Consider the following 60,948-nt stretch of genomic DNA (forward strand, 5'->3'; position numbering starts at 1 on the left):
ATGGGATGTTATGTACAGAATTGTAAAATATTTACAAGAGAGTGATGAGCATCAAATGCTCCCGTCTGCGCACCGTTACCAGTGCACTGGACTGACATACTGCAGCCAGGCCTAAACATGAAACTTTGTCTTAAAAAAAAAAAAAAAGAGTCATAAAACTAGTTTAATTAACAAAATTGCAAAGCTTTCATTGAAACATGTTAAATAAAGAATGTTTCTTTTTCAAAGTCTGTTTTAATGAATAAAATCCAGTCTGAATGAATGAAACTGTGTTGAAGGCTTCTGATTGTCTACTATAACAACAGTCCCAGGGGTTAGAGCAAACTTTATTTTATTAATAACACAGCATTCTATAAATAATTCACAAGTAAAGCTGTGTGAATAGGGAACACAGTCTTTAAAAAAAACAGTTAAAGTTAAAGGCAATTTATGTGAACAGAATGTAAGCAATATTAGATCCAAAGGTCAAAAAAGCAGCAGTAAATATCAGAACATGTGCTTTGAGCAGGCTTAACCCATCCCCTGAGTAACATTAATCAACGTGTACAATGCACGCAGTCAATGTAACCATTGCAAACATCAGTACTAGTTTAATGCTTTGTTGCCCTTTTTGCAGATTTGTTCACACTGTGTCAAATGGTAATGGGTTTCCATCTATTATAGTGAGGAGTGTACACACTTTGGAAAGGGAGGGGAGGGGGGCATTATCTCAGTATGATCCATTGCCATCGTCAGCACACACCTTCAGCAGACAAATCTTAAAGCCTAAGCCATCAACAGAGGTTCTGCCGGACAAAACCCTGCATTAATTCTGTCAGCGACTGCATTCTTAAAAACACAACCAATCATGTCACTGAAGAGGAATTTATTTCCTGGGTTAAACAGAGCGCTCACTACCTTAGCACTGCAAGTGTTAGCGCCGTTTTAAAATCGTTTCTCTATACATGCGTGTGTATTTGTGTGTGCACATGTATACACACACACACACACGTTCAGAGCAACAGAGAAGGCTGACTTACGTCCAGGGAGTCCTCGTTGAGGATGATCAGAGACATGCCGTGGGAGATGAGTCTGCAGGAGTAACCTGGGAGAGAGGGGAGGCAGTGTCAGTATAGCAGAGCAGGAACACACAGAGCAGGCACCGTGACAATGCACTCTTCTGTCTGTCTGCAGCAAACGAGAGAGTCAGCCACTGAATGGACAAGGTATCCCAAAGCACTTCACAACGCTTCTGTCGTTTTCTTTAACAACAGTCGAGAAAGGTTACATTAAGTTAAAGCAAAGTGAACCTAATCTCCGAAAGCTGCTTGAATGTCAGTCACCTAATTTGTTTGCTCTGCAAGAAGTGAAAAGTGTCGCCTAAGGTTAAAACAAGGGGCACATCATTCTTATTATTCCTAGCTGGCTTTTAATTCACAAATACAATGTTGCTCACTGAATCAAGGACTTCTGGTCCCACAATAGAACTGGAACTGAATATGAGGAATAGAAGAAACCCTGACAGCATGCTGGAAAAAAAGGACTGTGTCTCAAGCACTTTACTGTGTCTCAAGCACTACTGTGTCTCAAGTGCTTTACTGTCTCAAGCACTACTGTGTCTCAAGCACTTTACTGTGTCTCAAGCACTTTACTGTGTCTCAAGCACTTTACTGTGTCTCAAGCACTTTACTGTGTCTCAAGCACTTTACTGTGTCCTTGAATTGGGACTGCCTGAGTCTGAACTGTTTCACTGTCAGCAGCAGCTATTCTCTTTAAGCTGTTTCTCAAGTGTTTAACAGTAAGCTACTCAGGGTTTCATTGTGTTAGTCACTGTCTTGGTCACGAGGCATGCAGGAATCCTATAAAATGTCTAATTCAGGCTACGGCTGAGACAAGTCACGTGGCCTGTTGGCAGTCAGCGTGCACAGCTGTTGGTCTGGGAGGTCACAGGTTAGATCCCCAATGTGTTTGAGCCAGCCCAGATCCACACCGTAAATCTTAGTGCATGATGCACACCTGGTCAGAAATGGCATTTTTGGCAATTACTCATTTTCTTTGAATGTGTCTCCTCATGTGCTGATGGGGCGTGCACGTACCACTCTACATGGTGAACATGATCATAGTAACTGCCCTGATCTGCACCAACCTTCACCAAACTTGCATAAAAAAACACTTCATCTCTGATGGACGTTTCGGATTGCATTAGGCTATAATCCGATAAACTTTATATAAATATGTGTAACCCTTCAGGCACTGTGTGATTACTCTGAGACTCGCAGGCCCCTCTGTATGTGCATGCACTGTGTGATTACTCTGAGACTCGCAGGCCCCTCTGTATGTGCATGCACTGTGTGATTACTCTGAGACTCGCAGGCCCCTCTGTATGTGCATGCACTGTGTGATTACTCTGAGACTCGCAGGCCCCTCTGTATGTGCATGCACTGTGTGATTACTCTGAGACTCGCAGGCCCCTCTGTATGTGCATGCACTGTTTCTTTTATGTAATGTCCATGTGTAGAACACAAAAATAAATCTCTGTTTGGGACCATGTGAGAAACAGACAATCGTGTTCAATACTCCAGTGAAATTGCACTGAATGGGGACTAATGCAACAGGAACAAGCAGCATTTAACTGTGCTGTTAATGCAGACTGTAGTGTTAGACACTGATTCATTTAACACTGATTCTGGGTTGGTGAAAACTCTCTTCATATCCCATGATTAAACCACTCAAGAGTTTTCTCTTTGAACAGGTCAGTTTTTCAGGTTAGCCTGTAGAAATCTGTAATGCTTCCTGAAACAGACTGTTACCAATCTGATAAGACCACATCATGTTCATTCTCTAGTTCACAGTGCATTAGCAACAGCTCTTGCGCTTCTTCATTATTTTTCCCCCCCAGTGCAGTAACCTAGAGCTACGTCCTGTGGGAAGTTCAAGGGAAGCTGCTGCTCTCATGTAAGACTGGAGTGGGGCGGCAGGTTAAATCCCAGCAGAAGGGAGGAGGGGGCAAACAATCTGGCAGATCAAAAACAGGGACCCTAAACACTCAGCCAATACTTCAGACTGTTTTTGAGGTGGGGTTCCCTCCCCTTGCAAGTCCTTGTGGCAGGCTGGCGAGTGGATAGAGGCCCAGAGACAGTCTGAAGTTCAAACAAATATACTTTTATTATAAATAAACACAAAAACAAAGTGCACAAGGGAAAGATAACAAAACAAAACTTACAAAAATAAGGTTTCCAGGCTGGGCAATGCCTTCACTGGATTTATCAAAATTCAAAAATCACAAAACAACCACAAACACCAACCTGCTTCCTCAGCTCCCTCCTCCTAAATGAGAAGCAGAGGCCTCCTTTTATGTCAGGTGGCTGGGCACTGATTGATTGTTAATTAACCTAATCAACTAATCAACCCCAACCACCTGAACATAATAAACCCAGGCAGGTAGGGGAAATTAACCCCATCCCTGCCAATTTAAAAAGGCAGAGCTGTGCTCTGCCAAAGTCCTTGTTGTATTATTATAATATAAGCTCATACTAATATAAGAATAGCTCCCCTCACCGATGTTGATGGCAGTTTCCTGCTTGTCTCCTGTCAGGATCCATATTTTAATGTCTGCTCTCATGAGGGTGGCTATAGTCTCGGGGACCCCCGACTGAAGCCGGTCCTCAATCGCTGTCGCCCCGAGAAGAAGGAGGTTCTGCAGAAACACACACACGATTACACACTCACAATGAAGAACGAGGCTCTGCAGAAACACACACAGAGGTTCTGCAGAAACACACACACGATTACACACTCACAATGAAGAACGAGGCTCTGCAGAAACACACACACGATTACACACTCACAATGAAGAACGAGGCTCTGCAGAAACACACACACGATTACACACTCACAATGAAGAACGAGGCTCTGCAGAAACACACACACGATTACACACTCACAATGAGGCTCTGCAGAACGAGAAGCGAGGCTCTGCAGAAACACAACACACACACACAATGAAGAACGATCTACACACAGAAACACACACACAATTACACACTCACAATGAAGAACGAGGCTCTGCAGAAACACACACACAATTACACACTCACAATGAAGAACGAGGCTCTGCAGAAACACACACACGATTACACACTCACAATGAAGAACGAGGCTCTGCAGAAACACACACACGATTACACACTCACAATGAAGAACGAGGCTCTGCAGAAACACACACACGATTACACACTCACAATGAAGAACGAGGCACTGCAGAAACACACACACGATTACACACTCACAATGAAGAACGAGGCACTGCAGAAACACACACACGATTACACACTCACAATGAAGAACGAGGCTCTGCAGAAACACACACACGATTACACACTCACAATGAAGAACGAGGCTCTGCAGAAACACACACACGATTACACACTCACAATGAAGAACGAGGCTCTGAAACACACACAGACAACACACGACACTGCAGATTACACACTCACAATGAAGAACGAGGCTCTGCAGAAACACACACACGATTACACACTCACAATGAAGAACGAGGCTCTGCAGAAACACACACACGATTACACACTCACAATGAAGAACGAGGCTCTGCAGAAACACATACACGATTACACACTCACAATGTTGCAGACTGAGCTCAAAGAGGAATCACAAAGTTAATGATACATGGATATGGTTAACTCAGAGTGCACAATCTACTGTGCTGCAGGGCTAGGTAGCTTTGTGCCATTCCACCCCATGTTTTATAGGTAAGAATTCCCTGGTCAACAGTTACTTTGGTTCTGCTTAATAATGAAGCACGGAGCTGGAACAAAGTTTACAATGTGAGAATGCATTCTTCATATCAATACAGTAAAACCTAACACTTTTTAAACAGTCCCAATCTGACTCTCCCGAACAAGGCACCCTGTAGGCTAAAGTAAAGCCTTGAAGAAATCTGATTTGTATTGAGCAGTGCCTCGTTCTCCTGGCAAGGGTGCCCAGCAGCCCTGTTTTATCACAGTGGACTCTGCAGGTAAGCAGATGATGGTAATTGCCACTGTGATGTTATTCAGCCCAGTTAAACACACTGAGGTTATTTTCACCAGAGTGTTAAAGATTAACACTGTTGTTAGTTCCTCCAATGCGCTGCCCAGTTCCTTTGCAACAGCAGTGCTGACAGCAAGCCCTGTATTCAATAATGCAGTGATAAACCAGGGTAAACACCACCAGGGTGACAAGATAAAGCCTCAGCTAGGCAAGCCGTACAGCACGCTGCAGAGCATGTAACAGGACTTCAGTCTTCAGCAGCTCACATCTATAGGAAATACAAGTAAGCCTGCCTGAGGGGGAGGGAGGATGTTAACAGCAGTTTTGCATTGAAATATTCAAAGAGATAGTTGCCGATTCTGCTTTTCAACAATGAGTGACCAGGAATTCCACAAATGACCTATTATCTTTTTTGTTATCCCTTTTTGAGTATTAATTGACAGGTGACAGCAAAGACTATTCTTGTTATAAATCATCAAGTCACTCTTCTAACCATTTTTAAAAAGACATGTGACAGTAAAACACCCCATGGACTAAAGCCAAGCATGAACTGAAGAGAACGGGCAGGGTTTGTGTTGCGTTCTTGTATTTAAAAAGTCAAGGAAGAAAACATCAGCCAATCAGAAAAGAACTCCAAAATGTCACTTAATTTGATGTACCTTTTTTTTTTTTTTTTTTTTTTTTTTTTTTAAGATAAGAGACAAAATAAATCTGTTCCACTAGCTTCTCTGATTCACCACTGAGGAATGAAGGAAAAACGAGATTTATTTTAGCATCCTGCACTGCCCCCTGCTGGTGCAACAGATACACTGCCTTACACTGATCTAGAGACTGAAATAACCTTTCCTCACTGATGATGGCCTATGACTGTGAGAGTATGCTATACTGTACCAATACATAACGAATATTACCAGACAGAGATTACGGGCTGGCTGGATGAGTGATATTACATCACAATGGGAGGAGGGGTCTCAGGTACATGTGGGGGTGCGCGTACCTTTTCAATGGTCTCGTAGCATTCCTCCAGTTTCTGCGCTCTGTCCTTTAAAATGGTGCTGACTCTGTTATATTCCTGGAGCCATTCCTGATAGGAGCTCTCCGTCAGGTCTGCATATGCAAAGCAGAGCGTCCTCAGACCTGAAACAAGGGATCAGATCTGATGAGACTGCATAAGTAACACTTCATACCTGCAGCAGTGTGCAAATAAGTTAGAACAGCCACTTCATCGATATCTTTTATATACCTGCCTGCATGAAAACCTCAGGGGAGGAGAATGTACATTTCCACTCAGTAAACAGTGATGTAGAAACAATAGGCACTCATGTGTGAACATGTTAGACCACTTTGTGGTCTGTTAAGGTTTTGAATACCCCCCCCCCAAGCTCTCTCGCTGAAATGTCCTTTCTCGCAGTGGGTACTGGGCACTCTTACCTTCAGTAGCAAACTGCTGGAGGTGGGATAAGGTGAGGTCCTTGTACTGGGAACTTTCTCCGAGTCTCTCCATGATCACGTTGTCCTGCGAGTAGAAGAACGGAACAATAGTTGTCTAAGCAAGTGTTGTGAGCATGCGCTGCGCTCGTGGGCTCGTGCACTACTCTGCACATTCTTTGGGGGACTTAGCGATCAGACAAGAAATGAGACACCCTGCTGTGGGTTATGAGTGGGTATACAGCAGGGTTATGAGTGGGTATACAGCATGGTTATGAGTGGGTATACAGCACGGTTATTAGTGGGTATACAGCAGGGTTATGAGTGGGTATACAGCACGGTTATGAGTGGGTATACAGCACGGTTATGAGTGGGTATACAGCACGGTTATGAGTGGGTATACAGCACGGTTATCAGTGGGTATACAGCACGGTTATCAGTGGGTATACAGCACGGTTATCAGTGGGTATACAGCACGGTTATCAGTGGGTATACAGCACGGTTATCAGTGGGTATACAGCACGGTTATGAGTGGGTATACAGCACGGTTATGAGTGGGTATACAGCACGGTTATGAGTGGGTATACAGCACGGTTATGAGTGGGTATACAGCACGGTTATGAGTGGGTATACAGCACGGTTATGAGTGGGTATACAGCACGGTTATGAGTGGGTATACAGCACGGTTATGAGTGGGTATACAGCACGGTTATGAGTGGGCATACAGCACGGTTATGAGTGGGCATACCGCACGGTTATGAGTGGGCATACCGCACGGTTATGAGTGGGCATACCGCACGGTTATGAGTGGGTATACAGCACGGTTATGAGTGGGTATACAGCACGGTTATGAGTGGGTATACAGCACGGTTATGAGTGGGTATACAGCACGGTTATGAGTGGGTATACAGCACAGTTATCAGTGGGTATACAGCATGGTACAAAAAAGGTTAAAAAATCTCACCCCTGTACAACAAAAAAACAATTCCCTGTAGGTAGTTTTAGGTTAAATGTATCTAAAATACTCAAATCTAATAAAACAAACATTTGAAAGAGCATCTTAAATCGTTTTTTTCATATATAGAATTGCATAAATACATGTAAGAGAACAGAAAAGCACTGTGTGATGTACTCTTCCGGGATGGGAATACGACTCCGATTGCACAGCAGCTTCAGCCATTCCTAGGATTTAATACCAGCTTGATTAGGCGTACAGGTAACAAGCTCAGGTGTGTCTGATCAAGCTCACAGTAAAACCAGGAATGGATCAAACTGCTGTGCAACGAGAGTCTTATTTCCATCCCTGCTCCTGGTGCGTGGTACAGCAGGTAAGGAGTGTAATACTCACAGCCCCCTTGCAGTACAGACGCAGCTTTCCAGACGGAGTTCTCACAATCACTGACATTCTCTTTCGGGAGCTGTTTGAAGAAGCAGAAACGTCACATGAGGGAGGCGCTGCTGTATGAGTTAAACTGATGTGTCTAAACAGTGAGAGAAATGAGCAGGTAAAAGGGATCGAGTACCTGGAGAACTCCAGCACATTGAGCAGCTCGTAGCTCTGTTCTGCTCCTCTCTGCAAGACAAATGAAAACAATGAGCAAATACAAACTGCACAGCCCGGATGGATAGATTTCAAAAGTCACATGTTGCTTTACTTACAGCCATGATTTCAATTTGCTTCCCTTTATTCCTGGGCTAATAGCAAGGTATGCATGGCATTGGGGATCACTTTTCATGGCCTGTCTGTTACTACATTGTAATTACATGGTAACTACATGTGCAGTCACATAGTTATTACATGGTAAATACACAACCACATGTGTAAGAACAGTGTAGTGGCTAACAGCATGTTTCCTTGTTACACGTAATCATACGTGTAATTACTGTGTTACTGCAGTTTAGTGAAAGACACTGTAACGTTAAACGTTGATTTTGTGTTTGAGCACGGCACAGTGCACAGTCTGTTACACATGTGTGGCTGATGGGTGGACAATGCAATATGCAAGACTTACAGCATCAATGATAACGGAATGGGGTGTTCTTCCAGTGAAGACGAAGCCAAGTCCTTTTGCTCCTTTCACTAAAGCGCCTTCATCTGCAATGCAACCACAGAACTGTGTCAGACGGTAAACACAGCGATTAGCATGCACACAGATACAGAGGCACTGACATACACTGACATATCCCTGTGATTCAAGGCTATTAAAACACAAAGGATGATCTGCCACTCAGACAGTGTTCTTTGGAAGCCTGGGGCTAGTTCTATCGATAATGTTTTTTGAACAGACACAAATAAGACGGCTTGCTAGTTAGCAGCCTGCTAAGCGCTTGCAGTGCTTTGTGAAACTGGAGCCTGGTAATCTTCTGATTGAACTAAACAAATAACCTGGCAACACAGATTGCCATAAGCAATGCATGTACTGTAATGTAATGTAATGTTGGTCTGTGTCTAAAACTGGAGAATAGGTTTTCATCTAATGCATATTACTATTAACTTCAGTATAAGTTACTAAAGTAGGTAGTTTATCGAGTTCCTGGGTGTAGAAGAGGAAGCTGGCTCGCTCGTGGGATTGGAGGACACCAGTGAATCTTCAGTTCTCCTGAGTGGAGTGGGGAATTGTTGCAGTGAGGGGAAAAAAAACTAATTGGACATTCTAAAAAGGGGAGAAAATTTTGGGTAAAATAACAGTGCGCTCTAAATTAAAAACCAGAGGCGCAGTTCTTCAATGGGTGTACAGAGCACTCTCCCTCAATGCCTGGACTGTGACGCTCATCAGAGGGGTTTCACCTGGGGAGGATGCTTGGTAGATGATCTGGTCTCCATCTTTCTCAGGCACTACAGTGTGGCACACAGCCAGCAAGGTGAGGAACTCCGAGATCTGCGGGGCTGTGACCTACAGCAGGAAGGGCAGGAATGTTACAGCAGCACGCCGTCTCTTTAGGATTCAGTGCACGTGTCTGTCAGCTCTTTAAAGGTGTCCCCCCCCCCCCCCCCCCCCCCCCCGAGTAATGTTTTGAAATCATTTTTCTTGCCTGATTAGCTTTATTAATATTATCACTGGTCACCTTTTTTTGTTTGCTTTTAGAATCATTTAGTGATTTTAATGTACAGTCGTGTGCAAATGTATTAGAACACCTCTACATGTGTCATTTATATTCTTTATATACCTACCTGCACGAAAACCTCTGGGAGTGAAAATTTCAATTTCTTGTCAGTAATCAGTGATGTAGAAACAGTAGGCACTCATGTGTGAAAATGTTAGACCACTTTGTGCTTTAATTAGGCATCTTAAACAACTTCTAAAATGTCTATGGCATTTTACCGTTTGTGGCTGTGTGTTCCTTTTCTCTTACTATTTCAATGCACTGCATGTGGGGCCTGTTAAAGTAATCAGTTCAATTAGACAATCACCAATTTGTCTATTTTGACAATTTCCCAAGATTTTCAGTTCCAGTGGTTTGATTTCAAATCTAAACTACAGAAGCAGTGGGGTGTTCCAATAAATGTGCACACTGCTGTAAATTCAGCATATAGACTGTAACACAGCAAGAAAATCCACAGACCCCTGGTAGGAAAGATTAGCGTGAAATTGATGTTGTAAAAGTCATGGCTAGTACAATTTAACTCAACTGCGCACATCAAACACATGGGGGCTGTCTAAACCTTTACAATATTAGCAGTATACTCAGAGACAGACAGACAGACAGACAGATTCACTCACGTGGTTCTGTTCAATATTAGCAGTATACTCAGAGACAGACAGACAGACAGACAGATTCACTCACGTGGTTCTGTTCAATATTAGCAGTATACTCAGAGACAGACAGACAGACAGACAGATTCACTCACATGGTTCTGTTCAATATTCTGTATTAGTGCAGGATCACTGAATTCATTAGAACTGTGGCTCCTGTTTGGTTGGTGACTGCAAATGAAAACAAATGAAAAGAAAATGACTATCTTTAAATGTAATATTAAAGGGCTCCTAACATCTGCATTGATTACAGCAGTGCTTCACATCCTTTTTCAAACCAGGGACCAGCTCAGTGTTTTCCTAAAACCTCGTGGACCCCTTTTAAAGCAAGGGCTACTTCAATGCAAACCTTATGGGACCAAAAGCATGTTATCCCAGTGCAAAGTCTGCGAAAGCATACGCTAGTTCTGAAAAACCCAAGAAGGTTATATAAGTTGTTTCTGATTGGTTTTGTAATATTTCAGAAAATGCCAATACAATGAAAATACACACACGCACACGCACACGCACACGCACACGCACACACACACACACGCACGCGCACGCGCACGCGCACACGCACACGCACACATGCGCACACGCACACACACACGTTGAAATTCTATGGCCGTTTTTAGTTTTTTATTATTATTACTTCAATGAAATCAGAGAGTGCCTGGCACTTTCCTCTACATTTACAGGAATACATGACTCTTGCTTGTAAGCTCTGTGTAGGCAAAACATATCTAAATGATCTGAAACTGTTTGAATCAACACATTAACTATTTGTGTTAAAGAAGGCACATCTAAAAAGAGGTCCACGGTTGCATTATAAAGTTAGTAAAAAAAACAAAACAAAAAACAAAAAAACTTTTCTTTTTAACTGTGGCAGCTGATGTGCTTAAGCATGCCAGCTGCCAGCTAGAGACACCGGAGACACTATTAGTGACTTTATCAAGCCTCCCTGGGCTTGCATTGGTCTGTAAACACAGCATCCAGACCAATCACACTTCCAGACCAGATTGTTACATACTGTGTCAACAAAGGATCAAAAAGTTCCACTCAGCATACAACAGTGGTGTAAAGATACCCTAATCTATCAATGGGACACATGATGAGATCCGCAGGTCGCGGTATGATCTGCATCACGGTGCATGTGCTGGTCCTGATGGGCTGCTTGCATAAGATGGTGTATTATGTATCCATACCAGCGTTAAAACACAATTATTCCTCATTCCAGAATCATTTTGTGATCTACAATGAGCTATGTTGTGCTTTTGGTCTTGTATCATGATACACTGTGCAAATGATACAGATTTCAAGAATGATACGATATATGAAAGTATCACAGTTCATTGATACGAAAGTAATCATCTACACCCCTACCATACAACCAGACAGGCCTCCCAGGGAAACTGGCAACTTGGAGGGGCTGAGATGGTTAATGCAAACTAGCGAATACAGGCACGTGTTAAATGACTGCTGTCCTTGATGCTGAAATCAATATACTGTAAAAGCAACAGCATCAAAGGGCCTTATAAAATCTTGTTTTTGTTGAGCACTTACAAATAATGGCATCTCTGTGTGTATCGATTTTGTGTTTTCATTTTTCCTTTTAAACTAATCACATGCCTGCAATACCATTTCTACACAGTAGATGGCGACCTATGCACAGCATTATTTCCTTAGAATCCTACCTCATTGCCACAATTTCCCCCCAAAAAAATGAATTAACAGTGTGAATGATTTTTTAAATAAAGTAGCGTGCTTAGATGCAAACTTTTAAAAAGTCTTTTTTTACACAAACACCCCAGATTATTATCTTTTCCAGCCAGTATATTTTAAAGACGCATATTTATTAGGGGTGCACTGACACTCGCAGTAATACCCAGGACTACCTTTAAGAAGTCCAGCCGCCTCCTCGTACAGGAACACCTCCTAAGAGAGCACTCCGGCTAGGGAACACCCTTGTGCTGAAACGCAGTGTTCCCGTTCGAAATGCTCCGCCTAAAGGAACAGGCACTTCGCTTAAAAGAACAGGAACTTTGCTTAATCTAGAGCTGCTGCTGCATTTTGAACTTGTGGAGGACGGTGCTGTGTCAGTAATCACTGTGTTCCAATGAATTCTCGTATTAATTACTGCTCGAGCCGCTGCTGCACTTTCACTGTCTGTACGGGTGTTTTGTTGATTTAGTTTGTCACTTAGTTTATTAGCATATGCTTGCCTACTGCCTTTCTCCTGCTTATTCTGTTCATTTCATATGTTGCTGCATGTGCGTCATGGCATAAGTAATAAATACATTTGTATTTATTGATTCATATCGTGACTGGCCTCGGCACATTGTGCCCAGTGGTCACCTCTCTTAGAGAACACTTTGCATGCTTCCCGAGGGGTGTTCTCTTAGCCACTACTGTCTTATTAAAAACACCCATTCCTTGTGTTGATTCCAAAACAAGAAAAGCTACCCTTCCCTCACCTTTACAACTGAGTACCATTGAATGGCAATTGATCTCCGCACCGAGTGCTATAAAAGCCACTGATATCTATGAATACATTACCCAATACACGGTTCATGAATACAGTGTGCAGTCACTGAGTAAACAGCTATACCTGAAATCTTCCATTGAGCGCTCTGCTTCCAAATCTGGAAAGTGGCTGAAGAGGAGAAAAGTTGCAGTCATTTGAAACAGCAGTCAGCATCGTTACCATGCAGTCCAAAAATATGAACGATACTTTATCCGGGTAATTTCAAATAAAAGAATATTTAAATATTCGGTTCAGTTTTGAAAGTTATAATAAGCTCCTGGAAAGCCACACCAAATTCAACACTCGTACACCCAAGCATGGCTCTGGGCTTGTTCTGACTTACCCATAGGTGATTCCTGCAATCGTGCATTTCTTAAAATGCATAATGTTGCACGTCAGTGTCCCGGTCTTATCAGAAAATAGGTACTTCACCTGGAAGACAATTTAAAACAAAAACACTATTACTCATTGTGTGTATGAGACAAAAGTTTTGTAGACACTTCAACTCTGTGCTTCTCATAAGCAGGTCCAGAAAGCCGCTGCTGTCACTATCTCACCTGCCCCAGCTCCTCATTTAGGTTTGAAGTCCTGGCCATGGCTGGCGTGTCTGTTTCACTGTAATACATCTCCCTGTCCTGAAACAAAACACAATTCAAACAGTGTTGTCCCCCTTTGGAGATTTGCCTGCACATCAAAGAAGCTACTCTACAATTAGTGCTGTTAATCCCCACAGGCCTGCTCATACTTTAGACTTCCTATTTTCCACTAGCTATCCTAGGGGCTGCACATGATAACCAGAAATAAAATGAACTGAAACCTCCATCACTGCAAGTGCCTGCAAACTCCTGTCACACATGGCTTACAGTTGTGAACGGACACGTGGGGTGAAATTCATGTTTACTACTTCTCCTTCTTTAACCCGTTAAACGCTGCACACCCACTAGCACACAAAATTAGATTATTTTATAACAGGGGACTAATTATCGGCTGTGCGAAGTCGTTGGTGATTCCGGAGGGAGCGTCTCTTTGGCTCTGGCGTTCCCGCGGGTTAGGGAGGCAAAACCGGCAGGGACTGTTTCTCCTCGTCGCGCTACAGCGAACCCTGTTGGCCAGGCACCCAGTGAGCTCAAAAGTGGATGCCTGCAGGGCTGGCCTTTGTCCTCAGTTCTCCTGAGCTGGGGTCCTAGGGTCTTGGGTTTTAAAACTAGTTGCATACACTCACTCTTCTCAGAATTAGGGCAGCCTCTACCTTTCTTAACCTTTTTGTTCATCACCGAATTGCAGACTTGGATTATTATTATTATTATTAGTCTGGGTTTTCATCTGATGCAGCGAGGGTTGCAGGATCTCTCTGAAACGGTGTTGTGTTACTGCACACATACCCAGTTAATGAACAGGGCTTGAGTGAACTTGACCACCTCCAGAGTGACCAGCAAGCTGATAGGGATCAGGTTGTTGTACAGGATAATGAAAGTCAGTAGGTTGTACCAGAAGTTGTTGGAGATTTGCGACGTGTCTAGGAAGAGAGGAACAGGTCATTTACACACGGTCCAGACACGAGGGAGCATTCACATGCAAGAATTACACTGACTAGGAAACTAACACGTGTCAGTCAAAAGACACACACTAGCCTGCAGAATAATTCCACGAAACCACACTTATTATAAATCACTGTCATTTCGCAGGTCTCTGGTATGAGAGACTCACACACTGTGGTGAACGTGTATTTGATTATTGTGTTATCAACATCTGACGTTTTATGGGAAGTGCTGAAAATAATGCATGAAGGCTGGTGAGTAAATAGAGGCTTTTATTCTGAATTCTCAAAGGACGGCAAGCTTTTTTTTTGCTTTAAGGTAAACTTAGCAATAAAGGATTCAAGTGTTTTTTCAGTTTTAGTTGTGTAAGATCAGCTGAAAACGCAGAGATCTCTTGAGGGAATGTGTCTAATGTGTCATTGGTGCCTGCGTTCTCTAACACTGCAAAGTGGAGGTCACACCAAGACTCTCGAGACAGCAGCACGGCGCTGTCTGGGATTTTCTACATTACAACACCTCAAGAACAACTTCGAAAAGTCTCATGCATTTTACCATTAGTGGCTCTGTCTTCATTTTCTCTTACTATTTTAAAAGCACTGCAGGTGGGGGGTATTAAAGCTGTTGATTAAATGACACAATCACTAATTTGCCTGTTTTGATCCAATATTTTTGGTTGCTGTGGTTTGATCTCACATGCACAGCCAATCCCAACTCCAGCAGAACTGGGGCACTCTGCTGTGCCTGTGCACCCTGCTGTCTATCCAGAGACTGTGAGGCAGTTCTGAGCGTGGAGCCCTCACCAGATCTGAAGAGGTACCAGTCCTCCTCGGTGTGCTCCTTGTTCCAGAGGGCAGCCCCCACAGCGCTGACCAGCGCCATGACCAGCAGGATGCAGAACAGCACCAGGATCTGCATGTTGGTCACTCTCTCCACGTTCGAGCGCTTCAGGGGAGCCTTCGTGGAGTTCTGTTGGAATGATGGACAGTGGGGTCGGTTCCTGATCACAGGTTATAAAGACACACCATCTTCATGCTCAACTGCATTTTCAGGGTACAGTAAAAGTGTGACCCAGTTAATGAACAGGGACTGTCTGGGGGGTGGAAAGGAGTCATTTGGCTACAATCGAATACAATGAATATCATGCCCTCTTTACAGGGCCTCAATGTTATGATGGTATGTTTTCCCTGACAGATACCATACTGTGCCACACTTTACCAATTTCATTTACACAATGTCCTTCATGTGCAAGCATCCCATGGAGCTTTAAAACAAACAACAAGAAGCCAAAAGGGCTCTGAACTGCTAGTGAAAGACCAAATCAAAGAGATATCTTCTATATAAAATACTGACCGACTCAGCGTTGCAGATAGAATCTGGAAGTGAGTTCCAAAGTGAAGAACTTGAAAACTGAAAGTCCTTAACCCTAACCCTAACCACAGCAAATAAAAAAAAAGCTAATCAAACTGTCAAAAAGCCTTCTGTGCAGTTCTTTTAGCCTGTCAAATAGAGCACTGGACCAGAATTCTGCCTGACTGCTGATTGTCTTGGAAAGGTGGCTTACCTGCATGAGCTTGGTGTCGTGTCCAGTGTAAACTACAATTCCCACAACCCACTGGGTGTTCCTCAGCTGGGCTCCTCGCAGTAGAACCAGGTCTGGGCCCAGTGGTGCAGGACTGGAAGTAGACCACACACAGAAACACAACCAGGCTTCTCAGGATTTATTTTATTGAGTCATCACCAAAAATGCAGCAGATGTCAAGTGAAACGTGCACTACTACTGCAAGCTGCCTGTTTAAATGAAGCCAGCGTGGAGGGTACAGTCCTGTTGTTTAAATGAAGCCAGCGTGGGGGGTACAGTCCTGTTGAAATGCCATTCCTTGCAACATTAACAAGTTAACATCCCCAGCTTAACATGCAGTCAGTTAGCATTCAGAGCATTCTTAGTTGAAGTTAAAATGGGATTAAAAACTTAAAACAGCATTCAACTATGCGTCACTGTAACCTCAGACACAACCCGAGAAACTTCCCTTGACATAAAAAAGAATCAAAGAGCCTGCGCCATGCAAGCTACCAAGACAAGGCATTGTGTTACAGCACGCTGTACTGCACCTGTAATTATCCAGACGCAGAGTTCCAGTAAAGTCATACAGATGCCCGTTGGGCCCTTCACATTCCAGCTTCCCTGTGACCGCCATCAGATCTTCCTGGGATTGGAAGCTGGCAGTCAGAGATAAGCCCTGCAGAAGGGAACACATCCATACATCACTGTGTGTTTGTGTGACAGGTTATCACAGGCATTTCTAGCCTGCCATGGTTTTCCTTGTTTTTTTAACACACTCTGCTATGCTGGTCTCTACAATGTTTGCCTGTGTTGCACTGTGGTTTCACTACACTTTATTACACTTTACTGTGGGACCCTTTAAAAGAGAAGTCACAGAGACCCTGCTGCTTTCCCATGAATGTTGCACAATAGCAGCACGCAGCCTGCTGTATCCAGGTTGAACACATGCATTTGCAGATGCTGCAGACAAGGGTATTTTGACATTGTGTGGCCGGTCTGCAGTGTACAGTATGCAACACGGTGCAGGCTCCCACACTCTCTGATAGGGAACGTGTGAGAACGTCTCTATGCGATACTACTGAGAGGCAAATATATAGAGATATATTCCCCCTTATATCAATACATGTTTGGGTTTAGTCCAAGTTGGATTGCAAGCTACAGTTGTGTGCAAATGTATTAGAACACTCCATTTTTCTGTAGTTTTGACTTGCAGTGCAAATGAAATGAAACTACTGGAACTAAAAATCTTGGAAAATTGTCAAAATAGGCAAATTAGCGATTGTCTCATTTAATTGGTGACTTTAATAGGCCACACGTGCAATTCATTTAAAATAGTAAGAGAAAAGGAACACACAGCCACACATGGTAAAATACATGACACTTTAGAAGTTGTTTAAGATGCCTAATTAAAGCACAAAGTGGTCTAACATTTTCACACGAGTGCCTACTGTTTCTACATCACTGATTACTGAGCGGAAATTGTAATTCTTCCCCCCAGAGGTTTTCATGCAGGTAGGTATATAAAGGATATAAAAGAGAAGTCTTGAGGTGTTCTAATACATTTGCATACCACTGCATACACAGATACGAAGCTGTAACCTAACCCTTTATATAACCCCTATTTTGCTCCAGCAGCTACTTTCTGAGCCAGGTATTGGTGCTGATCCAGTCCAGCAATGCTTTGCTCAGCAGCTCTGATCCCTGCCCCGGTGGGGCGGGTTGCTTACCTGTCGTATTTTAAGATTGGTCTCCCCGTCCAGGTTGGATGTCTCTATGTAGCACATTGCCTGGGGCTCGCTGTGAAGCAACAAAGCCACATGAGATCACTGGGAAGGCCTTGCACTCGGCCCACCACAAAACACTGTTTAATATTGCAGAGTCAACGCCATGTTTCAACACATACCCACCACTACCTGAAACCATTCACTGAGCAGGGCATCAATTCTGCACTACTAGGGGCAATAACAATAATAATAATAATAATAATAATAATAATAATAATAATAATAACAATAATAATAACAATAACAAATAATAATAATAATAAATATAATAATAATAAATAATAATAATAATAACAATAATAATAATAATAATAATAATAATAATAATAATAATAATAATAATAATAATAATAATAATAATAATAGGATTATTGTTATCGCTGCTGTGCTGTAGATTTTAATTACATATTAGTCAATGTATTTTACAGTTCTTATCTCCTGATAAAAATGCAGTCATAAGACTCTGGTCAGTGGGGAGCTAATCCTGCACAAAGCCCAGTTTAACAGGAGGCCCCACTGCTCCCTGAGAAGGATGATGTCACTAATCTTCCTCAAGGTGCTCTTTCCTCATAATCTTGTGCCCTCACTGCAGCTCAGCGCATGAGAATCCACCCAGTGCCGTTCCCTCTGGGGAGGGACACTGCCAGACCCCTCACACATTGTGCTATATCCTCACTGCTATATACTGCTTGTCATTATTCAGAGTTCTGAGCTCTGTGTTAACCCTTTCAGTCCTGGCGGGACCTCAAGGCAAACTGAGATCACTACTGAAGACCAGGTCCTGAATTAGGTCAAACCACCTTCACACAGACTAATCAAACTAAAATGAAGAAAAGCAAAACTACTTAGAATGATTTTAAACGCCATTAAACATTCAAATATCATTAAAAAAATAAGAAGAAAATAAATTTTGAAGCTCACTGAAGGATCCACAAATGGCTCAAGCTGACAATAAAAATCATGTCACAAGAAGAACAGCGTTATTTCTAGTGGTAAGACACACTGGTGTACCTGTGGCTCAGGTGCACTTGTGGTTTTGCACATGTAATGCAATCAGAAAGCAGAGGTTACTCCACAGGCAAAACATTTTGGGAAGCACACTTTGAAACATGCTTGTATTCCAGTTGGTTTTAAATAGTGGAAATGAACAATGTGGGCAGACCTCTTACTGTCGTAAGTCCCTAGGGCCATGGGTATCTCCAGCTAACCCTCCCTTGCTGCTCCCTACAGTTCAATCAGCTGATCACAAAGTCACTACAGGGATTAAAGTGTTTAATAATTTAAACCTACCTGTTCTGCAAACAGAGGTTTGGGTTTCGGCTGTACAGTGCGTGTTGAAACATGGAGAGCACGCTGGGTATTTTGTAAAACATGCAGAAGCTGGGCTGGTGCCCACACTAGTGGTTTAACATGCGGTGGGCTGTAAACCCCAATTAGGAGATGCCAGCCAGTCATGCGTCATTTTAGAATAAATTAAAAACGCAATCACTTTTAATTCAATGCAGAAGAAAAAGTCCTGTAGTAAGATTTCTGTAACTGTAACTGCAATATTCACTGTTATAGTGCAGTCTCAGCGAATGCTCTTGTATTGTTGCCACCAGCAGTGTTAACCCAATGCCCATGAAACACCAAGCAACTTTCAGGTATTTTCAAGCAATTTTTATCAAGTTGTTTGAATCCAAACTTTTTTTTAGCAACGCTAATTAACTCTTTACATGGGAAAATTGCTTGAAATGCTGTCTGAAAAAGCTGCAAGACAGATGCCCTGAGTTTCACAGACTTATTGAGACCCAGCAGGCGAATGACAGCGGAGACCAGCCGTGACATCATGATTTGAACGATCCTGAACCCCAGTGCAATAGATGGGTACAGCAATGGAGGTTTACAGCAATGCAACATGATTAGTTCAACACCACAAAACAGCAAGATAAAGCACAGTGCTGGCTGCAGCCTCCCAGTCCGGAAAGGGAAATACACGCAGTCACACGGAATAATATCTGACCTGGAGGATACAATGACCATGTCAGCCGGAAGATGCTGCCCATTGGTGACCTTCACAAAGTCTCCTACTGCCACCTAGTGACGGAGGGGCAGCAATGCGGTGGCATGGAAAAGACAGAAGAAAGAAAAGAATGCAAAACAGAGTTATGAAGCATCCACAGGCGCCTGCCTATTAGTTACAGCAACAGAGAGAAAGGTGCTTGTTAATGAACAGACAGCATTGCACAAAAACAGATAGCTATTTGTTGCAAAAAATACACATTTCTTAAAATACAGGCAAGTGCTTTTTACTGTGAACAATTTGCTAAAAACCCAACACAGGTTTCTAAAAGTGGGTACTTAAAGATACAATTTTCTGCTTTCAAAAACCTCACAGAACACTAAACAGAATACTGTAACCTGAGTACACTGCAAATATCGTATATAATATCTGACCTATACTGTATATAACACATAGAAATGATCCCAAAATGTGTTAAAAGCATGTGCGTTACATTCTAAGAATTGCAGTACGCTCTGTCCTGCGGGGGGGGGGGGGGGGGGGGGGGGGGGTCAAAACTTTATTTGCCAGCTTTCATTTGGCAAGTATGAACAGGTCTTTTTTTTATCTGTATCACTAAACAATACATATTTCAGGGCTAATCTTTAAGCTTAAAATGCTGGGAGTCAGTGATGAGGAGAATGGAAAAGATCTACATTGCACGCAGAGCAGACTAATCAGGAGCACTAATCAGAGGACAGAAAGCAGAATGCCCACCCATGATTACAGACACACACGTCAATATACTCGCTCTCATATGCTTTGACATGTGGAGTGTGGCTACTAGAAGGGCGGTCAAGAAAAACAATTGCATTGCGACTCGACTCTACTTAACAGAAAGAACTGCTTCAGGCTGATAGAGCAGCGACACAGTCCTCTTAATTCAAGAGTGAGAAGCTGAACCTGCCTGGAGAAAGCTAGCACAAATGAAATTCAGTAGAGCAAGGCGAACAACACAGACCAGGCAATCTGGAGACATTCCTACTCATTGCAATCCTTGTCCTCATGTCTACAGTAACGCTACACTGACGTACACGCCTTTCCAAATTGAATAAGAAATTATATGGAAAACCACAACAAAACAGACGGGAAGCAGCACATAATGAAAATATCTCTACACTTTTTTTTTTTTATTATAAATGTACAGCTCTGAATGGTTTTCTATTGGTGTGATTTATACATTATTTTATGATTTATATACCAAGCTGTGCTAGACTAGCAGGCTCAGTCTCTAAGAGACAGCTATATATCATACAGCCACAGTGCCAGACGTACAAGTCATGCAACTGTGCAATTCAATCACATGATGCATTACTTAGCCCGTCCCTGGTGAAACAAAAATAACGGAATTCCCCAAATCCCTTTTCATTTTCCACACACCATGCATGATTTGAATTCTCAGTAAAAGTAACACACCTGTGCCTTTATGCTGCATTGTCTTTCTCTTAATAGCAACAAGTGATTCTTGATTAATGATTAAGAGCCACTTTACCGGAAGAGTTCAAGCTGAAAATCCACATACCTGTTTCCATATCACAGTCTGCCAAACTCCACTTCTTAAAACTGAAACAAAGGAATACATGTGATGTTACATAACCACAGATCAGACAGAGTGTTTGATCGCCAGGTATTTTAATAAGCCCACCACCCAGTTTACAGCACACGCCCCGTATTAACTCATGGGAATGAACGCTCGCATTACCTGTCGTTTTCTTTTTGTTTACTGTGTTGTCTGCCTTGTGTCTTTTCTGTTGTAAAAAGAAATAAAAGAGTGAAACATATGCTGGATTTCATAGAGAATTGTTAGCACTGCTTTCAGCTTTGGCTCTTGTAGTAACAGCAGTGCTGTTTGGAGTGCAGCTCTAGTCATGCAAGCATAGTTTGAATCCTGACAGTGCCAAGTTGTGAATACAACTCAAACTGGACTCATTCAACACTGGACGTTTGTTTAAGTCAACCACAACAACACTCCATGGAAACAGATATATAGAAGACAACCGCCCACTGAATGAGGGGTTAATGTTCCTAAGAGCCTGCACGAGTTAGTCAGACAGATAATGAATGAGCTCTGTAAATCCATGCTTAATTCCTGGAGTCATGAGCAGGTAGTTCTGTGAAAAGGGTTTTGTCTGTATGAGAAGAGCCTGAGTAACTGATGTGTAATGGTAGGAGAGCACACTTACATAGTCTTCTATGATCTCTTTGATCCCAGCCACTGTCAGGATGAACAGGAATGGTACCAAAGTGGTGTACCTTCCTGTAGGAGACACATCTGGGATTTGCTAAAAAAAAAAAATAATTAATAAGTACACACTATCAATAACTAACTAACCTAACTAACACTTGACATGGTATTAATTAAAGGGCAGACTAATGCCTCTTTCCCTGGGGGATTTACTGTCAAGACTAACAACTTGGTACAACCAGGATGCAAACCTGCACTCTCCTGACTGCATGACTCACCAACACACCACAAGGCCGTGTCTTTACCAGGTGAGCCAAACCAACTTTCTATTCAAATTGCAGAGCTGGGATATTGTGCATAGCCCACCTGGTGGCCCATACTGTATTTACTGCAATAGCGCTTTTATTTTTAAAAAGGTTAACATTTCTCTTGAATGGAGGTAATCCTGCTGCATTGCACCTCACAGTCTGCAAGTAGGGCAATCTAATGTAAAACCTCAGCTATAAAGTATTAACAAGGCAGTGTTTAGTGTTAGAACAGGTATACAATACTTCTTTTAGAGGCATACATGCATCAGTAAGCACATACATACAGACTATTGTGTTGCTGTTGTCTACCCATCAGTACCTGAAAGGGATACATTACAGGGTACAATGCCATGAATCTACACAACCCACTGCCAGCTACAGGAGTGAACAATGGTGCTGATGAAGGATCATCCTCTTACTAGCAGGGGAGTGGATGGTTCAGTCTAGTGGCAGGTGAGTGGATGGTTCAGGAAACAGCATACAAGTCCTTTAATCTCTGCACCGCTAGCTCAGGTTCAGGTCACATTACCTGGTGATGGCTACAAAGGGGACCAACTTGAATTCCGATCATTTATAATGTAGTAGATTATGCTGATCACATGTGTAAGGCATGCACTCATGCATGAATGAACACTTCTCACATTCCCCTGGTGGGATAGTAAGATGGTATGAATCCCCTGTTTATTCTTCACTAATTCATACCCTCTGATTCGCCCATCAGCAGATTGTGAGAAGTGTTCATTCATGTATGAATACATGCCTTATACATGTGATCAACATCATGTGTTACAAAGGAACATGGAATGAATGTGGGCAATTAAACCCACCTGAATCCAAAATGAATTCGTTCAAGATGAAGCTCAGAAGATATTCAGGTGTTGTTCATAATTCATAACGAATTTGCAGCCCCTATTTTAAAGTCGTCCCACATAAGCAATGCCCCCCTGGCACGCTGCGTGTCTTTGTTAAGAATCTGTACCTGCATTAAGGCAATGAAGAGGAAGAATGCATTGGCGGCCCTCCTGATTTGCTCATACAGGAATCGAGGAAGGAATGTCAGCACCCCGTACTTGGCTGTACTGTGGAACAGAAACAGAGAGAGATGGATCATGAAACATTTAGATATTATCCTGCTTCAAAAAACTGACTGGAGCACATCAGAAAGAGAGACCAAACTCACTGTGGAAAACCACAGGGGCAGAGAGACCAGACTCACTGTGGAAACCACAGGGACAGAGAGATCAAAGTCACTGTGGAAAACCACAGGGACAGAGAGATCAAAGTCACTGTGGAAAACCACAGGGACAGGCAAAATCACAGGGACAGAGAGACCAAACTCACTGTGGAAACCACAGGGACAGAGAGACCAAAGTCACTGTGGAAAACCACAGGGACAGGCAAAACCACAGGGACAGAGAGACAAAACTCACTGTGGAAAACCACAGGGACAGAGAGACCAAAGTCACTGTGGAAAACCACAGGGACAGAGAGACAAAACTCACCGTGGAAAATCACAGGGACAGAGAGACCAAACTCACTGTGGAAAACCACAGGGACAGAGAGACCAAACTCACTGTGGAAAACCACAGGGACAGATAAAACCACAGGGACAGAGAGACAAAACCTGATATGAAGCCTCGCTGCGGTTATAGTGAAGGAAATAATCGTAACACTTTACAATGTGTCTCTAATTGTGGTGTATTTGCATAGTGGTTACTTAATAAATATGTGTACTTGCATATAATTCCAATGTTATTATGCATAGTTACAATGTACTGAATGTCTAAATCATTTTGCAGGATATAACCCTAACTCTTTCCTGATTCAACAGTGTACTTACATATATCCTGCAAAAAGATTGCCACATTAAGTACAGTGCATAATAACACTGCAATTATGTGTAGGTACACATGCATTTACTAAGTAACTACTATGCAAATACATTGCAATTAGAGACACTGCATGTAAAGTGTTACACTGTCGTGCACACCTTTCCAGTACCTCGCCTGTGCAGTTGTGAAAGAACCATGTGTTGTGGCAAACATCTGAACTAAATAAAGGAAGCTCTCTGTCTCTATTACTGTACTATGTTAAAGAAAGTTCTTTCAGGTCATTTCGTCTCAGGTCAGTTCACCTCAGCAGCGTCTCCAGGGTCAAACCTTGATCCTTTGAGGTCAGGACACAGTGGTGACTTGATAAAAGCATTACAGTGGCTGCAGAGCTGGTCAATCATTAGAGGAAGCCTTCTGTCCGGTCAATAACCAACCAGCTGCTTCCCCTAACACCTGTGACATGCTTTGACCCTGCTGACACTGTTGAAGTGAATTGAACTAGCAAGTATAAGAGAATAAAAGAAAGCATGGCTTGCGAACATTATGTACCAGATTTCACTTAAAGGTGCATATAGGAGACCTGCATAGAGACTGGAAGAGCAGGACAGGCAGAAATTATTTCAATAGCTACAGTATCAGCCCTTTAAATAAATCGACAAGAACGAAACATAGAAAGACTGAAAACAACATTAAAGATAAAGGCAAAATCTAACAGCGAAGCAAATAATAATCAAACCAATCAGGCAATCAATCAATACGTGCTTTTCATAGAACTGCCGAGCCAGCCAACATCAAACCAATCAGGCAATCAATCAATCAATACGTACTTTTCATAGAACTGCCGAGTCAGCCAATAATCCTACGAATCAGGCAATCAATCAGTACGTGCTTTTCTTAGAACTGTCGAGCCAGCCTTGAAATACGTATGTACAACGCACACTCTTAACCAGAAATAAACAATCTGAGATGAGGCTTGTTTTCTCACACGGGAGGGATCAGGTTACAGATGTCAAACATGTTCTTTCCCCTCACTGCAGTCAGGTGTGATCCAGCTCTTACAAAGCAGGACACAGTCTTCCTTGCCATGGTGATTTGACCTGCCACGCTGCTCTACTGTGTATTTAAACCGCAGCTTAAGATGGAATTTACTGTGCATCCACAGCATTTGTTTGAACTTTTTTTTTCAAAGTTTGCTATGATTCTGACTGCTTCTCACTGCAATAATTTCAAAAGTTGTGTGTGTTTTTTTTTTTTACTTCTTGACATAGTCTGTGCTACAGTAAGGCACTTGATTTCAGAAGCAGCTCTTCAGTTCTATTGTGAGCCATCGACACGTGTAATACAGGCTGGACCAATCTAAGTGTCTTTATATTAGTAAGCTTTAGCGCCATCTAGAGTACACCTGCCGTGGATCAAGTTTCCCTTTGTATTGCTGGTAGCAGAGAGGGCAGTAGGTGTTAACTAGATGGTGTTGGCACTTATTAACATGAAGATGCTTGATTTAGCCTGTGTTATTTGACTATGTCTGTGGCTGGCAACTAAAGAACAGATTCTCAGGTCAAAGCACCTTAGCACAAACTTACAAAAAAAAAAAAAGAAAATGGTCTTTGTGTGATTGCAACAAGAACCACTCTGAATGATGGATTTTATTATAGCAAGGTTTGGGGACAGTTAAAAAATAAAGACATATGCCATTTGAAGGCATTTAAAGATGCTAAATGTGCACATCAGGATATTCTTAAGGTGACAGGTCTACAGCATCAGACAAAGCAAAGAGACCACGCCCTGCCAACTGCATAATAAAAACAATATTCCACAGGAGTAAAAAGGACGGCTGATAAACTTGTTCCATTATCCAGCAGGAAGAACTGTTTGCTCCTTGCAGAACTGATTGCTTTCATACAGAGCACACTGAAGAAGCAATGCACAGCATCTGTAATGCAATTGTATTAGGGAGAAAAAAAAGCCTCTTATCCATTTCTCATGTGTCAAAGATCTACCCACTCTTTATCATATTGCATTAAACTGTGATGAAAGAGTATTTTACAGGTAAAAGCTACCTAGCCTCCTGATCAATGGAGGGATTTGAGGTTTGTACTTTCTTTGGTGCACAGCACATATTAAAAAAATAAACAGTGCATATTATTCTGTCATCCACTCATTCCTTACTAATGGTATTGTGGAAAGGACAGGACCATCCTGACTCATTAGGATTGCAGGAGGGTTGCGAAAGCTCATTACAGTCAATGGCTGTCTGTGCTGGTTACCTGCTTACACGACATCTAAGCAACACTCTTCTGCTAGGTATGCATGTCACTTTTTTAAAGTTGGACGGAAAACAGGGTGACTGATGACACTTGGGCCAGGTTTCCATGGGGAACAGCAAAATACAGTAAGCAACACGCCAATCAGATCTGCCAAAACAGCGACATAAATATCAAGCCGCCGAAGCAGTTTATAACAGCAGTGATATCAGCTGTAATCTGTAGAAAATTGCTCACGTGGCTCGGGACACCTAACTGTTGCCATGGTGAATTATCTAGCAGCTAATGACTGATGCATTGGAAATGAATGCTGAGGTCCTTCAAGCCGAACGGGCTTTAGAATCTGAGAATACCTTGATACACACTAAACATTAGTCTTGATCCATGTCAGTACAGATAACTGAGCTTGTGTTGCGTTAAGAAGTGCCCTCACCTCCATCTTGGGAAACACAATTGCTCCCTGAGTCTATTATCAAGAAGGTCCTGTAATGCACCTTGAGCTTACACAAGGACATCCTTCACAAGGTTTTAAAGGGATTTTCAGACTCCACATGTATTCTAAACTGGCCTTGGCATTGCTCGTTTGGCTAATGTACCTGGGGATACAGTTAACAGCAAAACCACACCGACCTCAGCTTCAGTTAATAAACCCTTGAAGTGATCAACTGCTAAACCATCACTATCACATTCTGTCTGAAAGAATGCAAAGCCAATGGCAAAGACACATGGATAGCACGCTTGACAGCTTAAATTCCACACAGGTTCTCGTTTAGAATTTCAACACATTCATTATATTGTGGGCAACAATGCATTCTCTGAAGCCTGAGGCATTAGCGTAAACTGAGTGATTACCGGTAAGAAGCCGGTAAGAAGACTACATTTGCCTGATCTTGACTATTCTGATATTGTTCTTAATTCTGCAGCAGATTATCCCATTAGAAAATCAAACACAGGCTTTACCATAATGTGTGCGTCTTTAACACAGAAAAAAGTGAGGCCTAGGAATCGATGACAATAAAAGGTAGACAAGATTGCATAATGTTTGTCTCTTCAGCAGGAAACATGGGTTAGGGATAGGGAGGGTTAGGGTTAGGGTTGGGGATGGTTAGGGATAGGGATAGGGATAGGGATAGGGATAGGGATAGGGATAGGGTTAAGGTTAGGGTTAGGGTTAGGGTTAGGGTTAGGGTTAAGGTTAGGGATAGAATTAGGTAAAGGGGAAGGGTTAGGGTTAGGGATAGGGTTAGGGTTCAAAAAAGAGTTCAGGAAAATCCATTCTGATAGTTTTAATCTGATCAAATGAAACATGATCTGGAATACAGGGTTAGAATTTAGGGCATAGGGTTAGGGTTAAGGTTAGGGATAGAATTAGGTAAAGGGGAAGGGTTAAGGTTTAAACTTGAAACCAGTTCATTTTTGGAATTCATAACCAAACTTAAAACATTAAAATAAAACAATTAAACCTCATCCCTGATGTTCAGCCGACAACCCTTTTAAACAGGGACTTAAAACAATACAATGAAACAATGCACTTTACCATCAAAAAAGAGATTTCAGAAAATCGAAAATCCATTCTGATAACACCAGTTTTAATCTGATCAAATGAAACATGATCTGAGAATACAGCGCTCTCTAGAATTTAAAAGCTGGCATCTGGTTGTTTTAATAGATGCTCTCTGGTTACAAAGAAACAATGCAGGGGAGTCATTGGGGAACACCTTTATATAAATAAATAAACACACATACAGGAATAGCTGCAGTTATTTTATTACAACACAACACACTTTTCCTTCATCATTAGCCTTGGGATAGGCCAATGGGTTTCATTTTCCAATACAAACTGTTAGGAGTCTTTCCACTTGCTTTATGAAATAAAAGCAGCTGTATTTGTATTAACACAATTCCCTTTAACTGCTCTCAACCTCCAACAACCACACTAACTGAGGAGCTCGCTTGCATACAACAGCACCAGCCTCCACCCACACAGCACACAAGCCAACAGATCACTTTAATACCTGCAACTGAAATTCAACAAGCTTGTGTCAAAAGAAAAGAAAGAACAGAGATGTCATGTGCATTGTTCTGTGGCTACGCGGGAATCGTCACTGCTGGTACTGTTCAGGACAGGTGCTGCGGGGTTTAGAGAGGAAGCACTGTACCCCTGCCACTGTATAAACACAACACATGAAACTAGGAGCAAGCTTAGCGTGCAGTCTGACCCGTGACTGGTGGTATAACTAGAGCTGTATAACCAGCAGCAAGCTTAGCGTGCAGTCTGACCCGTGTAACTAGAGCCGTCCACAACGGGAGCAGATAGATCACTCAAATCATAGATGACTTTCATTGACTGCTGACCATGACTGAATTCAAAGTCAAGGGATCTAAGGCTATCCTGTCTCCTGTTCAATAAACCAGCGTCTTCAGGCGCCCCAGCTAACTCTAATTAGGTAAGCGTAGAAAGGCTTCAAATTGGCCAACTGGCAACCTCAAGCTTAAAAAAGCTAGAACAATCTGCCAGCATCCTGAATGCAAGAGGGTGCTCTACACTAGCACAGGGCTAACACATGTTCAGTTCTTACCCTTTCCACTTGTCTCTGTATCCTACCTTCCAATCAGGCCCCCTTGCTTAACACTCAGTCACGTCTGCCCATGCGTGGGGAACAGCTGCACACTTTCATTAAATATTGATTGATTTTCCCGGAAAAAGAAAAGCCCACTTTCCGAACCTCCTCTGGGAATAGAACTCAAAGCATCTTTGAAAAACGATCAAGACACAAAGCAGAGGCACCGGGACTGACACAAGCTCGCAATGAATAGCAGAGAATCTGCACAGCAATCGGCCTGCGCTCTTTTTACCACTAGTAGTGCAGAGGATGTATCAGTGCTTTCTCTAGCTGCAGTCAGCACTGATTGATATACATAAAAGAGAGTTTTTACTCAAAAGAGCCAACTTCACAACATTTCGGTGTGTTTAACATGCCTTTGTCGAGGAAAAGTGTTTGAAAACACACCGTGCAGGTACTTGTAGGTTTTTGATACAATGGTAACCACCGAACAGTCACGTATTTCTATTATAATGTGCTTGTGATGTCATTGACTACATGGTTAACAATGTAACAATCGACTATTCCTTTCTATTTAAACCTTCAGTTTATATATAATGACAGCTGATTTTAGCTAGAGACAGTTCTGACACGTCTTATATATTATGACACTGATAAGAAGACATACATTTCTGTATTGCAGTGGATCCATGAAATTTATTGCCATGCTATCAGACTTGGAAACTTACCATGCTTCCTATGGAACCCGTCCAGAAACGAATAACCTCCTTAGGTAAGGAGATAGATCTCTCCTCTGGAAGCTATTTAGTCATTGTTCAGGACCTGTAGTTGATATGAAACTGCGCTGGGGGCAATAATCGATGGGTTTTTATGGCCACATAAGTGCAATAAATACAGAGGGTGCATGAAAAGGCGCTGATCTACTTTGCTGAAACAAAATATTTTTATTCCAACGCTGTTTGTCAATGACCTCTTAAGAATGCTTTATTACCTTGGAATTGATCTGAAAACAACGCTCAGTGTCACCTCCAATGTTGCACTGCTGTGCCTCCCACAGGTCTGCACAGAAACGAAGGGAGAGAGCCCGGGCTGCAGAATGTTCCAAGGACTTGGTCGGGAGCCAGAGAGCATTCCCATATTTACTTTAGATTCCCCTCGATACTGTGTTTTAAAAACCAAATAAAGATAACGGTTCCTACCACTCAGAATAGCGGTCAATGACACTGTAAAAGGATCGTCTATTGCACGACCCTAATACGTTTCAATTCTATAATCGGGGCTTCTGATTTTCAGTGTTGTACTCCGGATGCCTGTTAATCCATTCGTGTCTCTCAATCACAACTGAGAAACGTGTTCATAGTCACACTGACTTCATTTCCCAGGTTCTGGAATACATTGCTATCAGCTAATGGTTTTAAGTCTCAATTCAAAACTCGATTTTATAGTTTAGCTTTCTTTCTTTTTTTTTTAAATGAACTTTTAAACTGGGTTTTAAAAACTCTGCAGTTCTTTATTTTTTGCAATGATATTTTAAATAATAAAATGTAAAAATAATACTTTGGCATTATATTATACCAAACTGATTTCACTGTTTTTTTCTTACTTTGTTTTTGCTCTGTATTTTATTTGTGAGTCTTTGAGATACGTTTCGTATGAAAGGCACTATTATAAACGTGATTTGATTTGACTAATGATCACTATGAATGGTCCTCCTAACATAGTTACAATGTAAAGCAGTACCCCAAACATTTCAAACCTGATGCACTATTACACACGATTTGAATAACCTGCCCATTCCCTAGTAAAGGCAGAGTGCAAATAAGAGACACAGCTTTGGAAAATGCAGTCAACAGACACAAAGGAATGCATACTACAGTGCTGTACACTGCATCAATAAAGAAAGCACGGCACTTTCTCTCTGTGCCATGTAATGTACGACTCAGTAAACCTCAGTAAAGGCTATTTACCTTAGCATTGCCAGCAGTGGCAACACAATCCATTTGGAACAAATACTGCCCTGTGGTTTGGATAAGGTAATGTGACACAAAAGGGCTGACATGGTGCCCTGGTACTGCCTGTCTGCACTGGCTCATAGCACTGTGCTATCCCTTGAATGCAATATTATAACAGTGTTACCGCAGTAGTAATAGGAGTGCCGAGTCCCAGTGATTGAAGTGAGGACTGCACAGAAAAGCCAGGCACACTTGTATGAGCAGCTACACACCTGAGCACTGCCTCCATGTGCACTACCTTGCTCACACCACAGGGGGCAGTCTCGTACCGACTCTTTTTTCCATGCTGCTCCTACCTCGAACACATATTCATACTTTTTAAAATAATCAGATTTTACTCCAATATCTGAACAGGGGTGTAACAGTTCCACCTTAGACAGATACTTAGGCTGTGTTGAAATGTGGCATATTAGAAAAGTTGTTTGCAAGCACCCTCAGATACACAGTGATTTTATTAACTACTGCACCTGTAACCGGGCGGAGGCTGGGCGCAAATCGGCGACCCCACACACCACAAGCAAACGTCTTAACCGCTATGCAAAAGAGCTGGGCTCGTCTGCATTCGTGGGTCTGGAGCTTCTAACCTCCTCTCATCTCACTGACAAGACAGAATCTGTAACGGCACTGCATCACACAGCACTGCCTGTTACATACACACTAAACACAGGACTGGGCCAGCCCCTCGGTCCCTCGCAGCAAATGCATGCAATTCCACTGTAAGTGGCGCTGGACTGCACAGCTCCACTGAATGCTTTAGGATATACTGCACACTCATACTCTGAGGGGCAGCACTGAAGTAATAAAACAGGGTTAAATAAATATCTTAAACAAACATGCAGTTCCCACTGTCTGCAGCCCTGTGTGTGCTTAATGAGCCACCCCACTGCCTAACACTTCAAACCCACGCAAAACACAGGAAGAGCTGTATTTCAATAACCATGTGCAGCTGCCTGAAGCAATGCTTTTTTTTATTATTGTTGATGGTTATATGCTCCATTATGCATTTACCATATTTGTATGGTTTGCCTTTTACATAATTTTTTAATGTGCTTTACCACACCGTGCTTTATGACACTTTGCTATGCTTTTACAGGGTGGAACTTTTTAAAAGGCATAATTTACTCCGCTCCCCCATTTAATAAGCGTACAGCACCCGTCACCGCGACACCATCCCTGCTCGCAGCAGGCTCTGTCTCTTCTGCTTACCTGACATGGTTATCACAGAACTTGCTCTGCTGGGGTAGATGCAGGTAAATGGTCCGAGCCGCTGCGTCTATGAGGTCTGCTTGCGACGTTGTTCCAGACATTTCATCATCTGCCTTTTCGTACCCCGAGGACGAACAAGCGGGTCCTGTGAAGAAGCGACGAGAGACGATCAGCGGCCGAAACGCAGAACCCCTCTTTCACTCAAACACACCACTGCTGTACAGTAGTAGCAGACGTGATTAGTGTAGATACACAAACTCGTACGCGTTTTACTAGATTACACCCCAGCTTCGGGCTCCCTTGTGGACGTCACCAACCAACTGCAAGCAAGGGTCTCTTCCCGTTAAAATAAAGCAGCGAAATAAATAAAGTCATAAAGCTGCTGAGCGATGTACAACAACCTGCCAAACGCGTTGTTGCGTTAGTGTTTCAGAAAGCAAGAAACGAGCTCCCACGCACTGCTATAGAGCCTGTGTGAAATGCATGAGCGCTATTTGTTTTGTTTTTTGTCAGTCAGGACACACGAAAGCAAGCGGCTGCCGCTCCTAGAACAGAACGCATGGAAGCATCAGCTGAGAATGCCCGACCCGAGCACTTCTATTTGCATCCCCGGTTGTAACGCAATGAATAATGCAAGCCTTCATGAAGCAGGGCTGCTGTAATTTGTGTATAATGTTATGTACCGTGCAAGAGCCGTAGCGGGTAGATGCAAACCGCAGTCTTAAGCCTTGATGTGTAACGGCGGACCAGAACCAAAGATGTGTCTGCAAATTGTCACCTGGCCTTCTTTGTACAGAGACGCATCAGCAGGGATACCCTGTGTTATATACGGGATATTGATGTGCCCTCAACATCACTTACCACCGCACTGCCCACAGAAAGCTAGCCTTCGACCTTTAAAGAGACAGTAGCACTTTATTACATTTTTTCTTTTGTAAAAAAGTCATGCTGTTAATGGAGTTATATGTAAAAATAATAACACATAAATAAAAAAAGACTATGAGTTACTTGTGTTTGTACTGCCCCCTGTATTAGCATTGCATGATGTTTGCCATTGTTCTTGACGGCTCGTATTGCAATCAAGTATGATGTGTTTGTTTTTGTTGGAAGAGATACAGTTGTGTACTGCCAGCAACACAAAAAGAAAAAATACCTGATGGATGGTTCACACCATGAATGATTAAGAGCTGAGTACCAGGGTCTCACATGAATAATGAAGAAATGAAACCGCAACAATGTGTCACAATGGTTTGAATTACTTGGAGGTGTCCAGTATTTAAAGTAACAACGCTGAGTTGTTAAGGATACCCGGTGCTCATGGTAAATCTTCTATCACTTCAAAAACTAGTAATACCTGTTAACTAGGTGGCACTGTACCTTTAAACAAGTAATAAAGATATATATATATATATAAGCACAGATTGTAACTCTACAGCAATAAGATGGAAAAAAAACAAGGCTTAGACCGAATCAGACTACCATTGTCTCAACATTTCTATTGCCAAGAATGAAAAAATCTCCCCAGAGTAATCATTTCATTAAATACAGAAGCACGTCAACTAACTGTATCTAGTTTTGCTACATTACATTACAGTTTTTATTGTTTCCCTATTCACAAAAACACCAGGAGATTGCAGAGCAAGGTTCAGGCTGGACAGTAAGCACAGGCGCACTGCTGATGAAGCAGTGTGCAGTATGAATCAGACATGCTAGCGGGAGAAGGCGATCGCCAAAGTGAGCTTCTTAACCGCTGTACAGCATGATCGATCAGCCTGGACCAGGGTTTTCTTTAGCTCATAACCCATGGCTTTGTCAGGAACATCCACAATGGTACAGCGTCACACAACACTCCACTTTACATGTGCATTTAAGTAAATAGCAACGAGCTACAGGTTATATAGACAGCTAAACTAAACATAAACCCATATACCACACATGTCACTCTTAACATGACCTGACGCATTGTGAATCCACATGTGCCTAAGGCAAGGGGGGGTCCAAAGTCGGCCCTTCCACTCCTGTTCTTTGATCCAACCTTGTTCTAAAATGTCTAATTTAATCAATCGAACCTCCATCCAGACCCTGAAGCAGAGTAGTTACCTATCTCATTGTACATGTTAAACCTGGAGTGGAATGGCCCTGCAGGACTGTGATTGGACAGCCCTTGCCTAAGGTGTGTGAGCTCCCCTTGCAAAGCTCTGAAACACTACAGGTATTATGAGGTGTTACTGATTAGATGCATGAGAAAAGGACGTGCCAGGCTTCAAGCTGCTTCCACAGATAAACATGCATGACTGTTGAGTCTTGCGTAATAGAAGGGCGCGTGTGTGTGTGCGGGTGGATCAGCTCCGACTTCATTGGCACTGGGATCCAATGGAGTTCAGTCAAAAGATTATCACAAGTGATCAATTTAGTAGAAAAAAACAGCATCCCGGAATTTCAGCGTTATGAATAAACAACCAAAAACACAGTTGACGTTAAAAATAATTAAGAGTGTTCCGCTGTTAGATTGAGAAGATGCACACTGGTTCTAAACGGGTAACAGAAAGAATTAAGAGTGTTCTGCTGTTAGATTGAGAAGATGCACACTGGTTCTAAACGGGTAACAGAAAGAATTAAGAGTGTTCTGCTGTTAGATTGAGAAGATGCACACTGGTTCTAAACGGGTAACAGAAAGAATTAAGAGTGTTCCGCTGTTAGATTGAGAAGACGCACACTGGTTCTAAACGGGTAACAGAAAGTGTTCTGCTGTTAGACTGAGAAGACGCACAATGGTTCTAAATGGGTAACAGAAAGATGATAGAGTCAGATGTGACCTGAACACAGAGGGACCAAGTTAATGTATTTAAAGACAAATTGGTTTAGAGTTTGTCATTGAGAAGCTTGATGATTTCTCTGTAATTAACCATTTCCTTACGATTAAACCTTGCCGTTGCTGTGGGGAGCTCTGAATTCAAAGCTTCCCAAAGACACTGCTGTGACGTCACTGCTACAAGCTGTGCACTGAAATACAGAAGCAGCTGCATTAACTTTGAAACTAAAAAGAAATCCGAGACGTACACGCATCACAAGTATCACAATTGTGCTATCGAGCCTCCAAATCAAAAACCCTACATATCAAACAGGGGTACAACCCACAGCCCTCAATGGGCAATCATTTACATATTAAAGATTTGAATTGTTTTTCTTATTAAGATTACGATGGAAAGATGCTTCAGCCACAGATCCACCCTGAATTATCAATACAAAACCCCAGAAGGCCCTGAATAGGCAGAGCTACAAGCTCCCTGAAAATAAACCCCTCTGCCAATTCCAGCAGAAGTGCAGCGGCACAATGAGAAACATGCATTCAAATATAAAACACAAAGCAATGCTACAGGAACACCTGCTAATGATGATGACCCCAGAGCCAGATGGAGCACAGAGGCCCACAGACACTGACTACCTTCCACTGCAGGACCCTGGATATCTGGTTAGCATGCCTCTGCATTTACTGCTTGACTCACAAACCCCCGTCGATTTGACATCTCTGCCCGGGTGAAGAAGATGGCACAATCGTTACCTACAGACCCACGTCTCCTCCAGCGATTCAACAACAGCGGCATGTTGGCTAGCTGCCTCGGCTGCATGAAGGAAGCAGACCTGCGAGCAGTAAGACGATTACAGGCCAGCCTTGACCCTAATCTGTCAGCTGTGTGCCTTGCACTTCCACAGCGACCTGGTTAATCCATGAGAACCAGGTAAGGACGTCCCCCTGCCTGTGTGTCTGTGCCTCAAAGCACAGGGGCTGAATCACCATGCTTCACATGTAATCTGGAACAGTGCAGCGCCTGGAGAGAGAATAAGCAGACACGCCCAGCATTACCGTAATACTCTGCACCTGAGCACCAAATTCTGCTAGGTCTGAAAAACGCCGCAGGACTGTTTAAAGATACACCACTCCCTTTTTATTCTGTCGAACCCATCACCCTAAACTAAGAAAAACAGATCTAGACTAACTGCCAGCCAAATTCTGAAATAATATATTTTCAATATCCCCCCTAACCAAAGGGCCAGACAGCAAGCAGTGACCCCGGTGTGTTCAGATCACCCCCTCTTATTATCCAGTACAGTGCAGGGATGGAGATAAGACTCCTATTGCACTGCAGTTTCACCCATTCCAGAGTTTACTACCAGCTTGATTAGCCACAGTTTACAGGTAACAAGCTCAGGTGTGTCTAATTAAACTCCTAGTAAAACCAGGAATGGATCGAACTGCTATGCAATGGGAGTTTTTTTTTCCATCCCTGCAGTGAGCTAAAGATCCAAAGGGCTTTACATGGGAAGACAATGGCTGCAGAGAATCATTATGACATCAGAAAGACAATCAACCAATACGGCCAGCCTCTCAATTCCGGGTAGCGAGCGTGCTGTATCAGCCAGCACAGTGCTAGGGAGACACTCAGAATGCATCAGAAGGTTTGCATCTGATCAGACACTGTCCTCTTTGGTGAGGGGGGAACACAGAAGAGCTCTCTGTGCTCGTTCTTTTTGGCGAATGTCACAGCCACTGATTACGTGCAATCATTCGCTGCGATTGTGACAGAAGCAATGTGTCAGATTCTGATACTGTCCATCGGATAAGCAGTTCTCAAGAAAACCGATAAGGCGGGTGATTAGAATGTAAATTGACAAAGGCAAGTAATACAGCATTGCTTTATGACCCCATAGTGCTTTGTTCTATGTCTTTACTCAAGCAGACTTGGGCAGAAGAAGCCACGTTTGATGTGTATTTTAAATATCTGCATACGCCAAAACATGATCGGGATAAACAAGAAGCATAGGAAGCCTATTTCCTGGGAGGATCAAAGAAGTGTTTAATGGATTTGAAAGCCTCAGTTAGCAATGTGTTTTTACAGTGAGCCGCTCACACCCTCCTGAGAGCTGTCCTGGCATCGTCTAAACAGGACGCGTGTTTTCTAAATAAATGACAAGCAGTCCTGCACAGCCTATCCTAATGTATTGCATCGAGGACACGCACAGCTTTCTGATGACACTGTGGGTTTTGATTCCCCCTTATAAGCAGTTACAATATTCAAGTTACTTGGTTCTTTAAAACATCCTTAAAAAATTATATGAATGTGTCTGGATCTCAGAAGGCTGCTGCATGTCTTGTACTTGAGTGGAAAGCAAAAGCAGCCTACTGTCACATGCTAGAGTAGCACACGCACACAGCCATGCCTTCAATGCAGTCATGCACTACTTCAGCACATCAGGAGGACACAGCATTGCTCTTCATGTTGCACTGCGTCAGGCTGCCCTGCATTCAAATAAGCTGGCGCTGAGAACATGCTCTGCGGGCCCATGGCATGGCCCTGGGTTCGAGCCAGAGGGCATCGCAGCCCAACGGGCAGAATGAAGTGGGTCTGGAGTGGGTTAAGGCTGCCTCCTGTGCCTTCAGACCTGTTTGATATGCAGGGTGATTCACAAACAGCACAGTGCCTCAGGCTCTACAGCAGACAGTCATGGTGGACAGAAACACACACAGCGATGGTAAGTGGTTTTCACTTGGCTTGGGTCTGTCTCAGTACTTCTCAAGGAAGTCCTCTGCTATGCTCAAAGCACTTTGCTCAGTGATCTAAATACATTAACACTGAGAGCTAGGTTCTCAAAGCTGGTCATTAAGAAAAGGGTTTTTTCAGATAGGAAAAACACAGCCAATGAAGTAACCAAATCAGAAATAAGTAACAAATAAGTGTAATTTAGCATGTCATTATCTTAGTTGTTTAGAACTGTGCTAATAATGAGTACCAAGTTTTAACTCCTTCAGGCCCACAATGAATTGAGTGGCTGTTCAAACAGTTTCTTCTTAAAACACATTACAGAGCGACTCCAGTATCACGATGAGGAAACTGACAATGTGGACGACCAGATTCCAGTTGTCAGTAAATCTGAAAGCCTGTTTAGTGCTCCTCATTGCACAAAGTAGGCATCACTTCTATTTGTGGGACACATATGTCCCTTGTACCTTAAAGGGTCACGACTCTTAGTCCACACGTTCATCAACACTGCGTTCCTGTCCACCATGACTGTCTAATTGGAAACCTGAAACGTTCTGTAATAATAACAGCTTAACAAATAAAACACAGCTGTGAACTCTGTGTTAACAGCATCCTCTTTCATGCAATTCAGAAAGTGCCAGTTATCAGCAGTGTGATTAGTTAGAGCTGTAATGGGGAGTTGCATGCACTTCAGGAATCAATCCCCAATGACAGTAGCTGCTCAGGGACAGAGCTGTCAAACTGAAACTCACTCATATCACACGTCCAGGGACCTCGCTTATCTGACATCCTGGAGCGCATCCCCGCTCCCAACCCCTCGTCTTCGCCTTTGGGAGAAACGCAAGCATTTTCCGTGCTAAATGTATCCAAAACTAATTGCTCTGAAAGGAAAATGAGGCCATAATAACATGTAAGTAACAGGAATCACTTCCCATTCATTCACTGCTGCCTGTACAAGGTAATAGTCAACCTTCATATCAATCACTCATTCACTGCTGTTCTCAAGGTAACAGTCAACCTTCACATCAATCAACCAACCCTTCCCCTTCCCACTTGTTGCTTTGTTTATGGAAAGATCACAGAAATAGGCAACAGCCTTGTGTTTACTGAGACAGCAAGGCGCTCTCTGAATGCGTGCTCAATACAGCAGCCTTATCTGCAAGGCTCTTAAAGTACTAAAGAGAAAAAGAACAAAAGAAGCTTCACCTTGCTCTGTCTCTGTCACATGGGTGTGTACTTCTCACAAGACTGAGGGAAGGATCAGCTTTTCCTGTCTGCATTTACCTCTGTGATCAAAGACCAGTACAATCAGTGCTTGCTGTTGGTAGATGCAGCATTCAGAAATGCCGTATTGCTGGCACTGATGTACAGGCATTTACAACCACAGTATAGGTTGCAGCCAGAATATACTATAATGTTATAAACTACCGTAAATCTTGTATTGCATTAAAAACTAAACCTGCAGCATTATTATTATGAAATTAAATTGGGTTTTTACAATAAGATTTTTAACGGAGAAAATTCTAGAACATAGTGTGCAGTAACTGTGACCCACATTTCAAGCCAATAATAATAATAATAATAATAATAATAATAATAAGTCCTGTAAGTACTGTTTTAAGGACTGTGTTTTTATCCTGCAGTGTTCTGATAACTAACTCAAGACTGCAGTACACAAAACCTTTTTCAGATGGTTTCGAAATGTATTATAATTTTTCAAAGTGCTGTTTAACCTCATGTTTATAAACAGTCCTTTAAAAAACATTCCTTAGAACAGGCATTAAAGTTTTATGAACAGGGCCCTGTTCCTTTAAGTAGGAGATCCCTGAATAAATCTCCTAAATTTCTGCCAGTGCCATTAGAATATATGCAGTCGCTTCTAAGAGGGAACTCACAGTGAAAGCATTTCACTTTGCCATTCTTACCCTTACATATTGACATGCCTTCTTAAGCACACTGCGCCTCTCTGCTTCCTAGGCCTTCTTGATAGTGATTGTGAAGCTGTGCTGGAGAACTCACGCTGTGGTTTGATAACAGACTTCACCTTGGTGATAATTCAAGCCAGCAATAACACTGACACTGCATCTACTAGCTTTTGGACATTGTTTTCAAACTGAAGACTGTCTGACAAAGGCTTTTTTGGTATTGTTTTTCAGGACTCCCTTGTAAATGAACCCCGGACTCAATGAATGGGTAAATCTCCTGGTTTAATTAGTTAGTTAGTTAATTAATTAATTAATTAATAGCCAGGTTTTTAACCTAACTAGCACTGCAACTGCACAACGCACTGTAGTACAGATAACAATAACAGAGTTTAAAAAATATTAAAGTGCTGGATAACAGCCAACTAAAAATAATTATAAAACAAACATAGACCACCCCTCCCCCCAACCTTGACCACTCCTTGTCATTTATATAAGCGCTCATATTTGCACTTGGCTGAAGCTTGAGAAAGCGTCCTTCTCTTCTGAAGAGCACTGTATTTAGCGCTCTCCCTTCCTCTCTTTCTTACTAAGTGGCTTTCGGACATTATTTCTAAACTGATGACTGACTGACAAAGGCTGGGCAACCTTGAGTGGAAGCCATCGACTCAAAATCAGGGTTACAAGCTGCACATTAAATAATTCATATTGAGCATGTGTTTATTAAGCAGGGAGGCCACAGTGCCAGGCACCCACGCAGTTGCAAATGCATTCAAAGTATAGGCAGGTTAAGCACACCTTCCCCAGGTACTGTATATCCATGCAACACAGCAGCGCTTGTGGGTTTGAAAGCCACAGGGCTAGCCAGTGATATAGGGCTGTGATGCACAGGACCTTGAAAGCCAGTGTTGTGCATTACAAGCCAGCTTCCCAGGCACTGCTAGCTTCTATCTATTTTAACTACTGTAGCAATTCATCAGACTGGAACTGGCCAGCGCCAGACTGGAATTGTGCCTGCTCAAAACAATCAACAGGAGGCAGTGTGGTCCAGTGGTTAAAGAAAAGGGCTTGTAACCACGAAGTCCCCGGTTCAAATCCCTGCTCACTCACTGTGTGACCTTCGGCAAGTCACTTAGCCTCCTTTTGCTCCGTCTGTCGCATGAGATGTTATTTTAAGTGACTCTGCAGCTGATGCATCGTTCACACACTCTAGTCTCTGTAAATCGACATGGATAAAGGTGTCTGCTAAACAAACAAATAATAAGCAGGTCCGCTTTGTATCCTCTCAGCAGTACTGGCAATAAGGGACACGCCTCCTGCTCTCAATAGTTCACCCTTTCACACAACACAAACAGGAGGCAGGACTAGATCTGTTCAGGGAGTGACACCAGTCAGGTAAAATAAAGTTCTGCGTACTATTGCTGTTAAATATGGACTGTGCACCCAATAGTCAAGGCTACCCCTAAATTCATTTTCATGAAAAATTGTGCACTAAATGTCCAGCAGGTGGTGCTGATGAGACACAGTCTTAGGAAACTTGTTTTGGAGTAAAGCACTGTTAAACTTGGCAGCAATGATCTGAATCCTCTCCAGGCTCCCCACCTACAGGTTTTCAAATGTATTGCCTCTCATCACAGGCTTCACATGGGACAAAGATGCCACAATGTTCACGGGGCTTAAATAACCAGCATAGTCTGTAGGTACTGTTTTCGAATCACCGTACACAAACTGTGCCTTGTGAAAGAAGATTTCATTGGAGATCCACAGGAACCGAGTGTGTACCTTACTGTAAAATTGTACAGAACTATAGGAATCGGATCACCAGTTGTACTTTGTGATGGGCGGAAACAGGATGGGATTATGGGGGCTGTCAGCTGCTTCACAGATTCACTTCAAAATCTGTAGGCTGCTGATTCACTTTCAATCACACATGCTTTATTGTGCTGCTTGTAGTTTGTGATTGTTGTTTGTTTATTGTTTTCCAGGACCCCCCTTGTAAACAAGGCCTCATGGGTCCATCTCCTGGTTAAACAAACAAACAAACAAACAGAGCCTGCATTCAGCTAACTGAATCTGATACTATATATACAGTGACACATGTTTAACACATACACATGCACATCTTCAAGATGTATCTTCAGCTGCTGAACCACTGAAAACAAACCTCTGCTGCAATCAGACAGAGAGAGCATTAGCAGCTGCGGATAAACTCCCTCCCCTCAGAGGTTGTGTTTAAGGGTTTCTAGGACACCAGAGGGTGTTGCTAAGCAACCAAAGCAACTGAAAGCATGGGAAAGCAGAATAGCAAGGTATGACAAAACATATTAATAAACATGGCAAACCAGGGTAAGCTATAGTACATGTATAGATAACCATGGGATGCCATGCAAAAATACTATGCGAAAATACAGTGCAAAAATACCATGCAAAAATACAGTGCAAAAATACTATGCAATAATACCACGCAATAATACTGTTCAAAAATACCACGCAAAAATACAGTGCAAAAATGCCATGCAAAAATACAGTGCAAAAATGCCATGCAAAAATACAGTGCAAAAATGCCATGCAAAAATACAGTGCAAAAATGCCATGCAACAATACAGTGCAAAAATGCCATGCAAAAATACATTGCAAGAATACAGTGGTAAACTTTTACAAGGGGAGGCTTCAAATTGAAATTTGAAATGGAAGAGTGCTAATACAAGAAGAAGAGAAAGGTTCCTTGCACTGGTTCTCCTAAACTCTTTCCACTACCTTGAATACAGCAGTGTCTTGTAACCGCTCTGTTGGTAATTGCAACATTCACATGTCCTTCGGATGAGACATGAAACTTAGGTCCTATTGGAAGTGACACTTTGAATAAAAGCGTCTGCTAAATGACTAATTCATTAATAATAAGAAGCATGCGCTATGCTAAACAGGATGCAGGCTCCAACCAGGCACAGTCAGTTAGTGTTTGTCTGTCAGCCTGCCGCTGGACAGTCTTCAATAGGGAGGGGTAAAGGCTGGTGCTTGGCTTTTACAGAGCATGCCTACATATCAGCAGCAAGCAATGAGACAAAACACTATACAGGACAGCATCCCAACATGAGCACCCTTAGAAAAGTTTACCACTGGATTTTTACACAGGTATTTCCCAGTTTACCCTGGGTTTCCATATTTATGAATGTGCTTTACCATACCTTGCTATTCTTTACAGTGCTTGCCTATGCTTTACCATGCCTTCACTATGCTTTAACTGTAGGAATACTGAGCAAGATACAGAATCACAAGTGTAGGGTTGACATAAGGGTGCTGTTGTGATTAAAAGGGATGATTATTGAAGAGATTTTATGAACATTTTCATAGATTAAACATTGCTTTGAGAAAGATGGGAACTACTGTAACTGCTAACTCTTGATTCTGTTAATCAAAATGGGCTTTACAAGCAATCCTTGGAGTTTTACGAGTAGGTTTGTGTGTTAAATTTAGCTTTAAAATGCAGTACTGTCTTAATCTTCTGCCACTGAAAGTCACTGAGTTTAATCCCAGATCTGATGGTAATACCATCGTCTGGGCTGGAGCTCTGCTGAGAAGCAATATCAGTGCAAGCCTCTAGGAAGAGAGTCTAATGCAGAAGTGGGGTGGTGTTCCATAATACTAATTCAGCATGTTATCTTAGCTTTTATTTCATGCTGCTTTGGAAATTAAAAAAAAAAACCTCAGCAACTTGCAGTCTGTTTTTATTTGTCTGCATCACCCGCTTGCCAACATCCCTGTTAAGAGGCACGTGGCAGTCAGCGGTGGACAGGGCGAGCTGCTGGCTGCAAGTTTGTTCTGGGTGCTTGTTTTAGATGACAAGCTTTGTTACTTCAAAATGTGACACTGGCTTCAATCGGAGAGAAAAAAAGGATAAGGCATTGCAATGAATTAGCATCTCAGCCCATTGAACCAAATGGGAAGGAAGGGCTGGACATGCGGTTCAAAGATGAAAGTCTTGCCATTCAACTATAGAGAACAATCTGCAGTGGTTACATAAGCCTTCTCACATGGAAGCAGGAAAAATGGAAAAACAGAAGAGCAGAAAAATAGTCCCAATAGTACTGTGTCACCCAGGGGCAAGGCGGGAGGAGACCTGTGTAACAGTCCTTTACTGGTTGGTTCTCTTCAGCGCTACCTACTGCCTGGGTTGTACACAGCTGAATACCTCTCAGGTGTGAAGAGGGTGGAGAGCTGTGTTAGCTGTCTCCAGAGTAGCGTGGGTTAACCAGCAGGCTACGCTACAGCCTTACCTGACTCTGCGTCATGGACCTGTGGAACTGGGTTACGTACGATGTGAAGCATTTAAGTACTAAAATACATTTTCTTGTACACGCTATCTGTGTCTGGATTAACACGGAAGCAGCCTGACCATCAGTACACTTGCCAAGTCCCCACTGTGGGCCCCAGTGCATGCTGAACTTCAGAAGCGAGGGCGTGCCGTGAAGTCTGCGTTTATGCCCCCCCTACCACAGTGGCAGCTGGGAGTTTGAGTACTGTACAGTCAATGGATACTCACAATAGAAAATGCACAGCTACAGAGGGGTTCAGAAACTACAGCTGCTTTAGGGCTATGGACTGCAGAATGATTTGGTTCCGGAAGGTTTGGAGCCGTGCCCCTGAAGATTCTGGACAGTCTGCTACTCTGTCATGAAGCTTCTCCGATTCCCAGCGACAGCAGACTGCATGAATAATTGAGGTAATAACTACACCAGGAATGACTGACAGGCCAGGGATACACAGGCTCTCTGTCTGATGTCTGTATTGGATTTTACCCACACATATCGTAAAAGCCTGCGATTGCTGTATACTTGTCAATACAGTAGCACTTTAGGAAATACAGCATCATTCCTTACTGTATCATTGCCAGGGAGAAGAACAATCTAAGGGACAAAAAAATAAATAAACGCAAATTGCGTCAATTGAATTTCCAGATTGACTTCTTCTGACAAACACAAACATTCGCTAAGTGAAAGAGGCAAGCTCGCAAAATTATTTAATCGTTTTAGCAACTTGGAACAAAAAAAAAGAAGGAAACTTTAAAACAAGGGAGTAGGCGTGAACACAAACAAAGCATTCCCAGGGGTGTAATGTGAGAGGAGCAGTATCCCTGGTGCAATAGGCTGTAAACATGAAGTAAAAAATATGAGCTGTTTCACTGATATGACCAGAGGATAAAACAATGTGGAAGGCGTTTCTTTTTTTTTTTTTTACTGGACAACACTAATGGAACTTGCCTGAAAGAATCACCGAGCATACCAGCTCTCAATCCACTCTCTCAGCGTGTGTGATCTGTGTCATTTCTACAGCCAGAGGTTAGAACAGTATGACAGTGAAATGGTTAGTTTTTACAGGACAATGCCAGCGGCGATGGAAAGCGACTGAGAAAAATCACACTGATGAAGGAACTGATAGCATCTGATAAAATCAAGGCTGCAAATTCATAATGAATTCTGTCATTCATTTTGAATTCAGCCCTGTTAATTCATGTGGATTGAATTACGTGTATTCATTGCATGTTGCTTTGTAACACATGATGTTGATCACATTTATAAAGCATGCGTTCATGTAGGAATGAACACTTCTCACAATCCCTGGTGGGCGAGTGAGAGGGTATGAATTAGTGAAGAATAAACAGGGGATTCATTAGGGATGAGTGGAGGAGAAAGAGAAACTGAAATGTTTTTAAATCATGACGAATTAACAGGGCTGAATTCTAAATTAACGAGTTCAGAACTCCGAGGAAGTGCAGAAGATATTCCGGTGTGATTCCTGTGGGATTCAGGCAGAATACATGATGCATCTGCAGCCGTTCTTTCAAAGTGTTTCCCATCTGTCTACGTGACACTTAAAAATCACATGACCTCAGTATGAAAGGTAGGTGGAAAATTACACATGTTGTCAAATTTTGGGCAAATTTCAACAATTTATGCAGTGAGCGGATAACATTTTGAATGACATATATTTTTACAATAACAGATTCGTTCAGATGTATTAAAGTAGAACTAGCCTCTATTTAAATCATTTCGATTTGTATTTTTAAGTTTGCTGTGCACACGCAACATCAGTAGAGGCTTGGAAACACAACAGCTGGTGTGTGCGTCATCGTGACGTCATGGAGCCAGGCACGGCGGCGGAGTCGGCCTACTGATTTAATCAGAAATCAAAACGTCAATCAGTGTCGTCGAGACTCAAACTCCACCACTACTAAATAGTTCATAAAGGAACACGGGCTATGTGTCTGTATCTAGAATTATCCCAGACAAGACAATCCTTTCAGCAGCTCTTTATTTCACGTTGGTATTGACGTTGCCACAATATTGCCAACAACATGCACCGCTCAACCTCTACGAAATTAGGCGGGGAAGGGGGGAGTCGACCTGTACATATCAGCAGACATTTGATTCGGCGGTTATGCTGTGCAATCTGGCGTTTTACACACAATAAGACATCACGCAGCAAGAACACTCCGGGTGATACACAGCCCGTAACCCTTACTCGAGTGACAAGCTGCTACCGTACACTAATATACCGCTGTCAGCCCGTATAAACACAACGACCTGCCGCACAGCTATCTGCATCGCATCTAGCGTCATAACAAATGCAGGACTAAAACAAACACGACAGCGTTGCAATGAGCAGAGCCCTCTACCAGTGACACAAATCTACCCGTTCACTACACACGCTTTTGAGGTTTACTTCTGTTTATCAATAAATTATATTGCATATCCTTCTATAGTCCCCACCCACAGCTCTCTCTCTCCCTCTCCCTCTCCCTCTCCCTGCCCTTGTCATACTTACCTTCTGAGTGGACTTTTTTCGATTTCCTATTGAAATACATGTTAAAAGCACCGGCGCTGAGCTCTGACAGCTTTTGAGACAAGATGGCATATTCCTACACACGGGGGCATAGGCGCAGGACGATATGGGTGCGGGTTGCAGGTTGCTAGTCGCTAACACCCCGTCATCACAACTGCAGATTTATAGTGAGCCAAAAGCAGCCTCGCATTAATGATCTGATCGCAACGTTTGAGCTACCAAGCAAACCGTCGCATAATTAATTAAGCGGCAGACTGCATTGCACGGACAGATTAACTGCGTCGGGGCGCTCTGTGCTGCGGAGACTGCGCTAGCGACGCTGCGTGGGAGAGAAAACAAAGCGCACACAAGCAGAGCACACAACAAACAAAGCGGGCTCTTTTATGAGTCTAACAAACCAAAGCACTGTTGGCTAAATGCGGTGCCAAGTGTCCCTGCGTACTGCTGTCCGTCCGAATAATGCTATAGAAAGGACTCGCTGCTTGAAATCCTTCAGTGCGTGTAGTCAGAAGCCGACCACTGCGCACAAATCAGATCAATCGGGATACACTATTACTGCAATAGACGAACAATAGATTGTCAATGCAGTGAGGTTATCAGCGTTTCCTAGTGCATGAATAGAGGATTTCTAAAGGGAGTTTACACTTTCAACAGCCGCCCTTCCGTTCGGAGGTCCTGGTTTTTTTGTACCTCTCAGAGGTGACAACCCTAGCCAACACACTAATAAATACTATAGGCAAAAACAAATCATAATCTACACTACGGAGTTTTAAATAGCAATTATATACTACATAACAGATTTGTTGTTACAAATGTGCAAAGGTCTTCCTTGAGGCTATATATTTCAAGGCCATTGCTCACCAGTAAGGTCCTTGCTGTCAGCCCTGTTCATCTATAAAGACCAGCTATTAAAGACACTTTTACAATATGTCGTGAATCTACCAATCAATGCAATATACAGAACATTCTCTAGCTTCTTAAACTTAAATGTCAATAGTCTGTGCTGTTCACAGTTGGTGTGGTATATAAACTACTGATACACAGGGAAAAATAACAATGGAACAGCAGGCAATACACAAGGAAACAGTAACAGTGAACCAACAGAGATAAAAGAAGTTTCACAGTAAATATTTCATTTCTGCTCATCACTTGTTGTCAGATTTGCCTTCACACCTGCTTCCAGACAGGACCCCCTGCACGGCAGCTTCCAAACAGGCCTCCTGCACAGCAGCTTCCAAACAGGACCCCCTGCACAGCAGCTTCCAGACAGGACCTCCTGCACAGCAGCTTCCAAACAGGACCTCCTGCACAGCAGCTTCCAGACAGGACCTCCTGCACAGGACAGGACCTCCTGCACAGCAGCTTCCAGACAGGACCTCCTGCACAGCAGCTTCCAAACAGGACCCCCTGCACAGCAGCTTCCAGACAGGACCCCCTGCACAGCAGCTTCCAGACAGGACCCCCTGCACAGCAGCTTCCAAACAGGACCTCCTGCACAGCAGCTTCCAGACAGGACCTCCTGCACAGCAGCTTCCAAACAGGACCTCCTGCTTCCAAACAGGACCTCCTGCACAGCAGCTTCCAGACAGGACCTCCTGCACAGCAGCTTCCACCTCCTGCACACAGGACAGGACCTCCTGCACAGCCTCCTGCACAGCAGCTTCCAAACAGGACCTCCTGCACAGCAGCTTCCAGACAGGACCTCCTGCACAGCAGCTTCCAGACAGGACCTCCTGCACAGCAGCTTCCAGACAGGACCTCCTGCACAGCAGCTTCCAGCTAGGTAAAAGGCTGCAGTCAAGCAGATTGCTTTGTGTTTGATAAATCACTTCTCATTGTGTGATGCACAGGCAACCAGTAGCTTTCAGAGAGAGCTACAGGTCTGAATCATGTGACATGGTAACTGGCTGCAGCTGCAGAAAGCAACAGATTGTGTACAAAAAAAAAAACAAGCGCCACTGATTAATATTTAAGGAAAGACCCTGTTAGTATGATAGGCAATCACAACAGACCAGAGTCCGCCTGTCAAAAGTCAGCCTTTATTTTAGCATTGTTCTACAGTAATGAGCTGTTTTCCGGTAATTTACAGTATGGGTGCTACATTGTTTTAAACACTCAAAATATTGAGGCAATAAATTGCACGCAGAATGTTTCAAGATACCACAAAGATACCTTGTGTGTGTGCGGGAAAGCCAAGTAACCTTAGGTTACCAGTCAAAGTGATGGATATCACCCAAAGACTTTTCATAATATTGAAAATATGAAGTCAGTATCTCAAAGTGTTTATGAGACATTCATGATCAGTTGCTGTTGTGGCAATTCTGCCCGGGACTACAATTTGTGTAAAAACTACAATTCCTAGATTCCAGTGCTGTCACAGAACAGCTGCACGGTTGAACAATGTTTCTCCCTGGTGGGAAAGTTAAGATTAGCAGGGCGAATGTTTGCCTATCGGCTCGTCAGCTCTTCATTTCAATATTGTTTATTTTGTACAAACAGAACTGTTCTTTTAAAGCTAATGCTGAAACTCTACAGTCTAGCATGTATCATTTTCTAGTCAGTGTGAAATGGCCAGTATAAGTATTGGCTGTTTGTCATTTTTGTTAAAAAAAAATGAACAAACAAGAAATTCAGGTTGTTGATGTAGGTATTCATGGCATCTGTCTGCATCGTGCCTGCCTGAGTAACATTGTCCCTGTACTGAATACAGACAATATTAATACATCTTTTTAAATAGACCAAACGCTAAAATATTTCTAGCCACAGACCTGCCCCTAGTTAAGTTGCACGTTTCATGTTTTTTTTAAACGATATGGAAGGCGTGCAGAGGCCGAGTTCTGTGCATCTCCAGAGCAGACTACCCAGCTGGTACTACCTGTCAGAAATGAAATACCCCAAAACACCAGTCATGCAGTGTTGATTACCTTCTGTATGATGTAAGATCCTCCCTACAGTATCCCAGCTCCCTCTGGCTAACCTTCGCTTCACCTTTGTCAACACTTGCAACAGTCAATCAAGCATCTTGCACTCCTGTCGGGCATCCAGGAGCTGGGTTTAATGTAATAGACAATGCCCACTGCGCAATCCCCTGGGGTTACAAGTGGTCATGATGCTTTGTAACAGACTTAGCCGCAGTTCAATAGGGATTACATGCTGTATAAAAATACAATTGGATAAAACCTGATCCATTCACTCAAGATAAAACTCTTGCAAACTACAGTGTTGGCACAGCAGGCTAATTCACTAGCCTTTCACCTCTGGATACTTGGATCTGAATCCAGCTCACATCACAACAAAGGAGTCTCATAGTCTCAATTTATAACTGAGTGGACACAAGTCTATAGGCCCTATTCTCAAAACTCAAAGGACTGTTTTTAAGGTTTTTTTTAGTTTTTTAAGGACTGCTTTTAGGTTAAACAACGACTTGAAAAATAAGAATAAACCAATAAGCCTCTCTAAAAGAGCTGAAAGGGGTTTAATGAACTGCAATAACAATCCTTAACAAAACATTCTTTAAAAGAGGCCTCAATTTTGCAAATAGGGCCCACCACACTATTGAACACAATTGGTACTTTCTACTTTGGAGAGACCAAGCACTAAACAGTGAGCAGAATAATACCACCCATTCCTGATTCAAATCAAACAGTTATTCCATGAACGCCAGTATAATACACATCACATTTCACAACTAAACTTCAGTGTTCTGTTAGCACTTGATAGCTTTTGTTTCTTTGCTTGCTATTCCATTGGAAGAGATGTGTGTGTGTGTTCTGTCATTAATCCTGCTTGCTTCTGACCTTGGGAGAGCCACTTCATATATAACAGTTGCTGCATCTGCTTCAGTTACACACACCGGTTTGTCTATTTCCAGCGCAAGGCACCAAACCCAACAGCTGTGCTTTTCCGAAGCTATTCAAGGTAAAGGATCAGGAATTGTGTTGTAGTTCACAGAACGTTGCTTTCTTTTGATGTGGTAACACAGCAGATTTGAGGAACAGTGCTGAGCAGCTTCTTATGCATCCAGTTAACATCCTTCTACACCAGGTTAGCCGTGTCTCAATGGCATTTCTACGGCTGCTGCTTTGGGATCTGAAAACACAGGTCTCGTGGTTTGCACGTTTCCTTCGCTGTTTGCAACAGTGCTGAGCGTGCCCAACTAAGAACCGGACGAGCTTAATTGGGCCAGTCCTTATGTCCTTAATAAAACCCAGTTGCTGCTTATCCCGAAAAGGTATCGGCTGATCAAATCAACTAAAAACTGAACATGTATTTTAAATTTATATTAGTACTGGTATTACTTCTACCACGTCTATAAAGAACAAAATAATAGTCAACATTTCGGAGGAACACTTGTATTTCCATAATGAAATCAACACATTCACAATAATGGCATCTGTAACTTAGACAATTAAAACTTTGTTTGTTTGAAATGACTTCTAATAATATCTCTTCATGACAAGCATAGGGCATCGAATGTGCATGAAGGTAGTAAAGACTGAAAAAAGCAAGTGCTATTGTATTGGATCCATTCTGAAATAAAATCAGTGCAGACAGCTTCAGTATGACAGGCAGTCAAGTAAGCATGTATTTCAGATTTTGAATGAACAAATGGCTATCAATAAAAGAACACAGTTTACATAGAAAACCCATGTTTATCTAATTAAATTAGCAATGGATACATATTAAGAAGTTTTAAAATATCACAACATATTAATCTCCAGGAATATCCCCATTTACATAAGAGTTTAAAAGGTAGACATTCAAAACAAATTACTATTATTTTTTTTTTTTTTTAAACACTTCAATAAATGTTATTTTAATTTGCTTCATGTTGATACCAGCATGGCTGTAAATTTAAACTTGAAGATTGAACAAAACTAAATCCATTGTCCATGAAAGACAGAACATAGCAAATTAAAATAATAAAAAGAACTCATTTACAATTCTAGAACACTTCTTCACATTCTTCTACACAATGTCTGATCGGTTTATTATCTCACCTGGAGCAACAATGAAACAGTAGAATGTACCCTGTAATGCAAGCATGTTTAAAACACTTTTAAAAACCCAGACATAAAGCTTTATAAAACATCCTGTTTATTCTGGGTGTGTAATAATGTATGAATCAGGCCAGTCTACTCTAACAACACTGCCATTACTACAAGACTGCCCTCTTGTGGTCCCAGTGTGAATTGATACGCTTGTTACCATTCCCACCAGTCAGTCACACTGTGCTGACCTGCAAAGACTAAATGGGCTTGTCAAGGAACACCTATGACCCTTTTCCCAATCTTCAGAAATACTGCAAGAAACTTAAATCATGACAAATCTTTCGACTAGAAGTCTTTCTCAATGTTTTCAATTGAAGACACTGAGAAAGACTTCTAGTTGAAATGTTTGTCATTACTTAAGTTTATTTCAGTATGTTTATTTCAGTAAATTCAGGATTATTGAGCTATGAATGACAATCAAAATCTTTCATGAACAATGATGGTAACAAAGCTGTGTTGAAATCAGAACAGTGAACTAAAAGCCACAGTAAACTACACTAGAAACTAGTTATTCATGTTTAAACAGTCTTTGAAAGGGCTTTTCATGTGTATTCAATACGTTCCAGTGAAATATACGGGACTTCAGTTGTGGAAAGTGAAGTGAAACAGACAAATACCTTCAAATACCTTCTATATTAAAACAATTGTAGATCATTATTGTTCAGTAAACATTTAATCTGATAAAGTATATATTCTAGCACCTGCAATACTGGCGGAGCTATTCTAAACAAGTCTGTAAGAGAAGTTTGACACTGCAGTGTTTTACTGAATGCTGTACTGCAGATAAATTAACAAACGGCAGGTCATGCTGTGTTTTGTTTATAGAGGCGCCTCCCCTCCTCCAAGACAGCGACATACAGTGGAAATCATTTGGTTAGAAGTAACAGGTGCTATAGAACATTCAGAAAAAGCAGCTGTAAAGCAATCATGGTTTTTTTGGTAACCTTGTTAGCAAAACTCAGGGACGCATTCAGCTGAAAAATTCAAGTCTTTTACAAGTCAGCTCCATGTCATGCTAACATAGGTTGATTTAAAACAATAACCTGCAAACCATGTTTCATGACAAGTACTAACATTTGCACCCAAAACACAAAAAGGATTAGCATTTTATACCCCCCCCCCAAAAAAAAGAATTAACCTTCCTCACAGTACTACTGTAAGAAGGTTTAAACTTAAAATCCAGCAAGTGATCTTAATTTCTTAATATTGTACATCTTTTGAAGAAGTTTATTTCCCCATGTGCAAGCGACTCCTTCGTTAAGGATTCATTGTTACTGTGAGAACGCATGTTTTTATTTCATTTTGTTTTCAGTACACTGATGCTAAGAAAGTGCTTAACTTAAAGCAAAGAAGAAAAAAAAATGAAGTCTACAAAAATATAGCTTTAGTTACTTTTTTCTTTCTTCCCTTTAGGTTCTACCGTCCGCTCATTACAATGGGTTTTTAATATTTAAAACACGAATGCAGTATTTACAAAAGCTTCCATCTGCCAAGAAATGGTCCGTTGTGTTTGCCTGTCAGTTCTGACGAGTATCGAGGACAGGCTGCCGGCAAATGGGACACGTGGAGTTCTCAGACAGCCAGCGGTCGATACAGTGGATGTGAAACTCGTGGGTGCAGGGCAGCCTCCTCAGCTTGTTCCCCGCAGCGTACTCATTGATGCAAACGCTGCAGGTTTTACTGAGTTCCGCCTCCAGGTTGCCTTCGCCATAGTTCCGGGTCGACAAATTGTCAATCTGCTCTTTGGTTAACCCCCTGGGGTGGTCGTCATCCTCGTCGTCGTTTAGCAGAAAGAAGTGCGCCAGGCGGAGGATGGGCAGCGTGCCGTTTTCCACCAGGTTGTTGGTGTCTCTGCTGGACTGCCTGCCCTCCCTGCTTCCTGAGCCCGGCCCCGACAGCTGGGTCCCAGCACTGAGCCCCAGGGGCACAGCGGGTTCAGCTTCTGGTTGTCTGCTTGCTAATGACACGCTGGACGCATTGCTGTCGTTGGTGTGAATTTGAAAGGAATTTGTGGCAGAGCCGTTGTCTACAGAGCGGCTGCCTGGGTTCCCCTCCGAGTCTGCCTCAGTCTCCATCAGGGAACTCAGCTCCCCGAAGCCGGTCATGATTTGCCGTAGGATCGACCGGAGAGCAACGGACGAGGGCTCCCCCAGGCCGGTCTCCGAGATGCGCCGCAGGGGGATCCGGATAGTGCTGACGTAGGTTCGTATCCCCGCCCGCTCCGAGCGGGATATGGTGCGTCGGAAGCCACCGCTGTCACTCTCGAACGTCACTGTGTTTTCTGCCATGCGGACCCGGGAACGCGTCCGACTGGCAATGCTGTCCCGGTCTCGGTTCTCGCCGGGGCGGATCCTCCTTACCTGGAGGTCCAGCATGATGGTCGGGTGTCTCCTAACACTGGCTGAAGAGGAGCTGTTAGACTCTGCTTCCTCCACCACACCCTCTGAGGCTACTCCTAGAGAAGGTGGCTCCACAGAAGGGCTCCCACTTTCCAGCTGCCCACCCTCCCTAGCTGAGGCAGCCGTTCCCACAGCTTCCCTCCCGCTCACTCTGCTAGGCCTCTGCTCTGCAGATGTGTCCAGACTTTCTTCCAACTGGGCTGTAGAGGCAGAGGCTGAAGCAGAAGCAGAGACAGAGGCAGAGGCTGCGCTAGACCGACGCAGAGGTGAGCGGCTTCTCCTGCTCGCAGAGCTCCGGGACCGCCTCCCCTGGGGGTCGCTATCTTCGCCTGTCCTTAGGTTTATTCTGGTCCTAGTCCTGCTACTCCTAGGCTCCGAAGACTGAGGCGCACCCACCTGGCCTCCACTTTCCTGGACAACCCTGGGGCATTCCTGCCCTCTCTCCAGCCTCTGCTCGGCAGTCCTGCCCATTGATCTCTGCTGCAAGGCACTTCTCAACCTTCTTAGGGCTCTCCTACCCGTGCTGCTTCTCAGCCTCCTCTGGGCGGCCGCTGATGATGGCTCGGCAATGTCAGTCCTCTGCACGTTCCTCGTCCTGCCTGCCGACCTGGCTGCTTGGCGGCCGGGGTCGAGCCTAGCGGTACTGTTCCTGGTGCGCCTGGCGGTGGTGCTCGTGGATCTCTGCAGCCTCCCGCTCTCGGTGGCACCGGGCAGGCTGGAGGTGTCGGCGGGTTGCTCGTTGCCGGAGTCGTAACTGTGCTCGTGCTGGTCGTGGTTGATGTTGATCTCCAGGCTGAAGCGGAACTCCCCACTGTTTGGGTTGGTCCGGCTCACGGCTCGCCAGGTCTGGTTGCCGCTCTGCCCGCTCCGCGTGGCATTGCCCGTGCGGCGGAACGTGTTGAGCCACTGCAGCAGAGAATCACCATTAGAGCTCTCCCCAGGGGCCTCAGAACCTGCAGGAAAGACAACACTAAGGGTTTGAACTGCGCTAAAAAAATACACATAGTGAATGCAGTATCTGGATGATGGCAAAAAGGTTTATAACCTTTATGAGGTGGTACATTATCAGAAGGCAAATCAATGTGAATTGTAAACATCGCTTTCTGTGTTGGTAATCCACGTTAAGACTTTGATTGGATTGAAAAAGGTCTGATAAAAAGAAATTGCAAACAAAAAACAAGAATATGCAGATATTTATCCAAGAGTGTTTATGCATAAAGATCTGTAAAACTACAAAAATATGTAAATAAAGAAATCACTTCTAATAAGTAACTGAAAACCAATGTTAGAACTTCATTTCATAAGCAACCGACACAGCAGAGGCTCTGCACATGCGCATGTGTGTGCGTGTGTGTTGAACAGTGAACAAGCCTGAACAGTGTTAAAGACAGGTTAGTTCATGCAGCGCGATAGCCACAGCTTGGTTGCTGTTGATTTTTATTTGTGGAAACCTTGTGTTTGTTTTAAATTATAAAAGTGCATGAAGAAGCACTAAAACCGCAGCTTCTGAGTCTGGGTACACCAATTCAAGGGTGCAGATCAGCCTTGATCCGAGGGCTCTACCACAGCAAAATGAACTGAAATACTTGTATATAAGGATTATATATATATAATAATTATATATATATTCTTTATTAACAAAGAAGTTTCAAGAATGTGGACTTTACCATTAGATAATGCCTACTGAACTGTGTTAGATCTGATGACAAGTACAGAAGCAGCCAATTGCTGCTTTATCCCTAAGCCACCAGCTCTTGCGTCTGAAATCATGTTTTATATTCATAAAAATGCCTCACCTCTGTTAGTATCCTGTTGCACAGCTTCACCGTTTTCTGCTCTTGGCTGAGATGACAGACGCTCTTTGGCACCGTCCAAGCGCTGCCGTAGTTCCTGAGCAGTGATTTCTCCTACAGAAAGACAAGGGCATTTTCAGGATAGGGGTACCATTGTTTACAAAAAAACAAACAAAAAAAAAAAAAATGTTAGTCATCTAAATCAAATCTACTGCATCTTCAAAACATGTAAAGAAAGGCAGTTTCTGGATTTTTTTGTTAACTCAAACTTTAAAATGGATTGAAATTAGCATGCTCAAATGACAGTGACATATTGCACACACCCTGTCTCAAATACAAAATGAAAAGCTTCCAATATTGTTGAAATGGAAATCATCCTGCCCTACTGTAACTGTGCATCCCTCCGGATACATTCCTCCATACACTCCTGTATTCTGATACACTCAGTAACTCGTCCTACAGAATGTCCTTCGCAATTCCTCTCAATCTGATAAGCGTTTCACTAGACATACGTCAGATTCTACATATACCAGTATACAGTACATTCAGCCAGGGATACTGGAATATCCCTATTTCCATACTATATGTTTTTGGAGAGGTTAGCTGCATAGTAACAGAAGTTAATGTGAATCAATAAGAGGTTATATTTATATTTCTGAACTGTACTGTAAATGATCGATTTCAGCTCCACGTTATTATTACAGGGGTTTATTCAGCCAGGTTTAATATCTTACGAGACCATATACCAAAAGGAAATTCTCTTCACCTCTGGAAATAATGTATACAGTCTATTCTTGACACCGTCATATTTAACCAAAACAGGAATCAATGAATCTAATAAAATAATGTCCCTGTGTCATAAATACAATTCAGAATATTCGGCACTGGTATTTACATGTACTGCGTCCGAGGACAACCCAAAAAGCCCTGGTGCGTTATTTGTCAGAAGGTTTTGTCAAACAAAGCTCTTAAACCTGCAAAATTGAGACGTCGTTTATCTACAAAGCATTCAGAATATGAAAAAAGAAATGGAAACTTCGCCATCAGCAACTTTCAATGCGCAACATGGCAACATTTCTTAATGAACTGGTAGCGAAGATTCAAGCCCAGGGATCTCATCAAGTTAGGCAAGTTATATAAATACTTATACTTTCTACATGTACTTATACATACACACATACAAATGAGTTTAAAAATGCTGTTATGAAAAAGATTGTGTGGGAAATATCCAAACACAAGGTGGTCCCTACATTGAAAAAGGTTGGGAAGCACTGCAAAAAGGGAATCTTCGTTGACATATAATTGTGATACCCTCTCCTGCCCACCACCACCATCAGGAATTACCTGGGATAACGGACCACTGTGGCAAGTGAGACAAAAAATGATACCCATTCTGCATCAGATATAATGCCATGAATGAACAAAGGCATTCAGATGCAAAATGAAGTGTGAATTATGCAAAACAGCTTGGAAACAAAGAGAAAGTACTGCGTTAATAACTACAAGGTAAAGGCTGCAGTTTTTAGGCATCAATTTCTTCACAGCACACTCTACTGTTGACAAACGCTGCACTGTAAGAGGCCTTTGTTTTTGTGGCTTTTAACTGGAGCTCTACCAGTTTGGAATACGGACCAAGAAAATTCACCCCTGTCTCTTTGATAGAAAAAGCAATAATTACAGCAACTGATAGCGAAATTGATATTTTGTCTTCGTTCGAACTAAACAGTGTCTCACAGAGAGCTCCGAGCACACACCGGTACACTGTCATGTCAATTTTTGCTTTAAACATTTGGGATCAGATACAGACTCTCAGTGAGCACCTTACCCCACCCAAGGATGGAAATAAGACCCCTATTGCATAGCAGTTTCACCCATTGCAGGTTCTACCACAAGCTTGATTAGCCAAAGCGTGTATAGGCAACAAGCTCAGGTGTGTGTCTTACTAAACTCCAAGTAAAACCAGGAATGGATCAAAGTGCTCTGCAACGGGAGTCTTATTTCCATCCCTGCCAGTACGGTTAGTGTGCTGGGTTCAGGTCTAGCGAGCGCCTGCGTGCAGTACTCAAAAGCTGGTCCCTGTAGCTGGCCCTGGCTGTACCTGGGGTGCCGAGGAGGTTGCTGTCCCTCATGAGCCGGTAGTCCTCCTCGCTCAGCTCATTGATGAACTGGTAGTAGGCCTCCTCCCTGTTGAGCCGCTCCTGCTGCCTCCGCCGCTCGTCCTCGCTGTGGCTGCGCTCCTGGCTGGGGGCCTGGCCTCGTTCCCCTGCTCGCTCCGGGCCAGAGCTGGGAGGGTCCATGGTGCAAGGGAAACTCTTCCTGCTGCAAACATGCAATCAGGCTCTGGTTCAATGCCTGTTTGATTTAATTCCAATTCCCTTTTTAAATCAATTCCCTAATTCCATTTTCTTCAAAGGAATTGTAATTGATATTTTAGAGAAGTAATAATTGTTGTGATTGTTCAGCTGCTTTCATTTGAAGCCAGATCAATTGACTAACAGTGACTTCGGTTTAAGTCATTTGTTTAAGTAAACTGAGTGACCCAGTTACTAACTGCAATTTTGATCAATGATGTCTGATTAAAAGGGAACTGGAAATTGATTTACAGGAATTGACCTCAACCTGCATGCAATCACATATCAGGCACACATTTTGGATGCTGAACAAGATGTGTGCTCTGTTATTCAAGGTAATAAGTGATAACAGCTTTGTAGATCAGATGCTTTTCATTAGATTAACTATGATGCAAATTCGCTAGCTTTAAAAGAACCCAATATCTGTTCTTAACACTTTGGATGATGATGATCAGCCCTACTGTTTTTTCTAATGTACTTATCACCTATCATGCAGCTGTTAACATCAAAACAAATCCAACTGGTGCAGATGACAAACATACGGATGGATATGATGCTCACACTACTGCATAGCAGTGTGGTCCATTCCAGATTTTACTATTCATTTACCACATACTGGTAAATTATGGCTATTCAAACGGACAGAAAAAAAAAACGGAATGGCTCAAACTGCAGACTAAGGAGCATCTTATTTTCATCACCGAAACAGACTACATAATAATGTAATAAAGAAACAGCAATGGCAAGTCAAGCCTCCCCAACACACACCCTTGTATGTCGCAGGGAGTTGCTGAATGTCATTAACCTTAATAAACCCAAGAAAAAAACTGCAGCTATAACGTCCATAATGAACCAACATTTAGGCAAGCCAAACAGCCAAAAATGAACCTTGAAGTCGTTTATCGGGTACTACACGGGCAGACCAAGCAGCTTTTCAAACGTGATTTTGTGATGACAGCATTGCGTACAAAAATATATTTGGTAATTCGTCAAAAAACAAAAATACAATATATCGATCTATACATTTAAGGCGGTGTCTGTCAGTAACTGGAGTTCTGACTTGCATCGCACAATCAATGCAATTTATTTAAAGAATATATTTCGACTCCGGGTCTACCATTTTCTCACTGACCGAGTACAGCCCAGCCTACGCTAGGCCCTAGAAACAGACAGGATTGAGGAACACTGGCCCAGAAGAGCGACCAATCCCCAGCCGGGAGAAACACGCCGACAGCTGGAAGAGCCAACCGGCTGAAGCGGGAGGCGGGACAAACAACACAGAAAGTCTCCCTTACTCGACAAAATAAATAAAGAAATAAATAAACCCAGACAAAAAAAATTGACAGCGTTCGGTGCCCGTTTGGTTTAAACACGCATTCAAAATGCAAACACGCCGTTAACAGTTCTGGACATGGCTCCATTGTTTTATAACCAGAAAGCTTTCCAGAGCGTGAAGAAATCGTATTTGTGTGGTATAAGCGTCCATTACATCCCGAGGTACGCTGCGCTCCCACACTGCTGTATTAGTTCAGCCCATTCTACCTTGTGCGTATCTCCCCAGCTGCACGGTAACCCTATTAAGAGGCCTGATACAATGACAGCGCGTTTTAGAAAGAGCTTTGTACCTGAAACAGCAGTCGCTATGGGTGACACCTCTCCCGTCTGGTGTCTGGAAATAAGATGGGAACACTGTGCTACACTAACAACTGTCCTGCCTCCCAACGCGCTGCGGAGTGCAAGAGTTCCCACTCTAAAAACTACAGGTTCTTCGTGGACGTGGGATCTGCCGTCATAACATGTAATCACATTTAATAACAGGTACATCATAATCTTACAGAGTGTGCCCTAATTGTGGAGCTTGTATTGGAAATGTAACATCCAAAGCCAATGTAGAGAAAAGTGGTGTGCCTGAGCAGTAGACAGAGGAACAAACGTTTTGCTTTTTCAGACAATTAATGATGAAGTGGGGGGAGAGGGGTGCTGGTCAGCGCTACAGATTGGGAGGGAGAAGAACGTTAACTTGTTATTGAGGATTGAAAGCTAATTGGAAACTAATGGGCTTCACAATACCACAATCATGAATAACGCCAGTCCAGGCTAACTCACTTACCCATTCAACATTTGCACACACGAGGAGAGCAGGGGTGCCGTTTAGAGTAAACTCTTGATATCCGTTCTATTCATAGAGATTTGGATAACCATCAAACATTTTATAAAACGGCAAAACTTGGATAAGCTCCAACTAATTATGGGCAATATCCCTAATCTCTAATATGTAAAACAAAACAAAACAAAACAAAACAAAAAAAAGGAATGTGTTTCTAAACACATAAACCCGGTTAATAAGACAGCAGCTGAGTACGTGTCAGGTCTTATTCCAGCATGAATAAAATAATGATGGCAACACCTGTCAAATAGACACACGTCACTAGTGCCACCGATTGTGGCAGGGGTAAAAATGCATGACACAGTCTTCTACTCAATTATGGAAATCAATTAGCATTACTGCTGAAACTATACCCGGGGTAAAAACAGCGCTTATAACACTGTGATGCCTTGCATAATAGTACAAAAATAAATAAAATAAATCTGTCTCTTTTTTGTCACAATATACCAGAGCAGAGCCAGTGAAACGTGTGTTGAACCCAGCCGCAAAACTTGTGCTGCTGCGGTACACTACCTAATACTGCCAGCAGAGGACACTGTATTACAGCAGTAAAGTTTATGGCATGTGAATGAAAACTACCTTTGTGTTACCTATAAAGAACAGCTCAATATGTGTGGCTACCATACACCATAACACTGATTAAAAACATTACCCAAGCCGCACCTTGTATAATTTCATATGTGGGTTGCATTGGACTGATTACATACAACTATCCATCTTCTATAGTTTTACTTGGAGCAAGTTTATTTTTTACTGCTAAAACTCAGTTTTTACTGACATCAGACTGCAGTGACAAAGTGTTCTATGCAACATTATCAAGGCAGCTTTTTAAATAAAATCTCCGTTAATAATGTTTCAATAAACAGACCATGA

At 42.7% G+C, this 60,948-nt stretch overlaps 2 protein-coding genes across 6 annotated transcripts; both read right to left on the reverse strand.

Annotated features, from left to right (window-relative positions):
- Positions 1-579: 579 nt before the first annotated feature.
- On the reverse strand, positions 580-46,825 carry LOC121302756 (phospholipid-transporting ATPase IB-like). Of its 4 annotated transcripts, none has more exons than XM_041232921.1 (25): positions 46,297-46,825; positions 38,305-38,433; positions 32,013-32,157; positions 23,114-23,213; positions 21,825-21,923; positions 21,344-21,389; positions 21,164-21,204; positions 19,603-19,676; positions 17,544-17,613; positions 16,365-16,492; positions 15,817-15,928; positions 15,056-15,221; positions 14,100-14,233; positions 13,275-13,352; positions 13,061-13,149; positions 12,802-12,846; positions 10,307-10,382; positions 9,245-9,350; positions 8,469-8,551; positions 7,980-8,029; positions 7,805-7,874; positions 6,460-6,544; positions 6,026-6,165; positions 3,538-3,676; positions 580-1,084 (listed from the first exon to the last, which is right to left on the reverse strand). In XM_041232921.1, the coding sequence occupies exons 1-25, from the start codon at positions 46,334-46,336 to the stop codon at positions 993-995; spliced, it is 2,337 nt and encodes a 778-aa protein (XP_041088855.1). In that variant the 5' UTR covers positions 46,337-46,825; the 3' UTR covers positions 580-992. The 4 variants fall into 4 exon arrangements, with proteins under 4 accessions (XP_041088855.1, XP_041088856.1, XP_041088857.1 ...); XM_041232922.1 differs by lacking the exon at positions 46,297-46,825 and adding an exon at positions 35,575-35,842 and having other exon boundaries at positions 581-1,084; positions 38,305-38,387; XM_041232923.1 differs by lacking the exon at positions 38,305-38,433 and having other exon boundaries at positions 581-1,084; positions 46,297-46,821.
- A 1,514-nt stretch (positions 46,826-48,339) lies between these two features.
- On the reverse strand, positions 48,340-59,606 carry rnf6 (ring finger protein (C3H2C3 type) 6). 2 transcript variants are annotated; one of them, XM_041232988.1, is made up of 4 exons: positions 59,534-59,606; positions 57,656-57,876; positions 55,561-55,671; positions 48,340-54,717 (listed from the first exon to the last, which is right to left on the reverse strand). In XM_041232988.1, exons 2-4 carry the CDS (start codon positions 57,852-57,854, stop codon positions 52,883-52,885), a joined length of 2,145 nt encoding a protein of 714 aa, XP_041088922.1. In that variant the 5' UTR covers positions 57,855-57,876; positions 59,534-59,606; the 3' UTR covers positions 48,340-52,882. The 2 variants fall into 2 exon arrangements, with proteins under 2 accessions (XP_041088922.1, XP_041088923.1); XM_041232989.1 differs by having other exon boundaries at positions 57,656-57,873; positions 59,534-59,596.
- Between the last annotated feature and the right edge of the window lie 1,342 nt (positions 59,607-60,948).

This window comes from Polyodon spathula, chromosome 30, assembly GCF_017654505.1.
Source record: "Polyodon spathula isolate WHYD16114869_AA chromosome 30, ASM1765450v1, whole genome shotgun sequence".
Classification (NCBI taxonomy): Eukaryota; Metazoa; Chordata; class Actinopteri; order Acipenseriformes; family Polyodontidae; genus Polyodon; species Polyodon spathula.

Coding starts and splice junctions, on each gene's coding strand:
- LOC121302756 (XM_041232921.1), bottom strand. CDS start 46,336: ATGTATTTCAATAGGAAATCGAAAAAAGTCCACTCAGAAG. Junction 14,234..15,055: donor CTGGTACCTCTTCAGATCTG/GTGAGGGCTCCA, acceptor CTCTCTTCCTAG/ACACGTCGCAAATCTCCAAC. Junction 8,030..8,468: donor ATTCCGTTATCATTGATGCT/GTAAGTCTTGCA, acceptor TTTGTCTTGCAG/AGAGGAGCAGAACAGAGCTA.
- rnf6 (XM_041232988.1), bottom strand. CDS start 57,854: ATGGACCCTCCCAGCTCTGGCCCGGAGCGAGCAGGGGAACGAGGCCAG. Junction 55,672..57,655: donor CAACCTCCTCGGCACCCCAG/GTACAGCCAGGG, acceptor GTCTTTCTGTAG/GAGAAATCACTGCTCAGGAA. Junction 54,718..55,560: donor GCAACAGGATACTAACAGAG/GTGAGGCATTTT, acceptor TCTTTCCTGCAG/GTTCTGAGGCCCCTGGGGAG.